Source organism: Cetorhinus maximus, chromosome 21, assembly GCF_964194155.1.
Source record: "Cetorhinus maximus chromosome 21, sCetMax3.hap1.1, whole genome shotgun sequence".
NCBI lineage: Eukaryota > Metazoa > Chordata > Chondrichthyes > Lamniformes > Cetorhinidae > Cetorhinus > Cetorhinus maximus.
The window spans coordinates 720733-791447 of record NC_135899.1 but is presented as its reverse complement, the minus strand read 5'-3'; the positions used below and the strand labels follow the sequence as shown (position 1 = coordinate 791447).

General features: G+C 49.9%; 1 protein-coding gene across 1 annotated transcript; it reads left to right on the top strand.

Annotated features, from left to right (window-relative positions):
* The first annotated feature begins 27707 nt into the window (after positions 1-27707).
* LOC144695301 (HEPACAM family member 2-like) lies at positions 27708-70240 on the top strand. The gene is made up of 3 exons (XM_078566204.1): positions 27708-27765; positions 42443-42793; positions 69899-70240. Exons 1-3 carry the CDS (start codon positions 27723-27725, stop codon positions 70177-70179), a joined length of 675 nt encoding a protein of 224 aa, XP_078422330.1. The 5' UTR covers positions 27708-27722; the 3' UTR covers positions 70180-70240.
* The last annotated feature ends 475 nt before the right edge of the window (positions 70241-70715 follow it).

The following is a 70715-nucleotide window of genomic DNA, read 5'->3' as shown; positions in this document are numbered from 1 at the left end:
GAGTGTTCTGCAGTCAGCATCTCCGTGAAGCAGTCTGGGAAGTGTGTCCTGCAGTAAGCATCGCGGCGAAACAGTCTGGGAAGAGTGTCCTGCATCAGTATCGCTGTACACAGTCTCGGAAGATTGTCCTGCAGTCAGCATCGCTGTGAAGCAGTCTGGGAAGAGTGTCCTGCAGTCAGCATCGCTGTGAAGCAGTCTGGGAAGAGTGACCTGCAGTCAGCATCACGGAGAAGCAGTCTGGGGAGGGTAACCTGCAGTCAGCATAACGGTGAAGCAGACTGGCAAGAGTGCCCTGCAGTCAGCATCGCAGTGAAGCAGTCTGGGAAGAGTGTCCCGCAGTCAGCATCGCAGTGAAGCAGTCTGGGAAGAGTGTCCCGCAGTCAGCTTCACGGTGAAGCAGTCTGCGAAGAGTGTGCTGCAGCCAGTATCGCGGTGAAGCAGTCTGGGAAGATGGTCCAGCAGTCAGTATCGCAGTGAAGCAGTCTGGGAAGAGTGTCCTGCAGTCAGAAGCGCGGTGAAGGAGTCTGGGAAGAATGTCCTGAAGTCAGAACGCGGTCAAGCAGTCGGGGAAGAGTCTCCTGCAGTCTGCATGCGGTGAAGCAGTCTGGGAAGTGTGTCCTGCAGTCAGCATCTCTGTGAAGCAGCCTGGGAAGAAGGTCCCATAGTCAGCATCGCTGTAAGCAGTCTGGGAGGAGCGTCATGCATTCAGCATCGCGGTGAAGCAGTCTAGGAAGAGTGTCCAGCTGTCAGCATCTCTGTGAAGCTGTCTGGGAAGAGTGTTCTACAGTCAGTATCGCAGTGAAGCAGTCTGGGGAGAGTATATTGCAGTCAGTATCGCGGTGAAGCTGTCTGGGAAGAGTGTCCTGCAGTCAGTATCGTGGGGACGTCGTCTGGGAAGAATGTCCTGCAGGCAGCATCGCGGTGAAGCAGTCTGGGAAGAGTGTCCTGCAGTCAGTATCGCAGTGAAGCAGTCTGGGAATGGTGACCTGCAGTCAGCATCACGGCTAAGCAGTCCGGGTAGGGTATCCAGCAGTCAGCATAACGGTGAAGCAGTCTGGGAAGAGTGTCCTGCAGTCAGCATCGCGGTGAAGCAGTCTGGGAAGAGTATCCTGCAGTCAGCATTGCTGTGAAGCAGTCTGGGAAGAGTGTCCTGCAGTCAGCATCGCTGTGAAGCAGTCGGGGAAGAGTGTCTTGCAGTCAGTATCTTGGTGAAGCAGTCTGGGAAGAGTATCATGCAGTCAGCATCACGGTGAAGCAGTCTGGGAAGAGTGTCCTGCAGCCAGCATCGCTGTGAGGCAGTCTGGGAAGAATGTCCTGCAGACAGCATCGCGGTGAAGCAGTCTGGGAAGAGTATCCTGCAGTCAGCATCACGGTGAAGCAGTCTGGGAAGAGTGTCCTGCAGCCAGCATCGCTGTGAGGCAGTCTGGGAAGAATGTCCTGCAGACAGCATCGCGGTGAAGCAGTCTGGGAAGAGTATCCTGCAGTCAGTATCACGGTGAAGCAGTCTGGGAAGAGTGTCCTGCAGTCAGCATCGCTGTGATGGAGTCTGGGAAGAGTGTCTTGCAGTCAGTATTGTGGTGAAGCAGTATGGGAAGAGTGTTTTGCAGTCAGCATCGCTGTGAAACAGCCTGGGAAGAATGTCCTATAGTCAGCATCGCTGTGAAGCAGTCTGGGAAGAGTGTCTTGCAGTCAGTATCGTGGTGAAGCAGTCTGGGAAGATGTGTTTAGCAATTAGCATCGCTGTGAAACAGTCTGGGAAGAGTGTCCTGCATCAGTATCGCTGTACACAGTCTGGGAAGAGCGTCCTGCAGTCAGCATCGCTGTGAAATAATCTGGGAAGAGTGTCCTGCAGTCAGTATCACGGTGAAGCAGTCTGGGAAGAGTGTCCTCCAGTCAGTAGCGCCGTGAAGCAGTCTGGGTAGAGTGTCCTGCAGCCAGCATCGCTGGGAGGCAGTCTGGAAAGAATGTCCTGCAGTCAGCATCACTGTGAAGCAGTCTGGGAAAAGTGTCCTGCAGTCAGCATCACTGTGAAGCAGTCTGGGAAGAGTGTCCTGCAGTCAGCATCGCGGTGAAGCAGTCTGGCAAGAGTGTCCTGCAGTCAGTATCGCTGTAAGCAGTCTGGGAAGAGCTTCAGCATTGCGGAGAAGCAGTCTGGGAAGAGTGTCTTTCAGTCAGCATCGCTGTAAAGCAGTCTGCGGAGAGTGTCGTGCAATCAGCATCGCGCTGAAGCAGTCTGGGAGGAGTGACCTGCACTCAGCATCGATGTGAAGCAATCTGGGAAGAGTGTCCTGCATTCAGCATTGCGATGAAGCAGTCTGGGAAGAGTGTCCTGCAAACAGCATCGTGGTGAAGCAGCCTGGGAAAAGTGTCCTATAGACAGCATCGCTGTAAACAGGGTGGAAAGAGTGTCCTGCATTCAGCATCGCGGTAAAGAAGTCTGGGAAGAGTGTCCTGCAGCCAGCATCGCGCTGAAGCAGTCTGGGAGGAGTGACCTGCACTCAGCATCGATGTGAAGCAATCTGGGAAGAGTGTCCTGCATTCAGCATTGCGATGAAGCAGTCTGGGAAGAGTGTCCTGCAAACAGCATCGTGGTGAAGCAGCCTGGGAAAAGTGTCCTATAGACAGCATCGCTGTAAACAGGGTGGAAAGAGTGTCCTGCATTCAGCATCGCGGTAAAGAAGTCTGGGAAGAGTGTCCTGCAGCCAGCATCGCAGTGAAGCAGCCTGGAAAGAGTGTCCTGCAGTCAGCATCACGGTGAAGCAGTCTGGTAAGAGTGTCCTGCAGTCAGCATCGCTGTGAAGCAGTCCGGGAAGTGTGTCCTGCAGTCAGCATCGCGGTGAAGCAGTCTGGGAAGAGCATCGCTTCTCGGCCTTTTGGCTAAGATCAAGTGTAGTGTTGCAGGGGCGACACCATGGTCCTGCCATGGCAAGGTCGGGATGGAAGGGCGATAACCAATCGCAATCCAAATCCATACCGTGGGTTACCTATCACCGTCCGAGTCACGGTGAACCACAGCGACGAAGGAGGATCACCTATGGATCGGGGCTTCTTCACCAGGAGGATCCTGTTGAAGGCGTGCGGCTTCCAAGCTACGGAGATCTTCACCCTGCACGACTCCCGCAAAGGTGGTTATTTCGACGTGACGTTCAAGCGAGTGGCAGACTGCGTCCGGCTCCTGAGGGTGTTCGAGGAGAAGAGAGACCTGCCGGAGATGAAGATCCTGACGGCGGAGCCGCACTTTTCTCTGCCGTTGCAACGGGAACGTGAGGTGATGGTGCATGTGTACAACCCCTTCGTCCCTGTCGCCGACGTGGTCACCTTCCTCACCAGGTACTTCGATAAGGTGGGGAGCGGCACCGAGATTCGAGACGACTTGGGGATCTGGACAGGCAAACGCCTGTTTAAGGTCACGCTAAAGACCGATGGTAAGGGAGCCATTTTCCACCCTCCCTCCAGTTTCGCCATCGGGGGAAACCGGGGCTACCTGGTCTACGCTGGGCAACCCAAGCATTGTCGCTCATGCGGCAAGGCTGGTCATGTGGCGGCCAACTGCAGCGCCTCCCTCTGCAAGATCTGCAAACAGGAAGGGCACCAGACAAAAGACTGCAAACAGGCCAAGTGCTGCAACCTGTGTGGCGAGGCAGGTCACCTCTACAGGACCTGCCCCAAACGCTGCCGTACTTACGCACAGGCAGCCAAAGCCGACCAGGGGGAAGCAGAAGAAAGGTTTCGTGTCACTCCAACCACCAAGGCCCCCAGGGAGCCCAACGGGACAAAGGAGGACACAGAGAGAGACAAGGTGGAGAAAGAGATTGAGGCAACAGAGAGCCAATCAACAGCACTACCCCCTGAACCTTCCAGTCCTCAGGACAGCGAATCAATGGAGGAGGAGGCAGCAGTGGAAAAGCAGCAGGGGGAGTGGCGGACGGTGAAGAACAAAAAAAGTAAGAGGGAGCGAAGAAGAAGCAAAGGCGTTTCCCAGAGAAGCGGCAAGAGGCGTCTCCCATCCGACACGGATGACAAGGGCAGCAGCTCTTCGGATGGTGAAGTGCCAGAGCGGCACCGACAGAAGAGGCGGCAAAGCTCCAGGGCGTTGGAGGACGAGACACCCGAGCTCCAGAAAATTGGAGACAACAAGGAGACCAGCGCACCCCAACTTTGCCTGCAACCTGAGGAGGCCAGTGCACCACAGCCCCTGGAATCTGGGAGCAGTGAGGCAATCATCGCACCCCAGCTCCAGGAAGCCGGGAACAGCAACACCCCAGAGGGGGTGAGTTTTGGAGAAGCTTCTCCAGCAAAGGTCATCTCAAAACCCGCTCACTACGTGAACCTCCAGATGCCACTGGAGCAGAACACGGCCAAGGAGATCTACCTCAGCCCATCCAAAGTGAAGGAATTTGAGCTCACTACGGGTATGAAGGAGCAGACTAAAGGTCTGGGACTCTCAGAGACAGTGGGTTTGGTAGGAGAATAAATGCTTTAATATGGGTTTAAAGATTGTATCCATAAATGTGCGTAGCATTAAATCTACTACGCGATGTGTTGCGACCTTGGACTACCTAGCCAAGGTCAAAGCTGACCTGTTGTTTCTGCAGGAGTGTGCGATACCGCACCTCAGCTCCTACAGGCAATGGTCACGATGGTGGTCCCACGGGCCATCGATCTGGTCGGGCGGAAACGACTCTCGTTCCTCCGGCCTGGGTATTCTGCTGCGGGGAGGCAACTTCACCGTCTCCGAGGTCAAGGAGGTGGTGGGCGGGCGACTCCTGGTAGCAGACGTAATGTACAAGAACGCTCCACTCCGGTTAATTAACGTGTACGGCCCGGCACAAGGGGCTGAGCGGCTGGAGGTTTTTCAGCAGCTCCCACTGCTGCTGGCGACCTCCAGGCCGGTCATTCTGGGCGGGGACTTCAACTGCATCATCGATGCGGCTGGACGATCCGGCAGGGCCGGAAGCAGATTGGACGCTACGTCCAGATCCCTGATGGAAACAGTTAAGGATGCCAAGCTGCACGACGTCTTCAGCAACCCTGCAGACGGAGCGCAGCGTAGATACACCTGGTCGCGGCCAGACGGGTCCATTCGTTCCAGGATAGACTTCCTGTTTGTGTCCCGTGCATTCACAGTCAGATCCACCGACGTCAAGCCGGTGTTCTTCTCTGACCACTGCCTCCTACTGGCGGACTGCCACTTGGAGGAAGACCTGAGGGTGGGCAGGGGGGCATGGAAGCTAAATGTGCAACTGCTGACCCCAGAGAACATTGAGGAGCTCAAGAGGGATTACAAAGGTTGGAGAACCGTGAAACCCCTCTTTGAGTCCCTGACACACTGGTGGGAAGTGATCAAGGGAAGCATCAAGAGGTTTTTCATCCGCAAAGGCACCCAGAAAGCTAGAAAGGAACAGAGGGAAATGTCCCGACTCCAGGAAAAGATGCAGAATCTGCTCCGGCTGCAGTCGATGGGGGTCGATGTCAAGGAGGAGCTCCAAGAGGTGAAGGGCCAGCAAGCCTCGCACTTTGCCTCGGAGGCCTCCAAGATCATCTTCCGTTCCAGAGTCCGCTCCGTGGAGCAGGATGAGACGTGCTCACGTTTCTTCTTCCAAAAGGTACACAGAGAGCGCTCTGTGATCAGCAGCCTGAAGGAAGAAGACGGCTCAGTAAAGTCATCACGGTCCGACATTCTGAGGATCAGCAAATCCTTTTATGCCGGTCTGTATGACGTGAAGCCCACGGACAGCACGGCCTCCCAGTCCTTCCTGTCCTCTATCACGGAGGTCTTAGACCACAGTACGCGGGAGAGCCTAGACAAACCGCTAACTCCTGACGAACTGACTAAGGCCCTCGAGTCCTTCGAGAAGAGTAAAACCCCCGGAAGCGACGGCCTGCCGGCGGAGTTGTTTTCGGCTCTGTGGGACTTGATCGGCCCAGACCTGCTAGAAGTGTACGAGAGTATGCTCCTGGCCGGCAGCATGTCAGAATCCATGAGGAAAGGCATCATCACCCTCATCTACAAGCACAAGGGGGAAAGGGAGGAAATTAGAAATTGGCGACCCATTTCACTGTTGAATGTGGACTATAAGATTCTGTCCAAGGTCATCGCCAACCGGGTCAAATCCGCTCTGGAATTGGTGATTCACCCTGACCAGACCTGCTCTGTGCCAGGCAGGAAGATCTCTGACAGCCTGGCGCTGCTCAGGGATACGATTGCCTATGTACAGGACAGGGGTGTGGATACCTGCCTCATCAGCTTGGATCAGGAGAAGGCCTTTGACAGAATATCGCACACCTACATGGGGGATGTGCTCTCCAAAATGGGCTTTGGGGAGGGAATTCGAAATTGGATCCAACTGCTCTACACTAACATCAGTAGCGCAGTCTCAATCAATGGGTGGGAAACAGATAGCTTTCCGATTAAATCTGGAGTCAGGCAGGGCTGTCCTCTCTCGCCTGCCCTTTTCGTGTGCTGCATAGAACCCTTTGCCGAGTCCATCAGGAAGGATCCGGGCATAAGAGGAGTGACGATCCCAGGCAGTGGAGGCACTCAGGTAAAAGCCTCCCTGTACATGGACGACGTCGCCGTCTTCTGCTCGGATCCGCTGTCGGTGCGCAGACTGATGCACGTCTGCGACCAGTTCGAACTGGCCTCGGGAGCCAAGGTAAATCGTGGGAAGAGCGAGGCCATGTTCTTTGGGAACTGGGCTGACCGATCCTTTGTCCCCTTCACTGTCAGGGCTGACGGCCTGAAGGTGCTGGGGATATGGTTCGGAGGGACCGGGGCATGCGTTAGAAACTGGAAGGAGCGAGTGGCTATGGTGAAAAGGAAACTGGGCATGTGGGAGCGACGCTCCCTCTCCATTGCGGGTAAGAACCTGGTCATCAGGTGTGAGGTACTCTCGCTGTTGCTGTACGTGGCGCAGGTCTGGCCCATTCCAGACTCCTGCGCGATGGCGATCACTCGAGCCATCTTCCGCTTTATCTGGAGGTCGAAAATGGATCGTGTCTGCAGGGACGCGATGTACAAGCCTCTAGATAAAGGGGGAAAAAACGTGCCCAACATCGCCCTCATACTGATGGCCACCTTTGTGTGTGGCTGCATCAAGCGGTGCGTAGACCCTCAGTACGCAAACACCAAGTGTCACTACGTGCTGAGGTTCTACCTGTCCCCGGTGTTGCGAAGGATGGGTCTGGCCACGCTGCCGCGGAACGCTCCAAGTAGTTGGACCGTGCCGTACCACCTGTCCCTGGTGGAAAAATTTATGCAGAAAAACACCTTTGACCACAAGTCCATCAGGCAGTGGTCAGCACGTAACGTCCTAGAGGCCCTGAGGGATAAGGAGAGGGTGGACCCTGTGGGATGGTTCCCCGAGCAGACTGTCAAAGTCATTTGGCAGAATGCCTCATCGCCAGAACTTTCCAACAAGCACCAAGACGTAGCTTGGCTGGTGGTGAGAAAGGCCCTCCCCGTCAGATCCTTCCTACACGCCAGGAGTCTCACCCCCTCTGCACGATGCCCTCGAGGTGGCTGTGGTGGGGAAGAGACCGTTGTTCACCTCCTTGTGGATTGTGCCTTTGCAAAGAAAGTCTGGAGAGAGATGCAGTGGTTGCTGTCGAGGTTCATCCCGAGCAGTTCTGTGACACAGGACTCTGTGCTCTACGGGCTGTTCCCAGGGACACACACCGAGACAAACATCGACTGCAGCTGGAGGATCATCAACTCGGTGAAAGAGGCGCTTTGGTCTGCCCGAAACTTGTTGGTCTTCCAGCACAAAGAGTTGTCCCCGACCGATTGTTGCGGACTGGCACAATCCAAAGTCCAGGACTACGTGCTGAGGGACGCACTAAAGCTTGGGGCAGCTGCCGCAAAGGCGCAATGGGGAAGGGTCGCTGTCTAAGACCTTTCTACCACAGCGCACCGAGAGACTGGGAACTGTTTAGAGCCCCTCGGGCTGTACAGATCAAAATGAAAGGCTGTAAATGATTGTAATATTGTTTGTACTGATGCACCTGGTGATACATTTTGTAAAAGTTTAACCTGGATTGTACCCTTGTAATGTTGTTATTGAAATGGTTTGGAATGTGATTGAAGATATTTTATGAATAAAGTATATTTTTGCAAAAAAAAAAAAAGTCTGGGAAGAGTGTCCTGAATTCAGCATCGCGGTCAAGAATGCTAGGAAGAGTGTCCTGCAGTCAGCGTCGTGGTGGAGCAGCCTGGGAAGAGTGTCTTGCAGTCAGTATCGTGGTGAAGCAGTCTGGGAAGAGCGTTTTGCAGTCAGCATCGCTGTGAGGCAGTCTGGGAAGAATGTCCGGCAGACAGCATCGCGGTGAAGTAGTCTGGGAAGAGTATCCTGCAGTCAGCGTCACGGTGAAGCAGTCTGGGAAGAGTGTCCTGCAGTCAGCATCGCTGTGATGCAGTCTGGGAAGAGTGTCTTGCAGTCAGTATCGTGGTGAAGCAGTCTGGGAAGAGCGTTTTGCAGTCAGCATCGCTGTGAAACAGCCTGGGAAGAGTGTCCTATAGTCAGCATCGCTGTAAGCAGTCTGAGGAGAGTGCCCTGCAGTCAGCATTGCTGTGAAGCAGTCTGGGAAGAGTGTCTTGCAGGCAGTATGGCGGAGAAGCATTCTGGGAAGAGTGTACTGCAGTCAGGATCTCTGTGAAGCAGTCTGGGAAAAGTGACCTGCAGTCAGCATCACGGTGAAGCAGTCTGGGAAGAGAGTCCTGCAGTCAGCATCACAGTGAAGCTGTCTGGGAAGAGTGTCCTGCAGTCAGCATCACGGTGAAGCAGTCTGTGAAGAGTGCCCTGCAGTCAGCATCGCAGTGAAGCAGTCTGGGAAGCGTCCTGCAGTCAGCTTCGCGGTGAACCAGTCTGGAAAGAGTATCCTGCAGTCAGCATCACGGTGAAGCAGTCTGGGAAAAGTGTCCTATAGTCAGCATCACGGTGAAGCAGTCTGGAAAGAGTGTCCTGCAGTCAGCATCACGGTGAAGCAGTCTGGGAAGAGAGTCCTGCAGTCAGCATCACAGTGAAGCTGTCTGGGAAGAGTGTCCCGCAGTCAGCATCGTGGTGAAGCAGTCTGGGTAGATTGTCCCGCAGTCAGCATCGCGGTGAAGCAGTCTGGCAAGAGTGTCCTGCAGCCAGTATCGCGGTGAAGCAGCCTGGGAAGAGTGTCCTGCAGTCAGCATCACGGTGAAGCAGTCTGGGAAGAGTGTCCTGCAGTCAGCATCTCTGTGAAGCAGCCTGGGAAGAAGGTCCCATAGTCAGCATCGCTGTAAGCAGTCTGGGAGGAGCGTCATGCATTCAGCATCGCGGTGAAGCAGTCTGGGAAGAGTGTCCAGCATTCAGCATCGCTGTGAAGCTGTCTGGGAAGAGTGTCCTACAGTCAGTATCGCAGTGAAGCAGTCTGGGAAGAGTGACCTGCAGTCAGTATCACGGTGAAGCAGTCCGGGTAGGGTATCCTGCAGTCAGCATAACGGTGAAGCAGTCTGGGAAGAGTGTCCTGCAGTCAGCATCGCAGTGAAGCAGTCTGGGAAGTGTGTCCCGCAGTCAGCATCGCGGTGAAGCAGTCTGGGTAGAGTGTCCCGCAGTCAGCATCGCGGTGAAGCAGTCTGGGAAGAGTGTCCTGCAGTCAGAAGTGCGGTGAAGGAGTCTGGGAAGAATGTCCTGAAGTCAGAACGCGGTCAAGCAGTCCGGGAAGAGTCTCCTGCAGTCTGCACGCGGTGAAGCAGTCTGGGAAGTGTGTCCTGCAGTCAGCATCTCTGTGAAGCAGCCTGGGAAGAAGGTCCCATAGTCAGCATCGCTGTAAGCAGTCTGGGAGGAGCGTCATGCATTCAGCATCGCGGCGAAGCAGTCTGGGAAGAGTGTCCTGCTGTCAGCATCTCTGTGAAGCTGTCTGGGAAGAGGCTCCTACAGTCAGTATCGCGGTTAAGCAGTCTGGGGAGAGTATATTGCAGTCAGTATCGCGGTGAAGCTGTCTGGGAAGAGTGTCCTGCAGTCAGTATTGTGGTGAAGCAGTCTGGGAAGAGTGTCCTGCAGTCAGTATCGCAGTGAAGCAGTCTGGGAAGAGTGACCTGCAGTCAGTATCACGGTGAAGCAGTCCGGGTAGGGTATCCTGCACTCAGCATAACGGTGAAGCAGTCTGCGATGAGTGTCCCGCAGTCAGCATCGCGGTGAAGCAGTCTGGGTAGAGTGTCCCGCAGTCAGCATCGCGGTGAAGCAGTCTGGGAAGAGTGTCTTGCAGCCAGTATCGCGGTGAAGCAGCCTGGGAAGAGTGTCCTGCAGTCATCATTGCTGTAAGCAGTCTGGGAAGAGTGTCCTGAATTCAGCATCGCGGTGAAGAATGCTAGGAAGAGTGTCCTGCAGTCAGCGTCGTGGTGGAGCAGCCTGGGAAGAGTGTCTTGCAGTCAGTATCGTGGTGAAGCAGTCTGGGAAGAGCGTTTTGCAGTCAGCATCGCTGTGAGGCAGTCTGGGAAGAATGTCCGGCAGACAGCATCGCGGTGAAGTAGTCTGGGAAGAGTATCCTGCAGTCAGCGTCACGGTGAAGCAGTCTGGTAAGAGTGTCCTGCAGTCAGCATCGCTGTGATGCAGTCTGGGAAGAGTGTCTTGCAGTCAGTATCGTGGTGAAGCAGTCTGGGAAGAGCGTTTTGCAGTCAGCATCGCTGTGAAACAGCCTGGGAAGAGTGTCCTATAGTCAGCATCGCTGTAAGCAGTCTGAGGAGAGTGCCCTGCAGTCAGCATTGCTGTGAAGCAGTCTGGGAAGAGTGTCTTGCAGGCAGTATGGCGGAGAAGCAGTCTGGGAAGAGTGTACTGCAGTCAGGATCTCTGTGAAGCAGTCTGGGAAGAGTGTCCTGAAGTCAGCATCTCTGTGAAGCAGCCAGGGAAGTTTCCTATAGTAAGCATCGACGTAAGCAGTCTGGGAAGAGTGTCCTGCAGTCAGCATCACGGTGAAGCAGTCTGGGAAGAGTGTCCTGCAGTCAGCATCACGGTGAAGCAGTCTGTGAAGAGTGCCCTGCAGTCAGCATCGCAGTGAAGCAGTCTGGGAAGTGTCCTGCAGTCAGCATCGCGGTGAAGCAGTCTGGAAAGAGTGTCCTGCAGTCAGCATCACGGTGAAGCAGTCTGGGAAGAGTGTACTGCAGTCAGCATCACGGTGAAGCAGTCTGGGAAGAGTGTCCTGCAGTCAGCATCGCGGTGAAGCAGTCTGGGAAGAGTGTCCTGCAGTCAGCATCACGGTGAAGCAGTCTGTGAAGAGTGCACCGCAGTCAGCATCGCAGTGAAGCAGTCTGGGAAGTGTCCTGCAGTCAGCTTCGCGGTGAACCAGTCTGGAAAGAGTGTCCTGCAGTCAGCATCACGGTGAAGCAGTCTGGGAAAAGTGTCCTACAGTCAGCATCACGGTGAAGCAGTCTGGAAAGAGTGTCCTGCAGTCAGCATCACGGTGAAGCAGTCTGGGAAAAGTGTCCTGCATTCAGCATCGCGGTGAAGAATGCTGGGAAGAGTGTCCAGCAGTCAGCATCGTGCTGAAGCAGTCTGGGGAGAGTGTCCTGCATTCAGCATCGCGGTGAAACAGTCTGGGAAGAGTGTCCTGCAGTCAGCATCACGGTGAAGCAGACTGGAAAGAGTGTCCTGCAGTCAGCATCACGGTGAAGAAGTCTGGGAAGAGTCTCCTGCAGTCAGCTTTGCGGTGAAGCAGTCTGGGAAGAGTGTCCTGCAGGCAGCATCACGGTGAAGCAGACTGGGAAGAGTGTCCTGCAGTCAGCATCGCAGTGAAGCATTCTGGGAAGAGTGACCCGCAGTCAGCATCGCAGTGAAGCAGTCTGGGAAGAGTTTCCCGCAGTCAGCTTCACGCTCAAGCAGTCTGGGAAGAGTGTGCTGCAGCCAGTATCGCGGTGAAGCAGTCTGGCAAGAGTGTCCTGCAGTCAGAATCGCAGTGAAGGAGTCTGGGAAGAATGACCTGCAGTCAGAACATGGTCAAGCAGTCCGGGAAGAGTCTCCTGCAGTCTACACGCGGTGAAACAGTCTGGGAAGTGTGTCCTGCAGTCAGCATCTCTGTGAAGCAGCCTGGGAATAAGGTCCCATAGTCAGCATCGCTGTAAGCAGTCTGGGAGGAGCGTTATGCATTCAGCATCGCGGTGAAGCAGTCTGGGAAGAGTGTCCTGCTGTCAGCATCTCTGTGAAGCTGTCTGGGAAGAGGGTCCAACAGTCAGTATCGCGGTTAAGCAGTCTGGGGAGAGTATATTGCAGTCAGTATCGCGGTGAAGCTGTCTGGGAAGAGTGTCCTGCAGTCAGTATTGTGGTGAAGCAGTCTGGGAAGAGTGTCCTGCAGTCAGTATCGCAGTGAAGCAGTCTGGGAAGAGTGACCTGCAGTCAGTATCACGGTGAAGCAGTCCGGGTAGGGTATCCTGCACTCAGCATAACGGTGAAGCAGTCTGCGATGAGTGTCCCGCAGTCAGCATCGCGGTGAAGCAGTCTGGGTAGAGTGTCCCGCAGTCAGCATCGCGGTGAAGCAGTCTGGGAAGAGTGTCTTGCAGCCAGTATCGCGGTGAAGCAGCCTGGGAAGAGTGTCCTGCAGTCATCATCGCTGTAAGCAGTCTGGGAAGAGTGTCCTGAATTCAGCATCGCGGTGAAGAATGCTAGGAAGAGTGTCCTGCAGTCAGCGTCGTGGTGGAGCAGCCTGGGAAGAGTGTCTTGCAGTCAGTATCGTGGTGAACCAGTCTGGAAAGAGTGTCCTGCAGTCAGCATCACGGTGAAGCAGTCTGGGAAAAGTGTCCTACAGTCAGCATCACGGTGAAGCAGTCTGGAAAGAGTGTCCTGCAGTCAGCATCACGCTGAAGCAGTCTGGGAAAAGTGTCCTGCAGTCAGCATCACGGTGAAGCAGTCTGGGAAGAGAGTCCTGCAGTCAGCATCACAGTGAAGCTGTCTGGGAAGAGTGTCCCGCAGTCAGCATCGTGGTGAAGCAGTCTGGGTAGAGTGTCCCGCAGTCAGCATCGCGGTGAAGCAGTCTGGCAAGAGTGTCCTGCAGCCAGTATCGCGGTGAAGCAGCCTGGGAAGAGTGTCCTGCAGTCAGCATCACGGTGAAGCAGTCTGGGAAGAGTGTCCTGCAGTCAGCATCTCTGTGAAGCAGCCTGGGAAGAAGGTCCCATAGTCAGCATCGCTGTAAGCAGTCTGGGAGGAGCGTCATGCATTCAGCATCGTGGTGAAGCAGTCTGGGAAGAGTGTCCTGCTGTCAGCATCTCTGTGAAGCTGTCTGGGAAGAGTGTCCTACAGTCAGTATCGCAGTGAAGCAGTCTGGGAAGAGTGACCTGCAGTCAGTATCACGGTGAAGCAGTCCGGGTAGGGTATCCTGCAGTCAGCATAACGGTGAAGCAGTCTGGGAAGAGCGTCCTGCAGTCAGCATCGCAGTGAAGCAGTCTGGGAAGTGTGTCCCGTAGTCAGCATCGCGGTGAAGCAGTCTGGGTAGAGTGTCCCGCAGTCAGCATCGCGGTGAAGCAGTCTGGGAAGAGTGTCCTGCAGTGAGAAGCGCGGTGAAGGAGTCTGGGAAGAATGTCCTGAAGTCAGAACGCGGTCAAGCAGTCCGGGAAGAGTCTCCTGCAGTCTGCACGCGGTGAAGCAGTCTGGTAAGTGTGTCCTGCAGTTAGCATCTCTGTGAAGCAGCGTGGGAAGAAGGTCCCATAGTCAGCATCGCTGTAAGCAGTCTGGGAGGAGCGTCATGCATTCAGCTTCGCGGTGAAGCAGTCTGGGAAGAGTGTCCTGCTGTCAGCATCTCTGTGAAGCTGTCTGGGAAGAGTGTCCTACAGTCAGTATCGCGGTGAAGCAGTCTGGGGAGAGTATATTGCAGTCAGTATCACGGTGAAGCTGTCTGGGAAGAGTGTCCTGCAGTCAGTATCGTGGGAAAGCAGTCTGGGAAGAATGTCCTGCAGTCAGTATCGCAGTGAAGCAGTCTGGGAAGAGTGACATGCAGTCAGCATCACGGCGAAGCAGTCCGGGTAGGGTATCCTGCAGTCAGCATAACGGTGAAGCAGTCTAGGGAAGAGTGACTCGGTGAAAGACGCGCTTTGGTCTGCCCGAAACTTGTTGGTCTTCCAGCGCAAAGAGTTGTCCCCGACCGATTGTTGCGGACTGGCACAATCCAAAGTCCAGGACTACGTGCTGAGGGACGCACTAAAGCTTGGGGCAGCTGCCGCAAAGGCGCAATGGGGAAGGGTCGCTGTCTAAGACCTTTCTACCACAGCGCACCGAGAGACTGGGAACTGTTTAGAGCCCCTCGGGCTGTACAGATCAAAATGAAAGGCTGTAAATGATTGTAATATTGTTTGTACTGATGCACCTGGTGATACATTTTGTAAAAGTTTAACCTGGATTGTACCCTTGTAATGTGGTTTTTGAAATGGTTTTGAATGTGATTGAAGATATTTTATGAATAAAGTATATTTTTACAAAAAAAAAGTCTAGGGAAGAGTGTCCTGCAGTCAGCATCACAGTGAAGCTGTCTGGGAAGACTGTCCCGCAGTCAGCATCGCGGTGAAGCAGTCTGTGTAGAGTGTCCCGCAGTCAGCATCGCGGTGAAGCAGTCTGGGAAGAGTGTCCTGCAGCCAGTATCGCGGTGAAGCAGCCTGGGAAGAGTGTCCTGCAGTCAGCATCGCTGTAAGCAGTCTGGGAAGAGTGTTCTGAATTCAGCATCGCGGTGAAGAATGCTGGGAAGAGTGTCCTGCAGTCAGCGTCGTGGTGAAGCAGTCTGGGAAGAGTGTCCTGCAGTCAGCATCGCGTCAAGCAGCCTGGGAAGTGTGTCCTATAGTCAGCATCGCTGTAAGCAGTCTGGGGAGAGTGTCCTGCATTCAGAATCGCGGTGAAACAGTCTGGGAAGATTGTCCTGCAGTCAGCATCGCGGTGAAGCAGACTGGAAAGAGTCTCCTGCAGTCAGCATTGCAGTGAAGCAGTCTCGGAAGTGTCCTGCAGTCAGCTTCGCGGTGAACCAGTCTGGAAAGAGTGTCCTGCAGTCAGCATCACGGTGAAGCAGTCTGGGAAAAGTGTCCTACAGTCAGCATCACGGTGAAGCAGTCTGGAAAAAGTGTCCTGCAGTCAGCATCACGGTGAAGCAGTCTGGGAAAAGTGTCCTGCATTCAGCATCACGGTGAAGCAGTCTGGGAAGAGAGTCCTGCAGTCAGCATCACAGTGAAGCTGTCTGGGAAGAGTGTCCCGCAGTCAGCATCGTGGTGAAGCAGTCTGGGTAGAGTGTCCCGCAGTCAGCATCGCGGTGAAGCAGTCTGGCAAGAGTGTCCTGCAGCCAGTATCGTGGTGAAGCAGCCTGGGAAGAGTGTCCTGCAGTCAGCATCACGGTGAAGCAGTCTGGGAAGAGTGTCCTGCAGTCAGCATCTCTGTGAAGCAGCCTGGGAAGAAGGTCCCATAGTCAGCATCGCTGTAAGCAGTCTGGGAGGAGCGTCATGCATTCAGCATCGCGGTGAAGCAGTCTGGGAAGAGTGTCCTGCTGTCAGCATCTCTGTGAAGCTGTCTGGGAAGAGTGTCCTACAGTCAGTATCGCAGTGAAGCAGTCTGGGAAGAGTGACCTGCAGTCAGTATCACGGTGAAGCAGTCCGGGTAGGGTATCCTGCAGTCAGCATAACGGTGAAGCAGTCTGGGAAGAGTGTCCTGCAGTCAGCATTGCAGTGAAGCAGTCTGGGAAGTGTGTCCCGCAGTCAGCATCGCGGTGAAGCAGTCTGGGTAGAGTGTCCCGCAGTCCGCATCGCGGTGAAGCAGTCTGGGAAGAGTGTCCTGCAGTCAGAAGCGCGGTGAAGGAGTCTGGGAAGAATGTCCTGAAGTCAGAACACGGTCAAGCAGTCCGGGAAGAGTCTCCTGCAGTCTGCACGCAGTGAAGCAGTCTGGGAAGTGTGTCCTGCAGTCAGCATCTCTGTGAAGCAGCCTGGGAAGAAGGTCCCATAGTCAGCATCGCTGTAAGCAGTCTGGGAGGAGCGTCATGCATTCAGCATCGCGGCGAAGCAGTCTGGGAAGAGTGTCCTGCTGTCAGCATCTCTGTGAAGCTGTCTGGGAAGAGGCTCCTACAGTCAGTATCGCGGTTAAGCAGTCTGGGGAGAGTATATTGCAGTCAGTATCGCGGTGAAGCTGTCTGGAAAGAGTGTCCTGCAGTCAGTATCGTGGGGAAGCAGTCTGGGAAGAATGTCCTGCAGTCAGCATCGCGGTGAAGCAGTCTGGGAAGAGTGTCCTGCAGTCAGTATTGCAGTGAAGCAGTCTGGGAAGAGTGACCTGCAGTCAGCATCACGGCGAAGCAGTCCGGGTAGGGTATCCCGCAGTCAGCATCGCGGTGAAGCTGTCTGGGTAGAGTGTCCCGCAGTCAGCATCGCGGTGAAGCAGTCTGGGAAGAGTGTTCTGCAGCCAGTATCGCGGTGAAGCAGCCTGGGAAGAGTGTCCTGCAGTCAGCATCGCTGTAAGCAGTCTGGGAAGAGTGTTCTGAATTTAGCATCGCGGTGAAGAATGCTGGGAAGAGTGTCCTGCAGTCAGCATCGTGGTGAAGCAGTCTGGGGAGAGTGTCCTGCATTCAGCATCGCGGTGAAACAGTCTGGGAAGAGTGTCCTGCAGTCAGCATCACGGTGAAGCAGACTGGAAAGAGTGTCCTGCAGTCAGCATCACGGTGAAGAAGTCTGGGAAGAGTCTCCTGCAGTCAGCTTTGCGGTGAAGCAGTCTGGGAAGAGTGTCCTGCAGTCAGCATCGCTGTGAAGCAGTCTGGGAAGAGTGTCCTGCAGGCAGCATAACGGTGAAGCAGACTGGGAAGAGTGGCCTGCAGTCAGCATCGCAGTGAAGCATTCTGGGAAGAGTGACCCGCAGTCAGCATCGCAGTGAAGCAGTCTGGGAAGAGTTTCCCGCAGTCAGCTTCACGGTCAAGCAGTCTGGGAAGAGTGTGCTGCAGCCAGTATCGCGGTGAAGCAGTCTAGGAAGAGGGTCCTGCAGTCAATATCGCAGTGAAGCAGTCTGGCAAGAGTGTCCTGCAGTCAGAATCGCAGTGAAGGAGTCTGGGAAGAATGACCTGCAGTCAGAACGTGGTCAAGCAGTCCGGGAAGAGTCTCCTGCAGTCTACACGCGGTGAAGCAGTCTGGGAAGTGTGTCCTGCAGTCAGCATCTCTGTGAAGCAGCCTGGGAAGAAGGTCCCATAGTCAGCATCGCTGTAAGCAGTCTGGGAGGAGCGTTATGCATTCAGCATCGCGGTGAAGCAGTCTGGGAAGAGTGTCCTGCTGTCAGCATCTCTGTGAAGCTGTCTGGGAAGAGGGTCCTACAGTCAGTAACGCGGTTAAGCAGTCTGGGGAGAGTATATTGCAGTCAGTATCGCGGTGAAGCTGTCTGGGAAGAGTGTCCTGCAGTCAGTATTGTGGTGAAGCAGTCAGGGAAGAATGTCCTGCAGTCATCATCGCTGTAAGCAGTCTGGGAAGAGTGTCCTGTATTCAGCATCGCGGTGAAGAATGCTAGGAAGAGTGTCCTGCAGTCAGCGTCGTGGTGGAGCAGCCTGGGAAGAGTGTCTTGCAGTCAGTATCGTGGTGAAGCAGTCTGGGAAGAGCGTTTTGCAGTCAGCATCGCTGTGAGGCAGTCTGGGAAGAATGTCCGGCAGACAGCATCGCGGTGAAGTAGTCTGGGAAGAGTATCCTGCAGTCAGCATCACGGTGAAGCAGTCTGGGAAGAGTGTCCTGCAGTCAGCATCGCTGTGATGCAGTCTGGGAAGAGTGTCTTGCAGTCAGTATCGTGGTGAAGCAGTCTGGGAAGAGCGTTTTGCAGTCAGCATCGCTGTGAAACAGCCTGGGAAGAGTGTCCTATAGTCAGCATCGCTGTAAGCAGTCTGAGGAGAGTGCCCTGCAGTCAGCATTGCTGTGAAGCAGTCTGGGAAGAGTGTCTAGCAGGCAGTATGGCGGAGAAGCAGTCTGGGAAGAGTGTACTGCAGTCAGGATCTCTGTGAACCAGTCTGGGAAGAGTGTCCTGAAGTCAGCATCTCTGTGAAGAAGCCAGGGAAGTTTCCTATAGTAAGCATCGACGTAAGCAGTCTGGGAAGAGTGTCCTGCAGTCAGCATCACGGTGAAGCAGTCTGTGAAGAGTGCCCTGCAGTCAGCATCGCAGTGAAGCAATCTGGGAAGTGTCCTGCAGTCAGCATCGCGGTGAAGCAGTCTGGAAAGAGTGTCCTGCAGTCAGCATCACGGTGAAGCAGTCTGGGAAGAGTGTACTGCAGTCAGCATCACGGTGAAGCAGTCTGGGAAGAGTGTCCTGCAGTCAGCATCGCGGTGAAGCAGTCTGGGAAGAGTGTCCTGCAGTCAGCATCACGGTGAAGCAGTCTGTGAAGAGTGCCCTGCAGTCAGCATCGCAGTGAAGCAGTCTGGGAAGTGTCCTGCAGTCAGCTTCGCGGTGAACCAGTCTGGAAAGAGTGTCCTGCAGTCAGCATCACGGTGAAGCAGTCTGGGAAAAGTGTCCTACAGTCAGCATCACGGTGAAGCAGTCTGGAAAGAGTGTCCTGCAGTCAGCATCACGGTGAAGCAGTCTGGGAAAAGTGTCCTGCAGTCAGCATCACGGTGAAGCAGTCTGGGAAGAGAGTCCTGCAGTCAGCATCACAGTGAAGCTGTCTGGGAAGAGTGTCCCGCAGTCAGCATCGTGGTGAAGCAGTCTGGGTAGAGTGTCCCGCAGTCAGCATCGCGGTGAAGCAGTCTGGGAAGAGTGTCCTGCAGCCAGTATCGCGGTGAAGCAGCCTGGGAAGAGTGTCCTGCAGTCAGCATCTCTGTGAAGCAGTCTGGGAAGAGAGTCCTGCAGTCAGCATCACAGTGAAGCTGTCTGGGAAGAGTGTCCCGCAGTCAGCATCGTGGTGAAGCAGTCTGGGAAGAGTGTCCTGCTGTCAGCATCTCTGTGAAGCTGTCTGGGAAGAGTGTCCTACAGTCAGTATCGCAGTGAAGCAGTCTGGGAAGAGTGATCTGCAGTCAGTATCACGGTGAAGCTGTCTGGGAAGAGTGTCCTACAGTCAGTATCGCAGTGAAGCAGTCTGGGAAGAGTGATCTGCAGTCAGTATCACGGTGAAGCAGTCCGGGTAGGGTATCCTGCAGTCAGCATAACGGTGAAGCAGTCTGGGAAGAGTGTCCTGCAGTCAGCATCGCAGTGAAGCTGTCTGGAAAGTGTGTCCCGCAGTCAGCATCGCGGTGAAGCAGTCTGGGTAGAGTGTCCCGCAGTCCGCATCGCGGTGAAGCAGTCTGGGAAGAGTGTCCTGCAGTCAGAAGCGCGGTGAAGGAGTTTGGGAAGAATGTCCTGAAGTCAGAACGCGGTCAAGCAGTCCGGGAAGAGTCTCCTGCAGTCTGCACGCGGTGAAGCAGTCTGGGAAGTGTGTCCTGCAGTCAGCATCTCTGTGAAGCAGCCTGGGAAGAAGGTCCCATAGTCAGCATCGCTGTAAGCAGTCTGGGAGGAGCGTCATGCATTCAGCATCGTGGTGAAGCAGTCTGGGAAGAGTGTCCTGCTGTCAGCATCTCTGTGAAGCTATCTGGGAAGAGGCTCCTACAGTCAGTATCGCGGTTAAGCAGTCTGGGGAGAGTATATTGCAGTCAGTATCGCGGTGAAGCTGTCTGGAAAGAGTGTCCTGCAGTCAGTATCGTGGGGAAGCAGTCTGGGAAGAATGTCCTGCAGTCAGCATCGCGGTGAAGCAGTCTGGGAAGAGTGTCCTGCAGTCAGTATCGCAGTGAAGCAGTCTGGGAAGAGTGACCTGCAGTCAGCATCACGGCGAAGCAGTCCGGGTAGGGTATCCCGCAGTCAGCATCGCGGTGAAGCTGTCTGGGTAGAGTGTCCCGCAGTCAGCATCGCGGTGAAGCAGTCTGGGAAGAGTGTTCTGCAGCCAGTATCGCGGTGAAGCAGCCTGGGAAGAGTGTCCTGCAGTCAGCATCGCTGTAAGCAGTCTGGGAAGAGTGTTCTGAATTTAGCATCGCGGAGAAGAATGCTGGGAAGAGTGCCCTGCAGTCAGCATCGTGGTGAAGCAGTCTGGGGAGAGTGTCCTGCATTCAGCATCGCGGTGAAACAGTCTGGGAAGAGTGTCCTGCAGTCAGCATCACGGTGAAGCAGACTGGAAAGAGTGTCCTGCAGTCAGCATCACGGTGAAGAAGTCTGGGAAGAGTCTCCTGCAGTCAGCTTTGCGGTGAAGCAGTCTGGGAAGAGTGTCCTGCAGTCAGCATCGCTGTGAAGCAGTCTGGGAAGAGTGTCCTGCAGGCAGCATCACGGTGAAGCAGACTGGGAAGAGTGGCCTGCAGTCAGCATCGCAGTGAAGCATTCTGGGAAGAGTGACCCGCAGTCAGCATCGCAGTGAAGCAGTCTGGGAAGAGTTTCCCGCAGTCAGCTTCACGGTCAAGCAGTCTGGGAAGAGTGTGCTGCAGCCAGTATCGCGGTGAAGCAGTCTAGGAAGAGGGTCCTGCAGTCAATATCGCAGTGAAGCAGTCTGGCAAGAGTGTCCTGCAGTCAGAATCGCAGTGAAGGAGTCTGGGAAGAATGACCTGCAGTCAGAACGTGGTCAAGCAGTCCGGGAAGAGTCTCCTGCAGTCTACACGCGGTGAAGCAGTCTGGGAAGTGTGTCCTGCAGTCAGCATCTCTGTGAAGCAGCCTGGGAAGAAGGTCCCATAGTCAGCATCGCTGTAAGCAGTCTGGGAGGAGCGTTATGCATTCAGCATCGCGGTGAAGCAGTCTGGGAAGAGTGTCCTGCTGTCAGCATCTCTGTGAAGCTGTCTGGGAAGAGGGTCCTACAGTCAGTATCGCGGTTAAGCAGTCTGGGGAGAGTATATTGCAGTCAGTATCGCGGTGAAGCTGTCTGGGAAGAGTGTCCTGCAGTCAGTATTGTGGTGAAGCAGTCAGAGAAGAATGTCCTGCAGTCAGCATCGCGGTGAAGCAGTCTGGGAAGAGTGTCCTGCAGTCAGTATCGCAGTGAAGCAGTCTGGGAAGAGTGACCTGCAGTCAGTATCACGGTGAAGCAGTCCGGGTAGGGTATCCTGCACTCAGCATAACGGTGAAGCAGTCTGCGATGAGTGTCCCGCAGTCAGCATTGCGGTGAAGCAGTCTGGGTAGAGTGTCCCGCAGTCAGCATCGCGGTGAAGCAGTCTGGGAAGAGTGTCTTGCAGCCAGTATCACGGTGAAGCAGCCTGGGAAGAGTGTCCTGCAGTCATCATCGCTGTAAGCAGTCTGGGAAGAGTGTCCTGAATTCAGCATCGCGGTCAAGAATGCTAGGAAGAGTGTCCTGCAGTCAGCGTCGTGGTGGAGCAGCCTGGGAAGAGTGTCTTGCAGTCAGTATCGTGGTGAAGCAGTCTGGGAAGAATGTCCCGCAGTCAGCATCGCGGTGAAGCAGTCTGGGAAGAGTGTCCTGTAGCCAGTATCGCGGTGAAGCAGCCTGGGAAGAGTGTCCTGCAGTCAGCATCACGGTGAAGCAGTCTGGGAAGAGTGTCCTGCAGTCAGCATCTCTGTGAAGCAGCCTGGGAAGAAGGTCCCATAGTCAGCATCGCTGTAAGCAGTCTGGGAGGAGCGTCATGCATTCAGCATCGCGGTGAAGCAGTCTGGGAAGAGTGTCCTGCTGTCAGCATCTCTGTGAAGCTGTCTGGGTAGAGTGTCCTACAGTCAGTATCGCGGTGAAGCAGTCTGGGGAGAGTATATTGCAGTCAGCGTCGTGGTGAAGCAGTCTGGGAAGAGTGTCCTGCAGTCAGAATCGCTGTCAAGCAGCCTGGGAAGAGTGTCCTATAGTCAGCATCGCTGTAAGCAGTCTGGGGAGAGTGTCCTGCATTCAGCATCGCGGTGAAACAGTCTGGGAAGAGTGTCCTGCAGTCTGCATCGCGGTGAAGCAGACTGGAAAGAGTGTCCTGCAGTCAGCATCTCTGTGAAGCAGCCAGGGAAGTTTCCTATAGTAAGCATCGACGTAAGCAGTCTGGGAAGAGTGTCCTGCAGTCAGCATCGCGGTGAAGTAGTCTGGGAAGAATGTCCTGCAGTCAGCATCACAGTGAAGCAGTCTGTGAAGAGTGCCCTGCAGTCAGCATCGCAGTGAAGCAGTCTGGGAAGTGTCCTGCAGTCAGCATCACGGTGAAGCAGTCTGGGAAGAGTGTACTGCAGTCAGCATCACGGTGAAGCAGTCTGGGAAGAGTGTACTGCCGTCAGCATCACGGTGAAGCAGTCTGGGAAGAGTGTCCTGCAGTCAGCATCGCGGTGAACCAGTCTTGAAAGAGTGTCCTTCAGTCAGCATCACGGTGAAGCAGTCTGGGAAAAGTGTCCTACAGTCAGCATCACGGTGAAGCAGTCTGGGAAGAGTGTGCTGCAGTCAGCATCACAGTGAAGCTGTCTGGGAAGAGTGTCCCACAGTCAGCATCGCGGTGAAGCAGTCTGGGTAGAGTGTCCCGCAGTCAGCATCGCGGTGAAGCAGTCTGGGAAGAGTGTCCTGTAGCCAGTATCGCGGTGAAGCAGCCTGGGAAGAGTGTCCTGCAGTCAGCATCACGGTGAAGCAGTCTGGGAAGAGTGTCCTGCAGTCAGCATCTCTGTGAAGCAGCCTGGGAAGAAGGTCCCATAGTCAGCATCGCTGTAAGCAGTCTGGGAGGAGCGTCATTCATTCAGCATCGCGGTGAAGCAGTCTGGGAAGAGTGTCCTGCTGTCAGCATCTCTGTGAAGCTGTCTGGGTAGAGTGTCCTACAGTCAGTATCGCGGTGAAGCAGTCTGAGGAGAGTATATTGCAGTCAGCGTCGTGGTGAAGCAGTCTGGGAAGAGTGTCCTGCAGTCAGCATCGCTGTCAAGCAGCCTGGGAAGAGTGTCCTATAGTCAGCATCGCTGTAAGCAGTCTGGGGAGAGTGTCCTGCATTCAGCATCGCGGTGAAACAGTCTGGGAAGAGTGTCCTGCAGTCTGCATCGCGGTGAAGCAGACTGGAAAGAGTGTCCTGCAGTCAGCATCACGGTGAAGAAGTCTGGGAAGAGTGTCCTGCAGTCAGCATTGCGGTGAAGCAGTCTGGGAAGAGTGTCCTGCAGTCAGCATCGCTGTCAAGCAGCCTGGGAAGAGTGTCCTATAGTCAGCATCGCTGTAAGCAGTCTGGGGAGAGTGTCCTGCATTCAGCATCGCGGTGAAACAGTCTGGGAAGAGTGTCCTGCAGTCTGCATCGCGGTGAAGCAGACTGGAAAGAGTGTCCTGCAGTCAGCATCACGGTGAAGAAGTCTGGGAAGAGTCTCCTGCAGTCAGCATTGCCGTGAAGCAGTCTGGGAAGAGTGTCCTGCAGTCAGCATCGCAGTGAAGCAGTTTGGGAAGAGTGTCCTGCATCATTATTGCTGTACACAGCCTGGGAACAGCATCCTGCAGCGAGCATCGCTGTGAAGCAGTCTGGGAAGAGTGTCCTGCAGTCAGTATCGTGGTGAAGCAATCTGGGAAAAGTGTCCTGCAGTCGGTATCGCGGTGAAGCAGTCAGGGAAGAGTGTCCTGCAGTCAGCATTGCTGTGAAGCAGTCTGGGAAGAGTGTCTTGCAGGCAGCATCGCGGAGAAGCAGTCTGGGAAGAGTATCCTGCAGTCAGGATCTCTGTGAAGCAGTCTGGGAAGAGTGTCCTGAAGTCAGCATCTCTGTGAAGCTGCCTGGGAAGTTTCCTGTAGTAAGCATCGCAGTGAAGCAGTCTGGGAAGTGTCCTGCAGTCAGCATCGCGGTGAAGCAGTCTGGAAAGAGTGTCCTGCAGTCAGCATCACGGTGAAGCAGTCTGGGAAGAGTGTCCTGCAGTCAGCATCGCAGTGAAGAAGTCTGGGAAGTGTCCTGCAGTCAGCATCGCGGTGAAGCAGTCTGGAAAGAGTGTACTGCAGTCAGCATCACGGTGAAGCAGTCTGGGAAGAGTGTACTGCCGTCAGCATCACGGTGAAGCAGTCTGGGAAGAGTGTCCTGCAGTCAGCATCGCGGTGAACCAGTCTTGAAAGAGTGTCCTGCAGTCAGCATCACGGTGAAGCAGTCTGGGAAAAGTGTCCTACAGTCAGCATCACGGTGAAGCAGTCTGGGAAGAGTGTGCTGCAGTCAGCATCACAGTGAAGCTGTCTGGGAAGAGTGTCCCACAGTCAGCATCGCGGTGAAGCAGTCTGGGTAGAGTGTCCCGCAGTCAGCATCGCGGTGAAGCAGTCTGGGAAGAGTGTCCTGTAGCCAGTATCGCGGTGAAGCAGCCTGGGAAGAGTGTCCTGCAGTCAGCATCACGGTGAAGCAGTCTGGGAAGAGTGTCCTGCAGTCAGCATCACGGTGAAGCTGTCTGGGAAAAGTGTCCTGCAGTCAGCATCATGGTGAAGCAGTCTGGAAAGAGTGTCGTGCAGTCAGCATCATGGTGAAGCAGTCTGGGAAAAGTGTCCTGCAGTCAGCATCACGGTGAAGCAGTCTGGAAAGAGTGTCCTGCAGTCAGCATCGCGGTGAAGCAGTCTGGAAAGAGTGTCCTGCAGTCAGCATCACGGTGAAGCTGTCTGGGAAAAGTGTCCTGCAGTCAGCATCATGGTGAAGCAGTCTGGAAAGAGTGTCCTGCAGTCAGCATCATGGTGAAGCAGTCTGGGAAAAGTGTCCTGCAGTCAGCATCACGGTGAAGCAGTCTGGAAAGAGTGTCCTGCAGTCAGCATCGCAGTGAAGAAGTCTGGGAAGTGTCCTGCAGTCAGCATCGCGGTGAAGCAGTCTGGAAAGAGTGTCCTGCAGTCAGCATCATGGTGAAGCAGTCTGGGAAAAGTGTCCTGCAGTCAGCATCACGGTGAAGCTGTCTGGGAAGAGTGTCCCGTAGTCAGCATCGCGGTGAAGCAGTCTGGGTAGAGTGTCCCGCAGTCAGCATCGCGGTGAAGCAGTCTGTGAAGAGTGCCCTGCAGTCAGCATCGCAGTGAAGCAGTCTGGGAAGTGTCCTGCAGTCAGCATCGCGGTGAAGCAGTCTGGAAAGAGTGTCCTGCAGTCAGCATCACGGTGAAGCTGTCTGGGAAAAGTGTCCTGCAGTCAGCATCATGGTGAAGCAGTCTGGAAAGAGTGTCGTGCAGTCAGCATCACGGTGAAGCTGGGAAGAGTGTCCCGCAGTCAGCATCGCGGTGAAGCAGTCTGGGTAGAGTGTCCCGCAGTCAGTATCGCGGTGAGGCAGTCTCGGTACAGTGTCCCGCAGTCAGCATCGCGGTGAAGCAGTCTGGGAAGAGTGTCCTGCAGCCAGTATCGCGGTGAAGCAGCCTGGGAAGAGTGTCCTGCAGTCAGCATCACGGTGAAGCAGTCTGGGAAGAGTGTCCTGCAGTCAGCATCACGGTGAAGCTGGGAAGAGTGTCCTGCAGTCAGCATCATGGTGAAGCAGTCTGGAAAGAGTGTCCTGCAGTCAGCATCACGGTGAAGCTGGGAAGAGTGTCCCGCAGTCAGCATCGCGGTGAAGCAGTCTGGGTAGAGTGTCCCGCAGTCAGTATCGCGGTGAAGCAGTCTCGGTACAGTGTCCCGCAGTCAGCATCGCGGTGAAGCAGTCTGGGAAGAGTGTCCTGCAGCCAGTATCGCGGTGAAGCAGCCTGGGAAGAGTGTCCTGCAGTCAGCATCACGGTGAAGCAGCCTGGGAAGAGTGTCTTGCAGTCAGCATCACGGTGAAGCAGTCTGGGAAGAGTGTCCTGCAGTCAGCATCGCGGTGAAGCAGTCTGGGAAGAGTGTTCTGCAGTCAGCATCGCGGTGAAGCAGTCTGGGAAGAGTGTCCTGCAGTCAGCATCACGGTGAAGCAGTCTGTGAAGAGTGCCCTGCAGTCAGCATCGCAGTGAAGCAGTCTGGGAAGTGTCCTGCAGTCAGCATCGCGGTGAAGCAGTCTGGAAAGAGTGTCCTGCAGTCAGCATCACGGTGAAGCAGTCTGGGAAGAGTGTCCTGCAGTCAGCATCACGGTGAAGCAGTCTGGGAAGAGTGTCCTGCAGTCAGTATCGCGGTGAAGCAGTCTCAGAAGAGTCTCCAAGAGTGTCCAACTGACCCCACCGAGTGACCACACTGACCCCCCCCCCCCGAGTGACCACACTGACCCCCCCGAGTGACCACATTGACTCCCCGCGAGTGACCACACTGTCCTGAGTGACCACACTGACCCCCCGAGTAACCACACTGACCCCCCGAGTGACCACACTGACCCCCCGAGTGACCACACTGACCTCCCCGAGTGACCACACTGACCTCCCCGCGTGACCACACTGACCCCCCCCAAGTGACCACACTGACCCCCCCCAAGTGACCACACTGCCCCCCCGAGGGACAACACTGAACCCCCCCGAGTGACCACACTGACCCCCGAGTGACCACACTGAACCCCGAGTGACCACACCGACACCCCGAGTGACCACACCGAGCCCCCCGTGTGACCAGACTGACCCCTGAGTGACCACACTGACCACCCCTTGGAGTGACCACACTGACCCCTGAGGGACCACACTGACCCCTCCCCCTCACCCGGAGTGACCACACTGACCCCCTGAGTGACCACACTGACCCCCCGGAGTGACCACACTGAACCCCCGGAGTCACCACACTGAACCCCCGGAGTGACCACACTGAACCCCCGGAGTGACCACACTGACCCCTGAGGGACCACACTGACCCCTCCCCCTCACCCGGAGTGACCACACTGAACCCCCGGAGTGACCACACTGAACCCCCGGAGTGACCACACTGACCCCCCGGAGTGACCACACTGAACCCCCGGAGTGACCACACTGAACCCCCAGGAGTGACCACACTGAACCCCCGGAGTGACCACACTGAACCCCCGGAGTGACCACACTGAACCCCCGGAGTGACCACACTGAACCCCCAGGAGTGACCACACTGAACCCCCGGAGTGACCACACTGAACCCCCGGAGTGACCACACTGACCCCCCGGAGTGACCACACTGAACCCCCTGAGTGACCACACTGACCCCGCCGAGTGACGACACTGACCCCCGGAGTGACCACACTGACCCCCCGGAGTGACCACACTGACACCCCCAAGTGACCACACTGACCCCCCCGAGTGACCACACTGACCCTCCTAGTGACCACACTGACCCCTCCTCTCTTACCGGTGAAGGTGAAGCAAAGACCCAGAATCACTCGGACCCGCCACATGTCGCAGCCGCTCCTCCCGCTTCGTTACCCTGGAAACAGCAGGCCCGAAGGGGCGGGGCCAGAGAGGGGCGTGGTCAGAGTGCGGCCGGGGCCGGAGCAGGGGCTCGGCTAGAAAGGGCGTGGTCAGAGTGGGCGGTGTCAGAGAGGAATGGGTGTGTAATAGTGGGCGTGGCCATAGGGTGAGGGCGGGTTAAGGATGAGGGCGGGTTAAGGGTGAGGGCGGGGTCTGGTTGAGGGCGGGGTCAAAGAGGGGCGGGCCAGAGCGAATTCCGTCACTGGGAGAGGGCTGGGTCAGAGAGTGGGCGGGGTTAGAGTGAGGGCGGGGTCAGAGTGGAGGGTTGGTAAAATATAGGGGTTAGGGAGGGGGCGGGGTCAAATTGGGGGCGGGGTTAGAGAGCGGGTGGAGTTAGAGGGGGCGGGGTCAAACTTTAGGCGAGATTAGCGATGGGGCATTGGTAAGGAGGGGGTGGAGTTAGAGACCTGAGGTTGAGTGGGCGTGATTAGAGAGGGCGGGGTTAGGGATGGGCGGGGTGTTCTGCGTTCGTGATTAATGACGAAAGGTTGTTACCTTGGAGACGTGGTTCAGGTGACCCTGGAAAGGCACTTCCGGTTCGGCCTGTCCGATTCCCGCCCCCCCCCCACCCCGGCGGCGGATTCCCCTCGGGAGCCACAATGTGGATCAGCAGCAGCTTCACCATCGCCTTCATGTATCAGGGTAAGAGAGAGAGAGAAACCCAGAGTCAAGATTAACCCCAGGGTCAGGATTCACTCGAGTGACCACACTGACCCCCCAAGTGACCACACTGACCCCCCCCCCCGAGTGACCACACTGACCCCCCCCCCGAGTGACCACACTGACCCCCCCCCCCCGAGTGACCACACTGACCCCCCCCGAGTGACCACACTGACCCCCCCCCCGAGTGACCACACTGACCCCCCAAGTGACCACACTGACCCCCCCCCGAGTGACCACACTGACCCCCCCCGAGTGACCACACTGACCCCCCCCCCGAGTGACCACACTGACCCCCCCCCGAGTGACCACACTGACCCCCCCCCCGAGTGACCACACTGACCCCCCCCGAGTGACCACACTGACCCCCCCCGAGTGACCACACTGACCCCCTCAGTGACCACACTGACCCCCCCCTGAGTGACCACACTGACCCCCCCCGAGTGACCACACTGACCCCCCCCGAGTGACCACACTGACCCCCCCCGAGTGACCACACTGACCCCCTGAGTGACCACACTGACCCCCCCCCCGAGTGACCACACTGACCCCCCCCCGAGTGACCACACTGACCCCCCCCCCGAGTGACCACACTGACCCCCCCCGAGTGACCACACTGACCCCCCCCCGAGTGACCACACTGACCCCCCCCCGAGTGACCACACTGACCCCCCCTGAGTGACCACACTGACCCCCCCCGAGTGACCACACTGACCCCCTGAGTGACCACACTGACCCCCTGAGTGACCACACTGACCCCCTCAGTGACCACACTGACCCCCTCAGTGACCACACTGACCCCCCCCCCCGAGTGACCACACTGACCCCCCCCCGAGTGACCACACTGACCCCCCCCGAGTGACCACACTGACCCCCCCCCCGAGTGACCACACTGACCCCCCCCGAGTGACCACACTGACCCCCCCCCCCGAGTGACCACACTGACCCCCCCGAGTGACCACACTGACCCCCCCCCGAGTGACCACACTGACCCCCCGGAGTGACCACACTGAAACCCCGAGTGACCACACTGACCCCCCCAGAGTGACCACATTGACCACCCGAGTGACCACACTGTCTCCACGGAGTGACCACACTGACCCCTAGAGTGACCACACTGACCACCCACCGGAGTGACCACACAGACCCCCCCCTGGGTGACCACACTGACCCCCCCGGAGTGACCACACTGACCCCCTGAGTGACCACACTGACCACCCGCGTGACCACACTGACCACCCGCGTGATCACACTGACCACCCGCGTGACCACACTGACCACCCGCGTGACCACACAGCCCGAATCCATCCCAGAGTCAGTCAGGATCAATCCCAAAGTCAGTCAGGATCCATCCCAGAGTCAGTCAGGATCCATCCCAGAGTCAGTCAGTGTCAATCCCAGAGGAGTCTGCGTCAATCCCAGGGCAAGTCAGGATCCATCCCAGAGCGAGTCAGGGTCAATCCCAGAGCGAGTCAGGGTCAATCCCAGAGCGAGTCAGGGTCAATCCCAGAGCGAGTCAGAGTCAATCCCAAAGCGAGTCAGGGTCAATCCCAGAGCGAGTCAGGGTCAATCCCAGAGCGAGTCAGGGTCAATCCCAGAGCGAGTCAGAGTCAATCCCAAAGCGAGTCAGGGTCAATCCCAGAGCGAGTCAAGGTCAATCCCAGAGCGAGTCAGGGTCAATCCCCGAGCGAGTCAGGGTCAATCCCAGAGCGAGTCAGGGTCAATCCCAGAGCGAGTCCCTTGGACCTGATGCAACCCATCAGGTCCAGGGGACTTATCAGCCTTTAGCCCCATTTGTTTCCCTGGTACTTTTTCTCTAGTGATAGTTATTGTATTTATTTCCTCCCCCCCTTTTGCCCCTTGATTATTTAGTATTTTTGGGATTCTATTAGTGTCTTCTACCGTGAAGACTGATGCAAAGTATCTATTTAACTCCTCTGCGCTTTCCTGGTTCTCCATTATTATTTCCCCAGCCTCATTCTCCAAGGGGCCTATGTTCACTTTGGCCTCTCTCTTCCTTGTTATATATTTAAAGAGGCTCTTACTGTCCTTTTTTATATTACTTGCTAGTTTACCCCCAAAGTTTATTTTCTCCCTCTTTATTATTTTTTTGGTCATCTTTTATTGCTTGTTAAAACTTTCCCAATCCTCTGGTTTACCACTAATTTCTGCCACATTGTATGATTTTTTTAATTTAATTTGACACTGTCCTTAACTTCCTCGGTTAGCCATGGTTGGTTTATCCCCTTCCTTGAATCCTTCTTCCTCTCTGGGATATATCTTTGTTGTGAGTCATGAACTATTTTCTTAAACATCTGCCATTGTTCATCAACTGTTTTTTCTGCGAAAGTCCTTTCCCAGTCCACTCTGTCCTTAAACCATTGTCATCACTTTTATTTAAGTTTAGCACAGTTGTTTCCAACCCAAGTTTCTCACTCTCAAACCGAATGCTAAATTCCACCATTTTATAGTCACTGTTTCCTAGGGGATCCTTTACTCTGAGATCATTTATTAAACCTGTCTCATTACACATTACTAGATCCAAAACAGATTAGATTTAGGTTTTCCCAATCTAAGTGACAGTTAAAGTCACCCATGATTAATGTACTGCCTTTTTTTACATGCCCTCATTATCTCCTGATTTATTCACTGTCCTATAGTATAACTACTGTCAAGGGGCCTCTAGTCTACACCCACCAATGTCTTCTTCCCCTTGTTATTTCTTACCCATATGGATTCTGCACAGAGTTACAGACCTTCAGCTGTCACTTTGCACCTTCTTGCTTCTTGCAAGCTGTTCTCACTTAATCTGAAGCTTGGAGCCTTCCCCTCTGCCCCTCACTCTTAACTTCACTTAACTGGACCTTTTCCCAGGTTCTTCTCCCTCCTTTGACTACAACGTCCTCTTTGGACTTTTCGCTGTTCCATTCCCCTGGATTTTTGGCGTTTTTCTTAACTTGGAACTTCTATCTGTCCCCTTTGCTCCAGTCTCTCCTGGCAGTTACTTTTAATAACCAGCTGAACTCCACAGCTTCCAAGTCAAACTGCTGTCTTTCTTCTGTGTGTGTCTGTGGGAGGGACCTGCCTCTCTGGGCCCCTCCAATCCTTCTACCCTTGTATGTTTACTCTTTCTTTAAAAGTCGTAAAACTCCTTATTAGAAATGCGGATACCTTCCGAAAGTGAAACTAAAACTCAATTTGACCTTTCTTAACACAGATACAGAAATACAAATTGAATTTAAACTTTAAAGCTAAAACTCATCCCCAACACCCACAAATACCAATATAACTGACATAAACTATTCTATTTCCTAGCACCATGTTTGAACCAAGGCTGTAATGAGGTCAGGAGCTGAGTGGCCCTGGCGGAACCCAAACTGGGCGTCAGTGAGCAGGTTATTGCTAAGCAAGTGCCGCTTAATATCACTGCTGATGACCCCTTCCATTACTTTACTGATGATGGAGAGTAGATTGATGGGGTGGTAATTGGCCGTTTGGATTTGCCCTGCTTCTCGTATACAGGACATACCTGGGCAATTTTCCACATAGCTGGGTAGATGCCAGTGTTGTAGATGTCACTGGAACAGTTTGGCTAGGGGCAAGGCAAGTTCTGGAGCACAAGCCTTCAGTACTATTGCCGGAATATTGTCAGGGCCCATAGTCTCTGCAGTATCCAGTGCCTTCAGCCATTTCTTGATATCACGTTGAGTGAATCGAATTGGCTGAAGACTGGCATCTGTGATGCTGGGGATCACCGGAGGAGGCCGAGATGGATCATCCACTCGGCACTTCTGACTGAAGATTGCAGCAAATGCTTCAGCCTTATCATTTGCAGGTACTGCATGGGAGTGCGATCAGTGAGTGGGCAGAGATGCAGGTCAGCTCAGATGGACAACTGACAGAGAATCCCAGCAGGCAGCATTGAAAATGCTCAGGACGTTGAGGTGAGTAATGGCAGGGGATGGTAGGGGGATGGGAACCTATTCAAGGAGTTAGAGGAGGGGGAATCAAGGACAAGAACAAAAGACAGAAAGGGGAATAAGAAAAGTGATAGGCAGAGAAATCAAGGGAAGAATCAAACGGCCTCAGTGAAAAATAGTGGGAACGGGACTAGTAAAGTTAAAAAGACAAGCCTTAAGGCTTTGTGCCTTAACACGAGGAGCATTCCCAATAAAGTGGATGAATTAACCGCGCAAATAGATGTAAACGGATAGGATATAGTCAGGATTACGGAGACAAACTGCAGGGTGACCAGGGATGGGAACTGAACATCCAGAGGGATTCAGTAGGAAGGACAGACAAAAAGGAAAAGGCGGTGGAGTTCCATTGCTGGTTAAAGAGAAAATTAACGCAATAGTGAGGAAAGATATTAGCTCCGACGATGTGGAATGTGTTTGGGAAGAGCTGAGAAACACTTAGGGGCAAAAAACATTAGTGGGGGTTGTATATAGACCCCCAAACTGTAGTGATGTTGGGAATGGCATTAAACAGGAAATTAGAGACACATGCAATAAAGGAACATCTGTAATTATGGGTGACTTTAATCTGCATATAGATTGGACAAATCAAATTAGTAACAATAGCGTACAGGAGGCATTCCTGGAGTGTTTACAGGATGTTTTTCTGGACCAATACGTTGAGGAACCAACTAGAGAACAGGCAATCCTAGGCTGGGTATTGTGTAATGAGAAAGGAATAATTGGCAATCTAGTTGTGCGAGGCCCCTTGGGGATGAGTGACCATAATATGATAGAATTCTTCATCAGGATGGAGAGTGACGTACTTGATTCTGAGACTAGGGTCCTGAATCTTAAAAAGGAAACTATGATGGTATGAGGTGCGAGTTGGCTATGATGGATCGGGAAACGTTACTTAAAGGGATGACAGTGGATAGGCAATGGCAAACATTCAAAGAGCGCATGATGAACTGCAACAATTGTTTATTCCTAAACAAAAACAGAATTACCTGGAAAAACTCAGCAGGTCTGGCAGCATCAGCGGAGAAGAAAAGAGTTGACGTTTCGAGTCCTCATGGCCCTTCAACAGAACTGAGTAAAGTTAGGAGAGGGGTGAAATATAAGCTGGTTTAAGGTGGGGAGGGGGGGGGGCTGTTGGGGGGAGAGAAGTTGGGGGTGGGGGGATGTGGTTGTAGGGACAAGCAAGCAGTGATAGGAGCAGATAATCAAAAGATGTCACAGACAAAGGAACAGAGAGGTGTTAAAGGTGGTGATATTATCTAAGAGAATGTGCTAATTAAGAATGGATGGCAGGACACTCAAGGTACAGCTCTAGTGGGGGTGGGGTGGAAAGACTGACAGGGTATTATAGTTATAGATTTAAAAATAATGGAAATAGGTGGGAAAAGAAAAATCTATATAAATTATTGGAAAAAACAAAAGGGAGGGGGAAGAAACGGAAAGGGGGTGGGGATGGGGGAGGGAATACAAGATCTAAAGTTGTTGAATTCAATATTCAGCCCGGAAGGCTGTAAAGTGCCTAGTTGGAAGATGAGGTGCTGTTCCTCCAGTTTGCGTTGGGCTTCACTGGAACAATGCAGCAAGCCAAGGACAGACATGTGGGCAAGAGAGCAGGGTGGAGTGTTAAAATGGCAAGCGACAGGGATGTTTGGGTCTTTCTTGCAGACAGACCGCAGGTGTTCTGCAAAGCGGTCGCCCAGTTTGCGTTTGGTCTCTCCAATGTAGAGGAGACCGCATTGGGAGCAACGAATGCAGTAGACTAAGTTAGGGGAAAAGCAAGTGAAATGCTGCTTCACTTGAAAGGAGTGTTTGGGCCCTTGGACGGTGAGGAGAGAGGACGTGAAGGGGCAGGTGTTGCATCTTCTGTGTGGGCATGGGGAAGTGCCGTAGGTGGGGGTTGAGGAGTAGGGGGTGATGGAGGAGTGGACCAGGATGTCCCGGAGGGAACGATCCCTACGGAATGCCGCCAGGTGGGTGAAGGGAAGATGTGTTTGGTGGTGGCATCATGCTGGAGTTGGCGGAAATGGCGGAGGATGATCCTTTGAATGCGGAGGCTGGTGGGGTGATAAGTGAGGACAAGGGGGACCCTATCATGTTTCTGGGAGGGAGGAGAAGGCGTGAGGGCAGATGCGCGGCAGATGAGCCGGACACAGTTGAGGGCCCTGTCAATGACCATGGGTGGAAAACCTCGGTTAAGGAAGAAGGAGGACATGTCAGAGGAACTGTTTTTGAAGGTAGCGTCATCAGAACAGATGCGACGGAGGCGAAGGAACTGAGAGAATGGGATGTAGTCCTTACAGGAAGCGGGATGTGAGGAGCTATAGTCGAGGTAGCTGTGGGAGTCGGTAGGCTTGTAATGGATATTGGTGGACAGTCTATCACCAGAAATTGAGACAGAGAGGTCAAGGAAGGGAAGGGAAGTGTCAGAGATGGACCATGTGAAAATGATGGAGGGGTGAAGATTCGAAGCAAAATTAATAAATTTTTCCAGGTCCCGACGAGAGGATGAAGCAGCACCGAAGTAATCATCGATGTACCGGAGAAAGAGTTGTGGGAGGGGGCCGGAGTAGGACTGGAACAAGGAATGTTCCACATACCCCATAAAGAGACAGGCATAGCTGGGGCCCATGCGGGTACCCATAGCCACACCTTTTATTTGGAGGAAGTGAGAGGAGTTAAAGGAGAAATTGTTCAGTGTGAGAACAAGTTTAGCCAGACGGAGGAGAGTAGTGGTGGGTGGGGATTGTTCGGGCCTCTGTTCAAGGAAGAAGCTAAGGGCCCCCAGACCATCCTGGTGAGGGATGGAGGTGTAGAGGGATTGGACATCCATGGTGAAGAGGAAGCGGTTGGGGCCAGGGAACTGGAAATTGTTGATGTGACGTAAGGTGTCAGAGGAATCATGGATGTAGGTGGGAAGGGACTGGACAAGGGGAGAGAGAAGGGAGTCAAGATAACGAGAAATGAGTTCCGTGGGGCAGGAACAGGCTGACAAGCTTCACAGCTTCCAACCTGATAGTCGCCCAACCTCAGACGGCCCGCTTCTACCTCCTAACCAAAATCCACAAACAGAACTGTCCCGGCAGACTGATCGTGTCAGCCTGTTCCTACCCCACGGAACTCATTTCTCGTTATCTTGACAATCCCCATCCACCACTACTCTCCTCCGTCTGGCTGAACTTGTTCTCACACTGAACAATTTCTCCTTTAACTCCTCTCACTTCCTCCAAATAAAAGGTGTGGCTATGGGTACCCGCATGGGCCCCAGCTACGCCTGTCTCTTTATGGGGTATGTGGAACATTCCTTGTTCCAGTCCTACTGCAGCCCCCTCCCGCAACTCTTTCTCCGGTACATCGATCGTTCCTTCTGGGAAACCCTGGTCCACTCCTCCATCACCCCCTACTCCTCAACACCCACCTATGGCACCTCCCCATGCCCACGCAGAAGATGCAACACCTGCCCCTTCACTTCCTCTCTCCTCACCGTCCTAGGGCCCAAACACTCCTTTCAAGTGAAGCAGCATTTCACTTGCATTTCCCCTAACTTAGTCTACTGCATTCATTGCTCCCAATGCGGTCTCCTCTACATTGGAGAGACCAAACGTAAACTGGGCGACTGCTTTGCAGAACACCTGTGGTCTGTCCGCAAGAAAGACCCAAACCTCCCTGTCGCTTGCCATTTTAACACTCCACCCTGCTCTCTTGCCCACATGTCTGTCCTTGGCTTGTTGCATTGTTCTAGTGAAGCCCAATGCAAACTGGAGGAACAGCACCTCATCTTCCGACTAGGCACTTTACAGCCTTCCGGACTGAATATTGAGTTCAACAATTTTAGATCATGAACTCCCTCCCCTATCCCCACCCCCATTTCCATTTCTTCCCCCTCCCTTTTGTTTTTTCCAATAATTTATATAGATTTTTCTTTTCCCACCTATTTCCATTATTTTTAAATCTATAACTATAATACCCTGTCAGTCTTTCCACCCCACCCCCACTAGAGCTGTACCTTGAGTGTCCTGCCATCCATTCTTAATTAGCACATTCTCTTAGATAATATCACCACCTTCAACACCTCTTTGTTCCTTTGTCTGTGACATCTTTTGATTATCTGCTCCTATCACTGCTTGCTTGTCCCTACAACCACCCCCACCCAACTTCTCTTCCCCAACCCCCCCACCTTAAACCAGCTTATATTTCACTCCTGTCCTAATTTTACTCAGTTCTGTTGAAGGGTCATGAGGACTCGAAACGTCAACTCTTTTCTTCTCCGCTGATGCTGCCAGACCTGCTGAGTTTTTCCAGGTAATTCTGTTTTTGTTTTGGATTTCCAGCATCCGCAGTAGTTTTTTGTTTTTATCTCAATTGTTTATTCCTGTCTGGCGCAAAAGTAAAACAGGAAAGGTGGCCAAACCATGGCTTACAAGGGAAATTAGAGATAGATCCAACAAAGAGGCATACAAATTTGCTAGAAAAAACAACAGACCTGAGGATTGGGAGCAGTTTAGAATTCAGCTAAGGAAGACCAAGGGATTGATTAAGAAGGGGAAAGTAGAGTACAAGAGTAAGCTTGCGGGAAACATATAAAATGACTGTAAAAGTTTCTACAGGTATGTGAAGAGAAAAAGATTGGTGAAGACACATGTAGGTCGCTTACAGTCAGAAACAGGGGAATTTATAATGGGGAACAAAGAAATGGCTGACCAACTAAATACATACTTTGGTTTTGCCTTCACAAAGGAGGACACAAATAACACACCAGAAATGTTGGGGAACACAGGGTTTAGTGAGAGGGAGCAACTGAATGAAATCAGTATTAGTAGGGAAATGGTGTTGGAGAAACTGATGGGATTGAAGGCCGATAAATCCCCAGGACCTGATAATCTACATCCCAGAGTACTTAAGGAAGTGGCCCTAGAGAAAGTGGATGCATTGGTGGTCATCTTCCGAGATTCTATAGACTCTGGAACAGTTCCTGGAACAGATTGGAGGGTAGCTAATGTAACCCCACTATTTAAAAAGGGAGGTAGAGAGAAAACAAGGAATTATAGACCAGTCAGCCTGATGTCGGTAGCGGGGAAAATTCTAGAGTCCATTATAAAAGGTTTAATAGCTGAGCACGTGGAAAACAGCAGCAGAATCGGACAGAGTCAACATGGATTTATGAAAGGGAAATCATGCTTGACAAATCTACTGGAATATTTCGAGAATGTAACTAGTAGAGTTGATGAGGGAGAGCCAGTGGATGTGGTTTATTTGGACTTTCAGAAGGCTTTCGACAAAGTCCCACATAAGAGATTAGCGTGTAAAATTAAAACACATGGGATTGGGGTTAGTGTATTGAGATGGATAGAAAACTGGTTGGCAGACAGGAAACAAAGAGTAGGAATAAATGGGTCTTTTTCCGAATGGCAGGCAGTGACTAGTGGGATACCGCAGGGATCGGTGCTGGGACCCCAGCTATTCACAATATATATTAATGATTTAGATGAGGGAGCTAAATGTAATATCTCCAAATTTGCAGATGATACAAAGCTGGGTGGGAGGGTGAGCTGTGAGGAGGATGCAGAGATGCTTCCGTGTGATTTGGACAAGCTGAGTGAGTGGGCAAATGCATGGCAGATGCAGTATAATGTGGATAAAAGTGAGGTTATCCACTTTGGTAGCAAAAACAGGAAGGCAGGTTATTATCTGAATGGCAATAAATTGAGAGAGGGGAATGTGCAACGAGACCTGGGTGTCCTTGTACACCAGTCATTGAAGGTATGCATGCAGGTGCAGCAGGTGGTAAAGAAGGCCAATGGTATGTTGGCCTTCATTGCCAGAGGATTTGAGTACAGGAACAGGGATGTCTTGCTACAATTGTACAGGGCCTTGGTAAGACCACACCTGGAATATTGTGCACAGTTTTGGTCTCCTTATCTGAGGAAGGATGTACTTGCTATAGAGGGAGTGCAGCGAAGGTTTACCCGACTGATTCCTGGGATGGCGGGACTGACATATGAGGAGAGATTGAGCTGGTTAGGATTATATTTGCTGGAGTTCAGAAGAATGAGGGGGGGATCTCATAGAAACCTATAAAATTCTAACAGGACTAGACAGGGTAGATGCGGGAAGGATGTTCCTGATTGTGGGGGGGGAGTCCAGAACCAGGGGTCACAGTCGGAGGATACGGGATAGACCATTTAGGACTGAGATGAGGAGAAATTTCTTCACCCAGAGAGTGGTGAGCCTGTGGAATTCGCTACCATAGAAAGTAGTTGAGGCCAAAACATTGTATGTTTTCAGGAAGGAGTTAGATATAGCTCTTGGGGGCGAAAGGGATCAAAGGATATGGGGAGAAAGCGGGAGCAGGTTATTGAGTTGGATGATCAGCCATGATCATAATGAATGGCAGAGCAGGCTCGAAGGGCCGAATGGCCTACTCCTGCTCTTATCTTCTATGTTTCTATGAGTGTCACAGATCCACATACGTGGGAGAGCTTGAACGAGGCCCAGGACACATACTTCTCCCTCCAGAATCACTTGGCTGTTTGCAGTTGACCTGCTATTGGAGGGGATGCAGTAGGAGGACTTGCAAAGTCTGTAAATGAAGCTGAAAGACACCATTGCACATTATTCAGTGTCAGTGAATATATTTCCATATTATAGAGTGACAAAATGTGTTCCCCTGCGCAACAAACTGTGATTAGAATTTCTTAACTTTTCTAGGCTTAACACTTCTAGGTGCTGCCCTGACATCTGCAGCAGGGGTGGAGACAGCCTGTGCAATGGTCGGCCCTGTTGAACCTGATGACTTCTGGAGACCGAGGCCTTGAGGGTCCCGGCTTGCTTTGGCTGTGCACCTGTGGGCCAGCCCCTCCCTCTGCAGTGACGGAGGGTGAAGGTGAGGGGGTCACAGTCAAAGGGGTCTCGGAGTGAGAGGGCGGCCTCTGAGATTCCTGAGGGGACGACCCAGAGGTGTCTAGCTGCTGTTCCTCCTCCCTTCCGGTGCCCGAGGAATCTGGCCTGACTCCTTGAGGGGAAGGAGTACCTGGAGGGACTTCGAGGTGCTCCGTTTCCCCCTCGTGTTGCCACTGCAGGAACCCACTCATGGCTCCTGTGAGGGAGTGCAGGTTTGCGTTTTGCTTTACCTCCCCATGGAGACCTCCATACGCGCACATGTGGGCACCATTTCATCAGAGAGCAGGCGGGCTCCAATTTGTATGCCAGTCTGTTGAGGGCTTCTATCAGCTCTCCGTGTTCTTCCCCTGCCTTCTACTGACTCTCCAGGATGAGTTGGAAGGCCGAATCCAGAGGCTTGTCACCTGACTCGGACCTCACAGATGCCTCTTCCCCAGCAGCCCTCCCAGTGCCGGGGAGCTGGGCTGAACCTGCCTTCTCCTGCTGTGGACACGTGCCCGTGTGGTGACCACCAGGTTGTGAACCTGAGCCTGCGCTAGACCTGGGTCCCACTGAGGTTTGTGTCTCTGCGTTGGTGCAGGGTGTGGGTAAGCGCTGTGACTGGTCTTCCAGGCTGCTTATTCCCAGCTTGTCAATGGAGGAGGTGACTCTTGGCTGGAAGTGAGGATGTGAATGGAGCTGAGGGACTGGCTGGCTGAGGGTGTCAGTCGCTTGGCAGAGCTCCCTGTGAACCAAAGTAGAGATAATTAGTGAATGGCAGCAGAGCCAAAAGCAGGAGAGAGAGAGAGAGCACTCACAGTGTTGTTGAGAGAGGGATGATGTGGTGCAGGATCCTTACATGGGTGTTCACCATCGATCTCACTGTCACCGCAGGCAGGGTCCACATTCTCACCAGTCAGCGCGATGACACACACCTCAAAGTGAGTGAGGGGCCTAATGTGGGCCACTCCATCCCCGGTCTGGGACCTCTCCCTGCTGTTGGGAGCCAGCTTCTCCTGCATGGAAAAAGATGGAGAGAGTGTGAGTGGGACACATGGCACTGTGTGGAATGTTTGTGTGGTGAGCGGAGACATGGACGGGATGAGGACACAGGCTCAAGAGGATTTGAGCCTGATGGAGATGTGAGGGTGTGTGTGAGAGTTAGTGGTGTTGTCTCTTGAGGTGTGAGATCCCTGGGGCTGTGTAATGGGTTTGTGAGTGTGTGAGTTGAGTGTTGAGAAGAGTGACTTACCCTGGCGGAACGGATGAGACCATTCATCCTGGAGCAGCACTGGGTGTCTGCCCTCTTTTGTAGAGCATTGGCACTGACCACCACCCCCCATGGGCGATTGGTGACTTTGCTTGCTGGCCTTTGCCCAGAGGACATCACGGCGGGCCTCCACTGCATCCAAAAAGCATTCCAGGGATGCGCCACTGAATCGAGGGGGGCTGCAGTCTTCTTGCCTTTTGTGTACACATCGTCTGTGCACTGGCCAAAGGCTGGGAGCACTGAGAGGTGTGTGTACGGCTGCACTTTAAATGTGGCGCCTGGCATGAGGAAGCGGCAAAGTGACAGTGTTGCAAGTGAATGAGAGGCCGCCTGCCACGGAAACAGTGTGTTTCCCGGGAATGCATAATTAATACGCTGGGTTTAGGATGAGACAGCGTGAAAAGCCATTGCGGCCAGTGGGTAAAAGGTTCTTTTTCCCGCCCGCTACCGCACTTGTGCAAATCTGGGACGATTCCGCCCTCTGTCTCTCCCTGTCCTGCTCTGGCTATGATTACCCATATTACTATCCTGCACTATTTGCTTATCCTTTCTCCTTAACTTTCCAAATCCACCCCCATGTGAATTCTCCCATGGTGTTTCCTGCGTCTGCTTCCCTTGTCTTTCATGGTGCTAGAGGTTGCAGTTTGGGAGGCGCTGTTGAAGGAGGCTTGGGGAGTTGTTGCTGAGCATCTTGTAGATTGTACACACTGCTACAGTCAGGAGGTGAGTTACTCGCCACAGAATTCCCAGCCTCTGACCTCTCGTGTGCTTAAGTTTTCTTTTCCTCTTGTTAATAAAACTTTTAATTTTAATTTTTAAAATTCCAAAAGTGTAAGTGGACTTCTTGCTGTTGAGATCAGTACGTTTTCTTCTTGTTTTCAGAATACAAAAGAAAGGGTATAGCCTCTAGGATTTGGTTTGCGTAGAAATTAACATCGGCTGTGGTCATAACACATGGAAACAGAGAAAGATAGACCAAGAATAAAAGTTTTAAATTGGGGAAGGGTCAATTTAACTAAACTGAGATGTGATTTGGCAAAAATGAACTAGAAACAGCAACTTGAAGGTAAATCAGTGTGAAGGCATTGAAGGAGGAGATAGAGAGAGGGTTTAAAATACATGGATTCCCTCTGGGAGGGACGCCCAAATCCAGACCTCTTTGGATGTCAAACAGCTCACAGTGTAGGATAAGGGAAAAAAAGGAAATATATCGCCGTTCCTTCACTGTCGCCATGTCAAAATCCTGGAACTCCCTCCCTAACAGCACTGTGGGTGTACCTACACCACATAGACTGCAGCGGTTCAAGATTTTACATACAAACATATGAATTAGGAGCAGGAGTAGGCCACTTGGCCCAGGTCACCATAACCTTCTCAAGCATAATTAGGGATGGGCAATAAATGCTGACCATGCCAGTGATGCCCACATCCCATGAAAGAATTTTAAACAAACTGCCATCATCAGTGAACATCCCCACTTCTGACCTTATGATGGAAGGAAGGTCATTGATGAAGCAGCTGAAGATGGTTGGGCCGAGGACACTACCCTGAGGAACTCCTGCAGTGATGTCCTGGAGCTGAGATGACTGACCTCCAACAACCACAACCATCTTCCTTTGTGCTCAGTATGACTCCAACCAGTGGAGAGTTTTCCCCCTGATTCCCATTGACTCCAGTTTTGCTAGGGCTCCTTGATGCCACACTCGGTCAAATGCAAACTTGATGTCAAGGGCAGTCACTCTCACCTCACCTCAGGAGCTCAGCACTTTTGTCCATGTTTGAACCAAGGCAGTAATGAGGTCAGAAGCTGAGTGACCCTGGCAGAACCCAAACTGGGTGTCAGTGAGCAGGTTATTGCTAAGCAAGTGCTGCTTCCACTGATGAGGCGGTAATTGGCCGAGTTGGATTTGTCCTGCTTTTTGTGTACCTGGGCAATTTTCCACATAGCCGGGTAGATGCCAGTGTTGTAGCTGTACTGGAACATTCAATTCAGGATTACCAGATTACCCCAACACCCTTGGAGTATCTGATTCCCCTTCTCCCAGTCCCAGAGTCTCCAATTCCTCTTCTCCCTTTCCTGGAGTCCCCAATTCCTCTTCTCCCTTTCCTGGAGTCCCCGATTCCTCTTGTCCCTTTCCTGGAGTCCCCAATTCCTCTTGTCCCTCTCCTGGAGTCCCCGATTCCTCTTCTCCCTCTCCTGGAGTCCCCGATTCCTCTTCCCCCTCTCCTGGAGTCCCCGATTCCTCTTCCCCCTCTCCTGGAGTCCCCAATTCCTGATCTCCCTCTCCTGGAGTCTCTTGTTCTCTGTCTCCTGGAGTCCTGATTTTTCTGCATCAGAAATCCTTGAATCTAATTGACAATCAGCAACACAAAGTGTTTCTGATTTGACAGTGAGCTTCTAGTCTATGCCACCTAACTGACTACATTTAACCTGAGATTAAAATGTCTGTTGAAGTTTCTCTCATTTCCTTTACCTACATTGAAGAATTTATATGTCTTGCTGATCTATTAAACTCAACTCATTCTTTTTTTGCAGTTTGTGCATTGACGGCTGTACACACAGAACACAGGAAGTTCATTTATGCGGCCATGTTTGACTCTGTTTTATTGTCTGGAGATTTAAAAGAAATGAAAGCTGGTATGAAAATCCAGTGGAACTTTTATGACCGTATCCATAGGACATTAATATTGTTCCATGAATCTGGTGTTGTTCCAGCTTTATCTTCATATTATCAACATCGATGTACATATTACCCAGCGAATGGAAGCCTGGAGCTCCGGCGATTGGAGGTTTTAGACAGTGGTGTTTATCATCTGAGTATAGAAGGATATTACCCTGGTTTAAGTACCAAACCGTATATTTACTTTGTATATCTAGATGTTGAAGGTATGTGCCCTTAGTTCACTAGATCATGTTTTATACGGCATGCAGAACACAATCCCAGGATGCCTTCATTGCTGAGCTCAGGCTTTTCTGACTTAATCTACAGTGGGAATGGCATTCCCCACTCTGCTCTGCTCAATCCTGCTCTTTCTGAGAATGAATAATCTGTCACTCATACAGAATTGGACAATGTCTATATCTCACTTTATCTTACTTTCGAATCCTCTATCTGTCCTTTATCTATGTCTTCAGCAGATTTTATTGCTTTCTTTGCCTCTCTTTCTCTCTCACTCCATCTTGATTTCTTTCTCAATCTCTCTCTCATTCACTGAAAGGCTCATTCTCTATCTGTCTCTCTCACTCTCATTTGCAATCTCTCACTCCCTGTTTCATTTTCTCATTCACTGTCTCATTCCTCATCCTTCTGTCTCTCTTACTCCCTCATTCCCTATTTCTGTATCCCTCTCTCTCTCCCTCATTCAATCCCTCTTACTCTCTCATTCTCTGTCTCTCTGCCTCTCATTCTATCTCTTACCTGCATTCCCTATCTCTGTCTCCCTCTCTCCCTCATTCTGTCTTACACCCTCATTCTGTCTGTCTCTCTCTCCCTCATTCTATCTCTCTTAATCTCTCATTCTCTGACGTGCTCTTTCCCTTGGTCTTTGTCTCACTCTCCCAGCCTCTCACTCTCATTTTGATGTTTTCTCATTTTCTCCCACCATGGCATTTAAATTCAATTCGTAAAATCAGGAATATGAAGCTAGTCTCATTAGTCTCAGTAATGCTGACCAGGAAACTACACTGATTGTTGTAAAAACCCATCTGGTTCATGAATGTCCTGCAGGGAAGGAAATGTGCCGTCCTTAACTGGCCTGGCCTACATGTGACTCCAGACCCACAGCAATGTGGTTGACTATTAGGTGCACTCTGATATTGCCTAGAATACCACCCTGTTGAAGGGCAGTTAGGGATGGGTAACAAATGCTGGGCTTGACAGTCACACCCACATCCCAAGAAAGTGTAAAAAAAAATTCTCTATAATTCTCCCTCTCTCAATATCTCACTTTCATTCACTTCTCATTCTCAACCTCACATCCTCTCATTCTTCATCTCTCATTCTCTCTGTCAGGTAGATTTTCAATTTAAAATGCTCTTAGACAAACTTGGTGATATTATTTGAGTGATTTGAGAGCGGACTTATCTTTGCGTTTGCTGACGGAATGGAAACTTAATCTTGTTCAGATTGATGCAATTAGTTGGATACTTGAATGCTGAAATGAACAATTATCAAATAGATTATGAGCGACTATGTTTTAGCTGACACATATGTGACGCAGTGAAATTTGGTGCATTCAGAATTGCTGAGCAGAAATGTGAGATGCTATGATGCAATTAACAGATCAATGATCGATGTTGTAGACACGAGCTGACCGATTATGCCAGTTTACATGGAGACTGATGACAGCGTGTAGGCTTTGTGTTATTCAGGGTGAGTGGGATTCACTGCACTAGGGTGTGTTATTCAGGAAGAGTGGGATTCACTACACTCGAGTGTGTTATTCAGGAGGAGTGGGATTCACTACACTCGAGTGTGTTATTCCGGAGGAGTGAGATTCTTTGCACTCGATTGTGTTATTCAGGGTGAGTGGGATTCACTGCACTAGGGTGTGTTATTCTGGAGTGGGATTCACTGCACTGGAGTGTGTTATTCAGGAGGAGTGGGATTCACTGTACTAGATCGTGTTATTCAGGAGGAGTGAGATTCACTGCACTAGAGTGTGTTATTCAGGAGGAGTGAGATTCACAGCACTAGACTGTGTTATTCAGGAGGAGTGGGATTCATTGCACTAGACTGTGTTATTCAGGAGGAGTGGGATTCATTGCACTACAGTCTGTTATTCAGGAGGAGTGAGATTCACTACACTAGACTGTGTTGTTCCGTTGGAGTGGGTTCACTGCACTCGAGTATGTTTGTCTGGAGTGGGATTTACTGCACTGGACTATGTTATTCAGGAGCAGAAGGACCCACTGCAGTACAATGTGTAACTGAGGAGGAGTGGGAATCACTGCACTAGATTGTGTTATTCAGGAGGAGTGAGATTCACTGCACTAGAGTGTGTTATTCAGGAGGAGAGAGATTCACTGCACTAGAGTGTGTTATTCAGGAGGAGTGAGATTCACTGCACCTGGGTGTGCTTTTCATGAAGAGTGGGATTCACTGCACTAGAGTGTGTTATTTAGGAGGAGTCGGATTCAAGGCACTAGTGTGCGTTGCTCAGCAGTAGTGGGATTCACTGCACTAGAGTGTGTTATTCACGCGGAGTGGGATTCACTGCACTAGAGTGTGTTATTCACGCGGAGTGGGATTCACTGCACTAGAGCGTGTTATTTATGAGGAGTCAGATTCACTGCACTAGTGTGCGTTGCTCAGGAGTAGTGGGATTCACAGCACTAGTGTGCGTTGCTCAGGAGTAGTGGGATTCACTGCACTAGAGTGTGTTATTCAGGAGTAGTGGGATTCACTGCACTAGAGTGTGTTATTCAGGAGTAGTGGGATTCACTGCACTAGAGTGTGTTATTCAGGAGTAGTGGGATTCACTGCACTAGAGTGTGTTATTCAGGAGGAGTGAGACATCCTGCACTGGAGTGTGTTTTTCTGGAGTGAGATTCCCTGCATTAGTGTGTGTTATTCAGGAGGACTGGGAATCAATGCACGAGAGTGTGTTATTCCGGAGGAGTGGGATTCACTGTACTTGGGTGTGTTATTCAGGAGGAGTGAGATACACTGCACTAGAGTGTGTTATTCAGGAGGAGAGGGATTCACTGCATTCGACTGTGTTTTTCGGGAGGAGTGGGAATCACTGCTTTGCAGTGTGTTATTCAGGAGGAGTTAGATTCACTGCACTAGCGTTTGTTATTCCGGAGGAGTGAGATTCACTGCACTTGGGTGTTTTTTTCAGGAGGAGTGGGATTCACTGCACTTGGGTGTGTTTTTCAGGAGGAATGGGAGTCACTGCACTAGGGTGTGTTATTCTGTAGTGGGATTCACTGCACTAGTGTGTGTTACTCAGGAAGAGTGAGATTCACTGCACTAGACTGTGTTATTCAGGAGAAGTGAGATACACTGCACTAGAGCGTGTTATTCAGGAGGAGTGAGATTCACAGCACTAGTGTGTGTTACTCAGGAGCAGTGGGATTCACTGCACTAGAGTGTGTTATTCAGGAGGAGTGAGATACACTGCACTAGAGTGTGTTAGTCAGGAGGAGTGAGATTCACTGCACTAGTGTGTGTTACTCAGGAGCAGTGGGATTCACTGCACTAGTGTGTTATTCAGGAGAAGTGAGATACACTGCACTAGTGTGTGTTACTCAGTAGCAGTGGGATTCACTGCACTAGAGTGTGTTATTCAGGAGAAGTGAGATACACTGCACTAGTGTGTGTTACTCAGGAGCAGTGGGATTCACTGCACTAGAGTGAGTTATTCAGAAAGAGTGAGATACACTGCACTAGTGTATGTTATTCAGAAGGCGCGAGATTCACAGCACTAGAGTGTGTTATTCAAGAGGAGTGGGTTTCCCTGCATTAATGTGTGTTATTCAGGAACAGTGAGATTCACTGCATTAGACTGTGTTATTCAGGAGGAGTGGGATTCACTGCACTAGAGTGTGTTATTCAGGAGGAGTGGGATTCACTGCACTAGAGTGTGTTATTCAGGAGGAGTGGGATTCACTGCACTAGAGTGTGTTATTCAGGAGGAGTGGGATTCACTGCACTAGAGTGTGTTATTCAGGAACAGTGAGATTCACTGCATTAGACTGTGTTATTCAGGAGGAGTGGGATTCACTGCACTAGAGTGTGTTATTCCGGAGGAGTGGAATTAACTGCACTTGGGTGTGTTATTCAGGAGGAGTGGGATTCATTGCATTGGAGTGTGTTATTCAGGTGGAGTGGGATTCACTGCATTAGACTGTGTTATTCAGGAGGAGTGGGATTCACTGCACTAGAGTTTGTTATTCAGGAGGAGTGGGAATCACTGCCCTAGAGTGTGTTACTCAGGAAGAGTGAGATTCACTGCACTAGAGTGTGTTATTCAGAAGGCGCGAGATTCACTGCACTAGAGTGTGTTATTCACGAGGAGTGGGTTTCCCTGCATTAATGTGTGTTATTCAGGAGGAGTGAGATACACTGCATTAGACTGTGTTATTCAGGAGGAGTGGAATTAACTGCACTTGGGTGTGTTATTCAGGAGGAGTGGAATTAACTGCACTTGGGTGTGTTATTCAGGAGGAGTGGGATTCACTGCACTAGAGTGTGTTATTCAGGAGGAGTGAGATACACTGCACTAGAGTGTGTTGTTCAGGAGGAGTGGGATTCATTGCATTGGAGTGTGTTATTCAGGAGGAGTGGGAATCACTGAGCTGGAGTGTGTTATTCTGGAGTAAGATTCCCTGCATTGGTCTGTGTTATTCTGGAGGAGTGAGATTCACTGCACTAGAGTGTGTTATTCAGGAGGAGTGAGATTCACTGCACTAGAGTGTGTTATTCTGGAGGAGTGAGATTCACTGCACTAGAGTGTGTTATTCAGGAGGAGTGAGATTCACTGCACTAGAGTGTGTTATTCCGGAGGAGTGAGATTCACTGCCCTAGAGTGTGTTATTCAGGGTGAGTGGGATTCACTGCACTAGAGTGTGTTATTCAGGAGTGGGATTTACTGCACTAGAGTGTGTTATTCAGGAGGAGTGAGATTCAGTGCACTAGAGTGTGTTATTCAGGAGGAGTGGGATTCACTGCACTAGAGCGTTTTGTTCAGGAGGAGTGGGATTGATTTACTGCACTAGAGTGTGTTATTCAGGAGGAGTGGAAATCACTGCCCTAGAGTGTGTTATTCAGGAGGAGTGGGATTCACTGCACTAGAGCGTTTTGTTCAGGAGGAGTGGGATTCACTGCACTAGAGTGTGTTATTCAGGAGGAGTGAGATTCAGTGCACTAGAGCGTGTTGTTCAGGAGGAGTGGGATTTAATCCATTGAAGTGTGTTATTTAGGAGGAGTTGGATTCACTGCTCTAGGATGTGTTATTCTGTAGTGGGATTTGCTACACGAGAGTGTGTTATTCAGGAGGATTGGGAATCACTGTACTAGAGTGTGTTATTCAGGAGGAGTGGGAATCACTGTACTAGAGTGTGTTATTCAGGAGGAGTGAGATTTACTGCACTAAAGTGTGTTATTCAGGAGGAGTGAGATTCACTGCACTAGAGTATGTTATTCAGGCGGAGTGAGATTCACTGCACTAGAGTGTGTTATTCAGGAGGAGTGAGATTCACTGCACTAGTGTGTGTTATTCAGGAGGAGTGAGATTCACTGCACTAGAGCGTGTTGTTCTGGAGTAGTGGGATTTAATCCATTGAAGTGTGTTATTCAGGAGGAGTGAGATTCACTGCACTAGAGTGTGTTATTCAGGAGGAGTGAGATACACTGCACTAGAGTGTGTTCTTCAGGAGGAGTGGAAATCACTGCACTAGAGTGTGTTATTCAGGCGGAGTGAGATTCACTGCATCACTGTGTGTTATTCAGGAGGAGTGGGATTCACTGCACTAGAGTGTGTTATTCAGGCGGATTGGGATTCACTGCACTAGAGTGTGTTATTCTGGAGGAGTGGGATTCACTGCACTAGAGTGTGTTATTCAGGAGGAGTGAGATTCACTGCACTAGAGTGTGTTATTCAGGAGGAGTGAGATTCACTGCACTAGAGTGTGTTATTCTGGAGGAGTGAGATTCACTGCACTAGAGTGTGTTATTCTGGAGGAGTGAGATTCACTGTATGAGAGTGTGTTATTCAGGAGGAGTGAGATTCACTGCCCTAGAGTGTGTTATTCAGGAGCAGTGGGATTCACTGCACTAGAGTGTGTTATTCAAGAGGAGTGAGATTCACTGCACTAGAGTGTGTTATTCAGGAGGAGTGAGATTCACTGCACTAGAGTGTGTTATTCAGTTGTAGTGGGATTCACTGCATTCGAGTGTGTTATTCTGGAGTGGGAATCATTGCACTAGAGTGTGGTATCCAGGAGGAGTGAGATTCACTGCACTAGAGTGTGGTATCCAGGAGGAGTGAGATTCACTGCACTAGAGTGTGTTATTCAGGAGGAGTGAGATTCACTGCACTAGAGTGTGTTATTCAGGAGGAGTGAGATTCACTGCACTCGAGTGTGGTATCCAGGAGGAGTGAGATTCACTGCACTAGAGTGTGTTATTCAGGAGGAGTGAGATTCACTGCATTAGAGTGTTGTATTCAGGAGGAGTGGGATTCACTGCACTATAGTGTGTTATTCAGGAGGAGTGAGATTCACTGCACTAGAGCGTGTTGTTCTGGAGTAGTGGGATTTAGTCCATTGAAGTGTGTTATTCAGGAGGAGTGGGATTCACTGCACTAGAGTGTGTTATTCAGGAGGAGTGAGATTCACTGCACTAGAGTGTGTTCTTCAGGAGGAGTGGAAATCACTGCACTAGAGTGTGTTATTCAGGCGGAGTGAGATTCACTGCACCGGTTTGTGTTATTCAGGAGGAGTGAGATTCACTGCACTAGAGCTTGTTATTCAGGAGGAATGAGATACACTGCACTAGTGTGTGTTATTCAGGAGGAGTGGGATTCACTGCACTAGAGTGAGTTATTCAGGAGGAGTGAGATTCACTGCACTAGTGTGTGTTATTCAGGAGGAGTGCGATTAACTGCACTAGAGTGTGTTATTCAGGCGGAGTGAGATTCACTGCACTAGAGTGTGTTATTCAGGAGGAGTGAGATTCACTGCACTAGAGTGTGTTATTCAGGAGGAGTGAGATTCACTGCACTAGAGTGTGTTATTCAGGAGGAGTGAGATTCACTGCCCTAGAGTGTGTTATTCAGGAGGAGTGGGATTCACTTCACTAGAGTGTGTTATTCTGGAGGAGTGAGATTCACTGCACTAGAGTGTGTTATTCAGGAGGAGTGAGATTCACTGCCCTAGAGTGTGTTATTCAGGAGCAGTTAGATTCACTGCACTAGAGTGTGTTATTCAGGAGGAGTGAGATTCACTGTACTATAGTGTGTTATTCAGGGTGAGTGAGATTCACTGCACTAGAGTGTGTTATTCAGGGTGAGTGAGATTCACTGCACTAGAGTGTGTTATTAAGTTGTAGTGGGATTCACTGCATTCGAGTGTGTTATTCTGGAGTGGGAATCATTGCACTAGAGTGTGGTATCCAGGAGGAGTGAGATTCACTGCACTAGACTGTGTTATTCAGAACGAGTCAGATTCACTGCACTGAAGTGTGTTATTCAGGAGTGGTGAGATTTACTGCACTAGAATGTATTATTCAGGGGAATGGGGATTCACATGCACTCGAATCTGTATTTGAGAAGGAGTGGCATTCACTGCACTGGAGTGTGTTATTCTGGAGTGGCATTCACTGCACTGGAGTGTGTTATTCTGGAGTGGCATTCACTGCACTGAAGTGTGTTATTCTGGAGTGGCATTCACTGCACTGGAGTGTGTTATTCTGGAGTGGCATTCACTGCACTGGAGTGTGTTATTCTGGAGTGGCATTCACTGCACTGGAGTGTGTTATTCTGGAGTGGCATTCACTGCACTGGAGTGTGTTATTCTGGAGTGGCATTCACTGCACTGGAGTGTGTTATTCTGGAGTGGCATTCACTGCACTGGAGTGTGTTATTCTGGAGTGGCATTCACTGCACTGGAGTGTGTTATTCTGGAGTGGCATTCACTGCACTGGAGTGTGTTATTCTGGAGTGGCATTCACTGCACTGGAGTGTGTTATTCAGGAGTGGCATTCACTGCACTGGAGTGTGTTATTCTGGAGTGGCATTCACTGCACTGGAGTGTGTTATTCTGGAGGAGTGGGCTTACCACACTCGAGAACTTTTTAGGTCAATATGTAGAGGATCCAACAAGTGACGGTGCAGTGCAGGACCTAATTCTGGGGAATGAAGCCGGACAGGTGGCTGAGGTGGTGGTGGGTGAGCATTTTAGTGATAGAGACCACAACATGGTACAGTTTAAGTTTGTTATGGACAAAGAAATCGACAAGTTGCGAAAAAATGTTTTGGATTGGGGGAGAGTGGATTTTAGTAAAATAAGGCAGGATCTGGCCAAGGTAGACTGGGAACAGTTACTTGTGGGGAAACCTACAGAGGAACAGTGGGGGGTGTTCAAAAAGGAAATGGGGAGGGTACAGGTTCAACATGTTCCCTCTAGGGTGATAGGAAGGAGTAACAAGCCCAGAGAACCATGGATGACCAGAGATATTCAGGTTACGATGAGAAGGAAAAGAGAGGCTTTTAGCAGGTACAAGGGGAGCGAATCAGCAGAGGCATTAATGGAGTACAGACAGTGCAGGGTGGAACTTAAGAAAGCAATTAGGAGAGCAAAGAGGGGATATGAGAAAGCTCTGGCTGGTAAAAGTAGGGAAAATCCCAAGATATTCTATAAGTATATCAATGGGAAGAGGATAACCAGGGAAAGAGTAGGGCCCATAAGGGACCAAGGGGGCAATCTATGGGTGGAGCCAGAGGACATTGTGAGAGTGCTGAATGAATACTTCACATCCGTCTTCACCCAAGAGAATGAGGATGAAGGTATTGAACTTGGGGAGAGAGACTGCGAGGTTCTTAAGCAAATTGATATGGGGAAAGACAAGGTATTGGAGGTAAAAACAAAAAGCTAAAAGCTACTGCGGATGCTGGAAATCCAAAACAAAAAAAAAAACAGAATTACCTGGAAAGACTCAGCAAGTCTGGCAGCATCGGCGGAGAAGAAATCAGTCAACGTTTCGAGCCCTCATGGCCTTCTGCCGAAGGGCCATGAGGGCTCGAAACGTTGACTGATTTCTTCTCCGCCGATGCTGCCAGACTTGCTGAGTTTTTAAAGGTATTGGAGGTGTTGGCAGGCTTAAAAATGGACAAATCTCCAGGTCCGGATGATTGGTGTCCCAGACTGCTGAGGGAAGCAAGGGAGGAGATCGCAGGGGCTCTGACCCAAAATTTTAATTCCTCTCTGGCCACGGGGGAGGTGCCAGAGGACTGGAGAACAGCTAATGTGGTTCCGCTATTTAAGAAGGGTTGTAGAGAGAAGCCAGGGAACTACAGGCCAGTGAGTCTCACTGGTAGGGGAACTATTGGAGAATATTCTGAAGGAGAGAATCTAAATCCACTTGGAGAGGCAAGGTTTGATCAGGGATAGTCAGCATGGCTTTGTCAGAGGGAGGTCATACCTAACAAATTTGATTGAATATTTTGGGGAGGTGACCAGGTGTGTAGATGAGGGTAGTGCTGTTGATGTAGTTTATATGGATTTCAGCAAAGCCTTTGACAAGGTCCCACATGGGAGACTTTTAAAGAAGGCAAATGCACATGGGATACAGGGTAATTTGATAAGGTGGATTCAAAATTGGCTTAGTTGTATGAGACAGAGGGTGATGACAGAAGGCTGCTTTAGTGACTGGAAGCCAGTGTCCAGTGGCGTACCATAGGGATCTGTGCTCGGTCCCCTATTATTCGTCATTTATATAAACGACATAGATAACTATGTGGCGGGTAGAATTAGTAAGTTTGAGGATGACACAAAGATTGGCCGGGTGGTTAACAGTGAGGTTGAGTGTCTTGGGCTACAGGAAGATATAGATGGGATGGTCAAATGAGCAGATAAGTGGCAGATGGAATTGAACCCTGAAAAGTGTGAGATGATACACTTTGGTAGGAGTAATTTGACATGGAAGTATTCAATGAACAGCATGGCACTAGGAAGTTCTGAGGAACAAAGGGGCCTTGGGGTGTGTGTCCATAGATCTCTGAAGGATGAGGGGCATGTTAGTGAGGTGGTGAAAAAGGCATATGGGACACTTGCCTTTATCAATCGAGGCATAGATTAGAAAAGTAGGGAGGTGATGTTGAAATTCCATAGAACCTTGGTGAGGCCACAGCTGGAGTACTGTGTGTAGTTCTGGTCGCCACATTATAGGAAGGATGTGATTGCACTGGAGGGGGTGCAGAGGAGATTCACCAGGATGTTTCCTGGGATGAAACATTTAAGTTATGAAGAGAGGTTGGATAGACTTGGGTTGTTTTCACTGGAGCAGAGAAGACTGAGGAGCGACCTGATCGAGGTGTACAAGATTATGAGGGGCATGGACAGGGTGGATAGGGAGCAGCTGTTCCCCTTAGTTGAAGGGTCAGTCACAAGGGGACAGAAGTTCAAGGTGAGGGGCAGGAGGTTTAGGGGGGATGTGAGGAAAAACTTTTTTACCCAGAGGGTGGTGAGGGTCTGGAATGCGCTGCCTGGGAGGGTGGTGGAGGTGGGTTGCCTCACATTCTTTAAAAAGTACCTGGATGAGCACTTGGCACATCATAACATTCAAGGCTATGGGCCAAGTGCTGGTAAATGGGATTAGGTAGGTAGGTCAGGTGTTTCTCACGTGTCGGTGCAGACTCGATGGGCTGAAGAGCCTCTTCTGCACTGTGATTCTGTGATTCTGAGTGTGTTATTCAGAGTGTGTTATTCAGGAGGAGGGTGAATCACTGCACTCGAGTGTATTATTCAGGAGGAGTGGGTTTACTTCACTCGAGTGTGTTATTCAGGTGGAGTGGGTTTACTGCACTCGAGTGTGTTATTCAGGAGGAGTGGGTTTATTGCACTCGAGTGTGTTATTCAGGAGGAGTGGGTTTACTGCACTCGAGTGTGTTATTCAGGAGGAGTGGGTTTATTGCACTCGAGTGTGTTATTCAGGAGGAGGGTGAATCACTGCACTCGAGTGTGCTATTCAGGAGGAGTGGGTTTACTGCACTAGAGTCTGTTGTTGAGATGGACTAGAGAAACTTAATAATGTGAAAACTGCTTAAACTTAAGCCTGACAGGTGAGGCAGTGGAGTACTGGTATTGTAACCAGACTGATAATCCAGGTGCCAGTCTCATGATCTCTGGGCACAGGTGTAAATCAAACCATGGCAACTTGTGGAACTCAGATTCAGTTCATAAATGTGAATTAAAAACCCTGTCTTGGTAAAGATGTGCATGAAAGCATTTTTATTTTTTGCAAAAACCCATTTGGTTCACTAATGTCCTTTAGGAAAGGAAATCTGTCACTCTTACTTGGTCTATGTGTGTCTCCAGACCCACAGCAATGTGATTGACTCTTAAATGCACTCAGTTGTAACAAACCCCTACAACGCCTACAACAGGAATGAAACCTGACGGACCACCCAGCATTAACTGGACCCAGAAACGACAACAGCAAACTCAGCCCTGTTGACCCTGCAAAGTCCTTCTTACTTACGTCTGGGGGCTAGTGCCAAAATTGGGAGAGCTGTCTCACAGACTTGTCACACAACAGCCTGACATAGTCATCCTCACGGAATTATATGTTACAGTCAATGACCCAGACACCACCATCACAATCCCTGGATTTGTCCTGTCCCACCAGCTGTCATTAGGATATTAATGTATACAATATAATTGGAAATTATCTTCAAGTTGACTTGTAGTAGGGCCTGTGTCTGTGTGGGGGCAGTGTGTGTGTGTGTGTCTTAATTGGATTAAACCCAGCTCGTCTGGGTGTTTTAATGTGTAGTAGCTTTGAGATGTTAAACAGTAAGGTAGAGGGTCCTTTTGCATGTTTGTTTTGTTATAACCCAGCAGTTTATAAAGGCTGAGTTATTTAAAATCCTGGAGGGAAACTTTAAATAACTGTCATAACCTATACTTTCAATTGGAATGTTTTGAGTTGCAGCCCTAATGTCAGGAATAAGACCACCAAGTCTTGAGAGGCTTTTATATCAAACTAAATGAAACATTTATTAATTTACAACAAATTAAACACACACATGGCTACAAATTACTACCATCATAACTTTTTAACAAATCCACAAATTAATCTCCATTAAGTCAACAATAACCAATAGACTTTAACAGACACCAGACAAAGCATTTTTCACTTTACGAATTCAAAATGAGGCTCCTTTCACTTTGGTTCCTGTGGAGACAATTGAGGGCTTACAGCTGCTTAGAGATTCCATGCCTCTGATCTGCACACACAGACTTCCTTCTGTTTTACCCAGCCTTCCCCTTTGAATGTAAATTCTCATTGTATCACCAGCCCCTTTGAACCCCTTTCATAGCACCAATTTTATTAGTAATATAAACATATTGCTTGATGTCTCATTGCTAGGTGCAAGATTTCACCCCCCCCTCTTGAATGCTCTATTCAACAAAATGCAAATGTACCCTCTACCTTACTGTTTACATCTCAAAACTTGTATACATCAAAACACACAGACTCACTGGTTTCAATCCAATTAGCACACTCACAGACTAAACCTTTACTTAAAAAAATAATTTCCAATAACATTATATACATTAATATCTCTTCCTGACAGTTAAATAAGCCATTCAAAGACTGGGGGTGAAACCTTGCATCTAGCTAGGAGACACCAAGCAAAATGTTTATATTACTAATAAAATTGCTGCTATGAAAGGGATTTTATCGTTAGAAGAGGTGGAGTTGAAAGGGCCTGGTGATACAACGAGAATTTACATTCAAAAGGAAGGGTAGGTATATACAGAAAAGGGTTTTGTGTGTGGTTCAGGGGCTTGTTAAATGTAAGCAGCCTGTAAGCCCACAACAGTCTTCCAAGGAAACAAATTAGTTACTCTGGTAGTAATTTGTAGATGTGTATGTGTTTAATTCATGTTAAATTAATAAATGTTCAATGTAATTTATGTAAAAACCTTGAGGCTTGGTGGTTCCATTTCTGAATTCAGAGTTGCAGCTCAAACATACCAATGGGAAATATCGGTTATGACAATTGGTTAAAGTTTCCTTCAGGGATTTTAAATAACTCAGCCTTTACCAACTGCTGTGTCATAACAGCAGCGGAGGTGGCAGCACAGCAGTATACAGTGTGGAGAGAGCTGCCCTGGGAGTCCTCAGCATCGACTCTGGACCCCATGAAGTCTCTAAACATCAGGTCAGACCTGGGAAGGAGACCTCGTGCTGAACACCATGTACCGCCCTCCCTCAGCTGATAAACCAGTGCTTCCTCCATGTTGAAGACCACTTGGAGGAAGCACTAAGTTTGGAAAGTCCTCGTTTTTTTTTTAGGAGGGCTTTCAGTTTAAAGACCTCTCTTTCAGCCTCCCGATTTGACGGTGGGTGCCTCAGGGAGCTGCCGCAGTGGTAGAAGCTACATGTGGTGGGAAGTATGTGAAGTACAATCTCATCTGGGATGCCGTGGTCTGCGAACATCTCTTGCAGTGCTTTCATTGCCGCACCTGTGGTAGGTTTATGTTGTTGCTTCACCTCAACCTTTCTGGAGAAGTACTCCATCCCTATAAGGAACAATTTGCTGTGGAAGATGAACAGGTCAACACCCAGCATCTCCCATGGTTTGGTAGGGAATTGTATGGATGAGGGCCTTTCTTTGGTCCTGCCTGTGCAACACACACAACCGGCACGGTTTAATGGTCTCTTCAATCGCCTTGGACATGCCTGGTCATTGAGTCATGGACTCTTAGAATCTTTACAGTGCAGAAAGAGGCCATTTGTCCCATCGAGTCTGCACTGGCTCACTGAAAGAGCATTCTACCTAATCCCACCCCCTGCCTTATCCCCGTAACCTTGCACATTCTCTCTTTTCAGGTAGCAATCCAATTCCCTTTTCAATACCTCGATCAAACCTGCCTCCACCACCCTTCCGGGAAGTTTGTTCCAGACTCCAACCATCCTCTGGGTGAAAAAACCTTTCCTCACATCACATTTACTCCTTTTGCCAATTATTTTGAATCTGTGCCCTCTGGTTCTTGGTGTTCCCTTGAGTGGGAACAGTTTCTTACTATTTACCCTGTCCATACCCCTCAGGATCTTGAATACCTCTATCAAGTCTCCTCTCAGCCTTCTTTTCTCCAAGGAAAACAGTCCCAACCTCTCCAATCTATACTCATAGCTACAGTTCTTTATTCTGGGAATCATTCTTGTGAATCTCCTCTGTACTCTCTCCAAAGCCTTCACATCCTTCCTCAAGTATGGCACCCAGAACTGGACACAGTACTCCAGATGAGGAGTTCAACATGACCTCTTTACTCTTGTACTCAATACCCCTATTAATAAACCCTAGGGTACCATATGCTTTATTAACTGCTCTCTCAACATGCCCTGCCATCTTCAATGACCGATGTACATATACTGAGGTCGCTCTGTTCCTGCACCTCCTTTCGAAGCTCTCCCTTTATTTTATACTGTCTCACCATATCTTTCCTGCCAAAATGAATCATCTCACACTTCTCTGCATTGGGCAGACATGTGGCAGATGAAGTCAATCCACCAACAAGTCTAAAAGCAAAATACTGCGGATGCTGGAAATCTAGAACAAAAACAAAAATACCTGGAAAAACTCAGCAGGTCTGACAGCATCTGCAGAGAGGGATACAGTTGACGTTTCGAGTCCATATGACCCTTCATCAGAACTAAGACATATACAAATGTGATGAAATACAAGCTGGTAGAGGGGGTGGGACAGGAGAGCTCGATAGGGGGCCAGTGATAGGTGGAGGCAAAGAAGAGATTGCCAAAGATGTCCCAGACAAAAGGACAAAGGGGTGTTGATGGTGGTGATATTATCTAAAGGATGTGCTAATGGGGACATTAAGGGTAGCAAGCAGGACAAGCTAGTGGCAGATGGCCCTAGTGGGGGTGGGGTGGGGGAAAGGGATCGAAATGGGCTGAAAGGCGGAGATGAAACAATAGATCAAAATAAATTTAAAAATAGGGAAAAGAAAAACTATATAGTTGTAAAAATGTTTAAATTATTGGAAAAAAGGGGGATCAGAAAGGGGGTGGGGATGGAGGAGAGAGTTCATGATCTCAACTTTCAGATCATGAACTCTCTCCTCCATCCCCACCCCCTTTTGAAAAGTCAACTGTATCCCTCTCCGCAGATGCTGTCAGACCTGCTGAGTTTTTCCAGGTATTTTTGTTTTTGTTCACCAACAAGTCTATGTCCTTTTCAAGGTCAAGACTATCCCCATCACAGTTGACAATATTTCCAAACTTTGCATCATTTACAAATTTTGAAATCATGCCCTGAACATCACAGTCTAGGTCATTAATGTATATCAGGAAGAGCAAGGATCCCAACACTGACCCCTGGCAAACTCTACTTACAAACCTTCCTCCAATCTGAAAAACAACCATTTATCGCTACTCTCTATTTCCTGTCATTCAGCCAATTCCTTATCCAAGTGCCTACTTTCCCTTTTACTCCATGAGCTAGAATTTTGCTCACAAGTCTGTTGTGTGGCACTGTATCAAATGCTTTTTGAAAATCCATATCCACCACGTGAACAGCGTTTCCTTTAACAACCTTCTCTGTTAGCTCCTCAGAAAACCCCAGCAAGTTAGTGAAAGATGATTTTCCCTTGATGAATCCATCCTGGCTTTCCTTAACTATCCCACACTTGTCTAAGTGATTATTGATTTTATCCTGCACTCTAGTTTCTAGAAGTTTCCCTACCACTGAGGTCAAACTGACTGGTCTATAGTTGCCAGCTTTATCTTTGCATCCCTTTTTGTCAAAGGTGTAACATTTGGGAAAAAAGGATAGAAAATGGGATAGAATGGAGGGGACCTGAAACATTATTTCCCTCTCCTCTGTCAGACTTTATGATACAATGGTCACTGTCCCTTACATGGTCTCCCACTGATATTAGATCCACTTGGGCCAACTCATTCCTCAGAACGAGGTCTAACAGTGCCCGCCTTCTCGTTGGATCAGAAACATACTGCTGCAGAAAATGATCTTGAATACATTCCAGGAACTCTTGCCCCTCTTGTCCCTTTGCACTATTCCAATCCAGGTCTGCTTTTGGATAATTGAAGTTCCCCATTATAATTATTCTATAACTCTTGCACCTCCCTGTAATTTCTTTGCAAATTTGTTCCTCCACACCCCTTCCACTAGCTGGTGGTCTATATGCTATACCAATCAATGATAATGTACCTTCCCCATCCCTCACCTCTAGCCAGAGAGATTCTGTCCCTGACCTCTCTGGAACATCCTCTCTCTCTCCAGATCTTTAACCAATACTGCCACTGTCCCCACCTTTTCTTCCTTTCCCATCTCTCCTAAACACCTTGTACCCAGGAATATTTAACACCCAATCCTGCCCTTCTTTGAGCTAGGTCTCTGTTACAGCAATAATATCATAATTCCATTTGTCAACCTGTGCATGCAGTTCACCAATCTTATTAACCACACTCCGAGCATTCACATAAATGTACATTAGCCCTGATTTAGGCTTTTTCACTTTCTTCCTTGCCCTAACCCCATCGAATGACTTACTATAGCCGACTCTGGTTCTGTCAAACTCTCCAAGTATCCTATCTACCTTGAGACTACTCTCTGATATATCCTCATTATCAGTTGATACTTCTCTACTTCCCACTACCAGATTTTCTCCTTTCCTCTGAATTTCCGCCCAGGTTCTCATTCCCCCTGTCAATCTAGTTTAAAGTCTCCCCAACAGCATTAGCAAACCCCCCCTGTGAGGACACTAGTCCCAGTCCTGTTAAGGTGTAGCCCGTCCTTCTTGTACAGGTCCCATCTGCCCCAGGACCGATCCCAATGCCTCAAAAATCTAAAGCCCTCCCTCCTACTCCATTTCTCCAGCCACGTGCTGAACTGCTCAATCTTCCTATTCTTATGCTCACTAGCACATGGCACTGGGGGCAACCCTGAGATTACTGCTCTTGATTTTTAATTCCCTTCTTAACTCCCTAAAATCTGCTTTCAGAACCTTGACCCTTTTCCTATGATATCATTGGTCCAAATGTGGACCATGACCTCTGGTTGCTCGCCCACTCCCAAGAGACTGTCCTACAGCTGCTCTGTGACATCCTTGACCCTGAAACCAGGGAGGCAACATACCATCCTGGAGTCATGTTGACGGCCACAGAAACGCTTGTCTGATCTTCTAACTGTGGAATCCCCTGCTACTATCGCACTTCCAGTTTTTGTCCTCCCCTCCCATGCAGATGAGACACCTGTGGTAGCATGGGCTTGGGTCTTGCTACAGTCCTCTGAGGAACCATCTCGCTCACCAGTATCCAAAATGGAAAAGCAGTTAGAGAGCGAGATAGCCTCAGAGAGATTCCTACACTATCTGCTGTTCATGAATTCTCGCTGCTCTCTCCCTCTCGTGCCCTTTATGAAGATTCGCTGCTCTCTCCCTCTCGTGCCCTTTATGAAGATTCGCTGCACTCTCCCTCTTGTGCCCTTTATGAAGATTCGCTGCTCTCTCCCTCTCGTGCTCTTTATGAAGTCTCGCTGCTCTCTCCCTCTCGTGCTCTTTGTGAAGTCTCGCTGCTCTCTCCCTCTCATCCTGTTTATGAAGCCTCGCTGCTCTCTCCCTCTCGTGCTGTTTATGAAGTCTCGCTGCTCTCTCCCTCTCCTGGTCTTTATGAAGTCTCGCTGCTCTCTCCCTCTCGTGCTGTTTATGAAGTCTCGCTGCTCTCTCCCTCTCGTGCTCTTTATGAAGTCTCGCTGCTCTCTCCCTCTCGTGCTCTTTATGAAGTCTCGCTGCTCTCTCCCTCTCGTGCTCCTTATGATGTCTTGCACTTCACATTGCCCATGTGGCCCAGGTAATTTACTGGATGACCTTTGGGGCAGGGTGTCTGTGATGACCAGTGGCTCATTCTACACCCGGAACTCATCTATAGTCATAAAGTGTTTTTGTTGTTTGAACCATGTTTTGATGGTTCCTCCGTTTGCTGTCTGCTGAGCTCTTCCTTGTTGGCAGTATCTGCGGATGTGTACACACACCTCATCGTCCCTTTGTTCCTGAGCACCTGCGGATGTGTACACACCCGTCATCGTCCATTTGTTTTTGAGTATCTGCGGATGTGTACACACACCTCATCATCCGTTGGTTCCTGTGTATCTGCAGGTGTGTACACACACCTCATCGTCCGTTTGTTCCTGAGTATCTGCGTATGTGTGCACACACCTCATCGTTCATTGTTCCTGAGTATCTGCGGATGTGTGCACACACCTCATCGTTCATTGTTCCTGAGTATCTGCGGATGTGTGCACACACCTCATCATTCATTGTTCCTGAGTATCTGCGGATGTGTGCACACACCTCATCGTTCATTGTTCCTGAGTATCTGCGGATGTGTGCACACACCTCATCATTCATTGTTCCTGAGTATCTGCGGATGTGTGCACACATCTCATCGTTCATTGTTCCTGAGTATCTGCGTATGTGTGCACACTCCTCATCATTCATTGTTCCTGAGTATCTGCGTATGTGTGCACACTCCTCATCGTTCATTGTTCCTGAGTATCTGCGGATGTGTGCACACACCTCATCGTTCATTGTTCCTGAGTATCTGCGTATGTGTGCACACACCTCATCGTCCGTTTGTTCCTGAGTATCTATGGATGTGTGAACACACCTCTTCGTCCGTTTGTTCCTGAGTATCTGTGGATGTGTGCACACTCCTCATCGTTCGTTTGTTACTTAGTATCTATGGATGTGCGCACACACCTCATCGTCCGTTTGTTCCTGAGTATCTGCGGGTGTGTGCACACCCCTCATCGTTTGTTTGTTCCCGAGTATCTGCGGGTGTGTGCACACTCCTCATCATTTGTTTGTTTCTGAGTATCTGCGGATGTGTGCACACTCCTCATCGTCCGTTTGTTCCTGAGTATCTGCGGATGTGTACACACCCCTCTTCGTCTGTTTGTTTTTGTGTATCTGCGGGTGTGTGCACAACTCCTCATCGTCCGTTTGTTCCTGAGTATCTGCGGATGTGTACACACCCCTCTTCGTCTGTTTGTTTTTGTGTATCTGCGGGTGTGTGCACACTCCTCATCGTCCGTTTGTTCCTGTGTATCTGCGGGTGTGTGCACACCCCTCATCGTTCATTTGTTCCTGATCATCTGAGGACGTGTACACACCCCTCTTCATTTGTTTGTTCCTGATCATCTGAGGACATGTACACACCCCTCATCGTTCGTTTGTTCCTGATCATCTGAGGACATGTACACACCCCTCTTCGTTTGTTTGTTCCCGAGTATCTGCTAGTGTGTGCACACTCCTCATTGTCCGTTTGTTCCTGTGTATCTGCGGATGTGTGCACACTCCTCATTGTCCGTTTGTTCCCGAGTATCTGCGGATGTGTACACACCCCTCATTGTCCGTTTGTTCCTGAGTATCTGCGGATGTGTACACACCCCTCATCGACCATTTGTTCCTGGTGGATCTGTTGGAGTTTACTTGTACTTTCTGATGGTTGTCTCCTTCTCAACTCGTCCAGTTGTTTGATGAGATTGACGACATGTTTTGTTTGGAACCCCACTGCCACCCTTGAGTCCATGTGGTCTGGTTTTTAACCCTAGATCTCTACCAACTCATCAGCAAACCTCATGAAGAAGAATCACCTTTGCAAGATCCTTCTCCTCCACTAAGTAGACTAGTGTCGTGTGGTCTGTTTCGACTGTAACCGTGAGGCCGGTGATATGGCCTGGTAATGTCTCACCTGCCCAGCTGACTGCGAGGGCTTTGTTTTCTACAGCGATGTACTTTGTCCCCGTGCCTGACAGCTGTCTGGATGTGTTGTAAGCCGGTCAGCAGTTTGCATCCAGTTGTTGGAAGAGGATCGCTGCCAGGCTTGTGGACAGAGCATGGCTAGTTATGGTAGTGGGCCGGGCTGTGTCGCAGTGGGTCAGATTGTCAGTGCAGAGCGGCATCACCTGATATGAGTGAATGCTTGCTCTTAATGTCAGCCCCTCTACCATGTTTGGTCTTTCTAAAGTAGATGCCTCAAGGGTTCTGCAGTCTCTGCCAACTTTGGTACAAGTTTTGCCAACTTTTTTGTCATCCGCAAGAATTGTTGGAGGTCTGGAATTGAGGATGGTGTTGGGAAGTTGCCGAAAGCCTTGGTTTTGCCTGGGTCTGCCCTGATGTCTTTATTGCTGACAATGTGGCCCAGGAATCAGACTAATATTTTGGTGAACTCACATTTCTCATTCCTGGTCAGCCCTGCTTCCTGCAGATGCTGTAAGACTGCTGTGTGTCTCTTGTCACGTTCTCCGGCACTGCACCATCAACCAACACCTACTACTTGCATATCTCTGATATGTGGATGATACATTTGCTATATTTAAATCTGCAGCTGCATGTAATAATTTCCTTATATGTTTTAATGGGCTCCATCCTGCACTCAAATTCACCTTTGAAATGGAGCAGTTAAATGAACTCCCCTTCCTTGACATACTAGTTGAGAAATCAGCCAGGGGATTTTCTACCACGGTTTACCGCAAGTCTCCCTTCACTGGTCAATACACACGCTGGGATTCTCACAGTCCCTCACACTATATGATTGGTCTCATAGGGTTAAAATAGGGCCCGAGCCTTTCGCTCACCATATATGCTTGATGCTGAAATAGGCACATCAAAGACATCCTGTGGGATAATGGCTACCCTGATCAGATCATTCATGCTGTATATCTCACAAACTCATGAACAGGCACAAAGCTGTCACTTGTGGCCCTGAAAAATGTCCAGTCTACCACAGATTACCCTGGAAGGGTAAGATATCTTAAAAATGTGAGCAACAGGTGAAGCTAGCTGTTTCACGCTGCTACTATGCAGTAGCAACAGGAGTGGGTATTCACCACTAACAGGATGCTGCTGTCAAGCCAAAAAGACGTTCTGCCTATCACACAAATGAATGATGTGGTATATGAATTTCAGTGTCAGTGTGATGCTGGGTATGTAGACCATATGTCCCAAAGACTGGTGGATCATATCAAACAGCAGGTCCCAGACACTGTGCACAACGGGCAAGGTACAGACCTGTACCCAACCAGCCTGTGCTTACAAAACTCAAAACACAGTGTCCCACATTAGGTGTAATTCCGCGATTGGACAACATTTGCTAAATAATCCTCTGTGTGCTAAGAATTACGCTGACAACCAATTTAAGATTGTTAGTTGGGCTCGCAGTGTGGTGCATTTCCGTGTACTGGAAGCTACATATATTAATACACGGGGCCCTGTTCTTTGCAGACAGAAAGAACATGTACACACATTGTTCCTGTTTCAGCGAAACAAAATCAGTGACAGCCATTCGCTGACTCATTCCTCAGGGCAATGCCTTGACCAATCAGGGTCAAGCTGCCTGGTTTAAATTTCAAACAATTCTTGCCAGTTAATTGTCAGTCATCATTAACTGGTGCATTCTCTATAGCAATGCTTCTGCCAATCAGAGTCCACTTGCCAACCAATCAGCACTCGCTTCTCATACAGTATAAAGTTGTTACTTCCCCTGACATTAGCATTTGCCCTGATGAGTGCAAGATGAAAAGCTTCATCAAAATGTCTTTTTCAGCAATACTCAAGGTCTGTACTATCAAACAATGGCTTATAATTAAATTAATTAACATAAAGTAAGGATGGCAGTGCAGGTGATATGCCTGACAGTTAACTGTTTGAAAAGAGCATTGTAGGGAATGAAACTTCAATGTGGTTAGAAATAAGGAAAGGTAAGAGGTCACTTGCAGGAGTAATTTATAGGCCCTCTGGCAATAGTTCCACTGTAGGACAAAGTATACAGGAAGAAATAAATGGGGTAAGAAATGAAACAGACCCAACAGATTAGAAAATAGCAAATGTAACACCTTTATTGAAGAAAGGAGGGAGACAGAATGCTGGAAGTTATAGACTTGTTAGCCTAATATCTGCCATAAAGAAATTGCTGGAATCCACTATTAAGGTGATTATAGCAGGAAATTTGGAAAATGATAAAGGAATCAGACAGTCAACATGGTTTTGTGAAAAGGAAATCGCGTTCCACTAATTTATTTGATTTTTTTTGAGGATGTAACAAACAAGCTAGAGGAACCTACTGATTTGGTATTACTTAGATTTCTAAAAAGGTGTTTGATAGGACGGCACATCAAAGGTTACTACAAAAATTAAAATCATGGTGGAGGGGTGAACGTAGGATTGGTTAGCTAACAGGAAACAGTAGGGATAAATGAGTCATTTTCATATTGGCAAGCTGTAACTAGAGATCAGTGCTGGGGCCTCAACCACATCAATGACTTGAATGAAGGGAGTGAATGTCTGGTGACTAAATTTGCCGATGACACCAAGGTCGGTAGGAAAGTAAGTTGTCAAGAAGAATAAAAACTCTAGAAAGGGGCGTAGGTAGGTTAAGTGAGCGGCACAATTTGGCAGATGGAGTATAATGTGGAAAAATGTGAACTTGCCCTGGAAGGAAGGAAGAATAGAAAAACAGTATACTATTTAAATGGAGCAAGATTACAGATCTCCCTGGTACGGAGGGATCTGGGAGTCCTGGTACATGAATCACAAGAAGTTAGTATGCAAGTGCAGCAAGTGATCAGGGAAACAATAGGATTATTGTGATTTATTGCAAGAGGAATGGAATATATGTTATGATGTGACAAGTGATATGTGCCAGGCAAACCAAATTTACAAGGGAAACTTGGCCAGGCTACCGCAATTTGTATTTATTATGAGAAGATGTGTGCACTAAATTCAGAAGTAGAGTCGACTAAGAGATTTAAAAAATCCATTAAAGCATTTATTCTCAAAAGAAAAGATTTCAAGAACACATAAGATTACTGTTACTTAATATTATAACAAATCCCAAAACTGCTAATTAACCTGACTCCCAACGACACACCCCCTTTAAGCCAACAGTCCAAAATAGATTTTTAATTTAAATAGCAAGCCAGTAAATTTACTACAGCACCCACTCGACAGTGGAATTCCAAAAGCTTTTCTCCAACTTTGGTTACTGGACACAGCAGACTTTTACAAATACGGCAGGAGGCTTCCCCAAAGCTGTTTCACACACTCCTTTTAGTTATTAGAGCTCCCAACATCACCCTCCTTCATTTGTTATATATGTTTCTCTCTCTTTAATCTGTAAATCCCACTGTTCTATGATAATCTTTCATGTTGCCAACATGGTCAATGCCTTTTGAGAAAAATAAACATAATAACCTTGCCCTATTTATCTTGTTAGTTGTAAACATCCAATCATCTCTTTGAAACGCAAATAATCCCTTCACTTATCTGAAGATGCAAAGTTCCTTCACATCGTACATGCTAAGCTCTCGTCCATGTTTATTCATTAGCATTTCAAATGACTTTTTACCCTAACTTCTTTTGATAATTTCAAGCTTGCAGTCTATCTGACTCTAATTTAATTAAATCACACAGACAGAACCATCTACACTCACCCACAAACCTACTTTACAACAAACCACAATAATATTATGAAAATTATTACAGTTTTGTGACATATGAAATCAGGGAAGGTTCACTGGCCATGCAGGCTGTATATAATCACATTAGAAACTGGGCAGGGAAGGTTCACTGGCCATGCAGGCTGTATATAATCACATTAGAAACTGGACAGGGAAGGTTCACTGGCCATGCAGGCTGTATATAATCACATTAGAAACTGGACAGGGAAGGTTCACTGGCCATGCAGGCTGTATATAATCACATTAGAAACTGGACAGGGAAGGTTCACTGGCCATGCAGGCTGTATATAATCACATTAGAAACTGGACAGGGAAGGTTCACTGGCCATGCAGGCTGTATATAATCACTTTAGAAACTGGACAGGGAAGGTTCACTGGCCATGCAGGCTGTATATAATCACATTAGAAACTGGACAGGGAAGGTTCACTGGCCATGCAGGCTGTATATAATCGCATTAGAAACTGGACAGGGAAGGTTCACTGGCCATGCAGGCTGTATATAATCGCATTAGAAACTGGACAGGGAAGGTTCACTGGCCATGCAGGCTGTATATAATCACATTAGAAACTGGACAGGGAAGGTTCACTGGCCATGCAGGCTGTATATAATCACATTAGAAACTGGACAGGGAAGGTTCACTGGCCATGCAGGCTGTATATAATCACATTAGAAACTGGACAGGGAAGGTTCACTGGCCATGCAGGCTGTATATAATCGCATTAGAAACTGGGTAGGGAAGGTTCACTGGCCATGCAGGCTGTATATAATCACATTAGAAACTGGGCAGGGAAGGTTCACTGGCCATGCAGGCTGTATATAATTGCATTAGAAACTGGACAGGGAAGGTTCACTGGCCATGCAGGCTGTATATATTCGCATTAGAAACTGGGCAGGGAAGGTTCACTGGCCATGCAGGCTGTATATAATCGCATTAGAAACTGGACAGGGAAGGTTCACTGGCCATGCAGGCTGTATATAATCACATTAGAAACTGGACAGGGAAGGTTCACTGGTCATGCAGGCTGTATATAATCGCATTAGAAACTGGACAGGGAAGGTTCACTGGCCATGCAGGCTGTATATAATCGCATTAGAAACTGGACAGGGAAGGTTCACTGGACTCATTCCTGGGATGAGGGGCTTATCTTATGAAGAAAGGTTGGTCAGGTTGGGCCTGTATCCATTGGAGTTTAGAAGAATGAGAGGTGATCTGATTGAAACACATAATAATCTGAGGGGACTGGATAGGTTGAATATCTGCAGGATGTTTCCACTTGTATGTGATATAGAACCAGGGGCACAGTTTAGAAATAAGATGTCACCTTTTTAAGACAGAGATGAGGAGAGATTTTTTTCTGTCAGAGGGTCATTAGTTTGTGGAATTCTCTTCCCCAGAGAGCAGTAGAGGCTGGGTCATTGAATTTATTCAAATGGCAGAGCAGACTTGAAGAGTTGAATGACCTGACTGTTCCTAAGTCCTATGTTGTTAAGTTAAGGCGGTGGATGTGGTGTCAGTCAAGTGGGGCTGTTTAGTCCTGGATGGTGTAGATCTTCTTCAGTGTTGTGGGAGCTGCACTTGGACTGTCTGGAGCTCCTGTCTCCTCATCCTCTCCCTGCTTCCTGAATTGGGTAACCTACGTCTCCCATTCAACTTCGAGTCTGGAGTCTCCAAATGCGCCGTCCGAATTACACTCCAATAATTGGAGCACAGGGAGAAAGATGCATTTCTTCTCCCCCTCAACATGTCTCTCTTGCTTTCTCTCTTCCCTGTTTTCCCCTCTCTATGTCATCATCTCTCCTTTCCACGTTCCTACTGCCCACTTCCTATCTCTCACTCCCCAATCCCTTGTTCCCTCTCCCTCATTTCCACTCCCACAATCCCACGGTCCCTCACTTCCTCCCTCTCATTCAGTACATCTCACCATCTCTCCTTCACAATTGCTTCACAAAATGACCCCACCTATTCTCTCTCTCTCTCTCTTTTAAGGTTTTGACAACTAAAACAAAGTGTTGAGCAGTGGGGAAGGAGGTGGAGAGTTGAACCCATTGGATGGGCAGCAGAGACATGATAACGCCCCGGCCCTCTCTGTGGTGCTCTGACCTTTCTAAACTGTTAAAAACCAAGCTGCTGAATCCAAATTCTTTCATTCTTTCTCTCTCACAAATCCACGTTGTTAATTTTACTTAGTAAGAGTTTCGAATTTGCCTTCCAACTAAAAGCAGAAGAAATTGTCCCTCAAACATTGGGCTGTAATATCCTCAGTGCACCAGTCAGCATCGGACCTCGGGGGGGAGGAGATAGGGTGGTGGAGCCTCGGAGGGTGTCGGACGAAAGAGGGGAGGGGAGAGGGGTGAGGGTGCTCTGCTCTGTCCCTCACAGATTCACTCTGCTCCGTCCCTCACAGATTCACTCTGCTCCGTCCCTCACAGATTCACTCTGCTCCGTCCCTCACAGATTCACTCTGCTCCGTCCCTCACACATTCACTCTGCTCCGTCCCTCACACATTCACTCTGCTCCGTCCCTCACACATTCACTCTGCTCCGTCCCTCACACATTCACTCTGCTCCGTCCCTCACACATTCACTCTGCTCCGTCCCTCACACATTCACTCTGCTCCGTCCCTCACACATTCACTCTGCTCCGTCCCTCACACATTCACTCTGCTCCGTCCCTCACACATTCACTCTGCTCCGTCCCTCACACATTCACTCTGCTCCGTCCCTCACACATTCACTCTGCTCCGTCCCTCACACATTCACTCTGCTCCGTCCCTCACACATTCACTCTGCTCCGTCCCTCACACATTCACTCTGCTCCGTCCCTCACACATTCACTCTGCTCCGTCCCTCACACATTCACTCTGCTCCGTCCCTCACACATTCACTCTGCTCCGTCCCTCACACATTCACTCTGCTCCGTCCCTCACACATTCACTCTGCTCCGTCCCTCACACATTCACTCTGCTCCGTCCCTCACACATTCACTCTGCTCCGTCCCTCACACATTCACTCTGCTCCGTCCCTCACACATTCACTCTGCTCCGTCCCTCACACATTCACTCTGTGCTCTCCCTCACACATGCTGTCTGCGCTGTTCTTCTGACCTTTAGCCTATAATTTCCTCCCTGTCTGAATTTAGTTCAGTCTCACATGCCTGACTCAAACAATGGGCTATAAGTGTAGAGTTTGTGAGGGACTGATGCCTTTACGTTACACCTTTAATTCATGCTTTGTTGAGAAAGATACATTTACTGGTTTAATATAATTATTGGATTGTGAATTATATCATTTTATTTTTTTAGCAAACATCATCCTTTTGATGTTTGCAGCTGTGACTGAGGCATTTTGCATTGTAAACTGTGAAAGGCCAATGGCCGCATGATATAATCAGCATTAATTCGCTGTTTCTCTGTATTCGTGTGAACATAGGAAGTTATCTTGGATGAAGCTGGTACAACATATTTTGATTGGCAAGCCTGAGGGTGAACTCAGGCTGGCCAATGGCAGAGATAGTCGGAGCATGCAGGCATAGGGCTTTTCACATCAGTTCGATAGATCTTGAGGTTGATTGTTGGAAGTGGTATGCGGTGTTGTGGCAGTACCTTTCCCTTTCTCAGTTTCCATTTCATCCAGCCAATGGGTTAAGATACTAACTTTTCGAGTAAGTGAGTCTTGGTAGGAACCTGCTGGCAGAATGCTGTGTTAAAGGCTTTAACAGCAACAAGTCAGACTTTTACTCATGGGTCTATTTTTTCTCACAGAATTTTTGTCCACACCCCTGATTGTTCAAGATCCAACCTACATCGCCAGCCATGTTCAGCTCAGCTGCATTGTGAGGAACGGAAGACCCCTTCAAATTCTCTGGCAGAAAGAGAACAAGCCGATTACTAACAGTTCACTCTACACCCTGGCATCTGACAACAGCACACTATCCATTCGCAACGTAGCCAAAGTACACTGTGGCTTTTATACATGTACAGTCCTGAATGACATCAGCCAGCGGAACATTTCACACTTTCTCTATGTCCACGGTAGGTTTTAAAACAACCTGGTAGTGCTGATGGATTATTGAATGGGGGGTTTTGATAACTGCATGGCTGAATATTCATTTTGTAGCAATAATGGGAGAGTTTCCATGTGCCATTCATTTTGCCTGTGACTTGCTGATATGTTAAACATGTTCTGCGTGTCACACTTGAGCCACATTTGCTATACTAATGGCCTGAGTTGTCAAGGGACTGAGTACGTTTGTCAGCCTCAGTGAAAGGACTGGAGTTGGAAGTTGAATTGCTGAGGTTGCTGTCTCCCTGCCCGAGCTGGGGAACTAGACAATCAGCGTCCTCCATACACGCCTGGGCCACAACTAGGTTTATGCTTCATTGTTATGACTATTGTCCGGATTCAATTGGTGGGCCATTTCGATATTTTCAATAATAAATACTGTGACTTGCTGAGATTTGAATACATGGTCATTACATTTTGAGGCACTGTTTGTCCAAAGTGATCCAGTCACTAGTACTGCTTATTCCCCTTTTAAACTATTAAAACTTGCAACACTTCACTGAGGTAACCAGGGAT

Excerpts from the sequence above, each read along its gene's own strand:
- LOC144695301 (XM_078566204.1), top strand. The coding sequence starts at position 27,723 with ATGTGGATCAGCAGCAGCTTCACCATCGCCTTCATGTATCAGG. Across the intron at positions 27,766-42,442 it reads CATCGCCTTCATGTATCAGG|TTTGTGCATTGACGGCTGTA; the intron begins GTAAGAGAGAGA and ends CTTTTTTTGCAG. Across the intron at positions 42,794-69,898 it reads TGTATATCTAGATGTTGAAG|AATTTTTGTCCACACCCCTG; the intron begins GTATGTGCCCTT and ends TTTTTCTCACAG.